The sequence below is a fragment of the Microcebus murinus genome, chromosome 14, assembly GCF_040939455.1.
Source record: "Microcebus murinus isolate Inina chromosome 14, M.murinus_Inina_mat1.0, whole genome shotgun sequence".
NCBI classification, from domain to species: Eukaryota; Metazoa; Chordata; class Mammalia; order Primates; family Cheirogaleidae; genus Microcebus; species Microcebus murinus.
The window spans coordinates 50,637,228-50,699,692 of NC_134117.1; the positions used below are offsets into that span (position 1 = coordinate 50,637,228).

General features: G+C 38.9%; 1 protein-coding gene across 1 annotated transcript; it reads right to left on the reverse strand.

Annotated features, from left to right (window-relative positions):
* Positions 1–26,200: 26,200 nt before the first annotated feature.
* On the reverse strand, positions 26,201–60,278 carry DNAJC12 (DnaJ heat shock protein family (Hsp40) member C12). The gene is made up of 5 exons (XM_012762714.2): positions 60,021–60,278; positions 51,691–51,769; positions 41,699–41,838; positions 34,128–34,329; positions 26,201–26,749 (listed from the first exon to the last, which is right to left on the reverse strand). The coding sequence occupies exons 1-5, from the start codon at positions 60,102–60,104 to the stop codon at positions 26,655–26,657; spliced, it is 600 nt and encodes a 199-aa protein (XP_012618168.2). The 5' UTR covers positions 60,105–60,278; the 3' UTR covers positions 26,201–26,654.
* Between the last annotated feature and the right edge of the window lie 2,187 nt (positions 60,279–62,465).

Sequence of the window (62,465 nt, forward strand, 5' to 3'; positions counted from 1 at the left end):
TCTATTATTCCCTTTCACCCACTTTCAACATATCTCTCCCACCCCATGCTTCCCAGGTGCTCTTATGGAAGTCTCTGACACATCAAGGTTGGGCCTAGTTTTCTGGTTGCCTGAACTGGATTCCACCCACACAGACCTAGTCCCATGTGAAACTTGGCTGAACATACACACTCACCAAATTTACTTTTTCAGTCCATCCTCTGTGCCCAGTCCCCTGCTTCTGCCCCCATTCAAGTCACTTATAAGTAACTGCATTAGTTTCCTAGCTGGTCTCCTTCCCTTTATCAGTCAGGATCACATTCAGCTGCAAATAACAGAAAACCCAACTGCACTTAAACAAATAGGGATTTGTCTCAAGAAATTTAGAAGACAAATATCATTCCTGGGTTCAAGAGACTGAAATAGTATATAATTTCTCTTGTTTCAGTTTAAAAGTTTAAATTTTTTTTTTTTAATGCAACAGACTGGCTTAATAAAGTTTAAATTTTTTGACTCTGTATTAAAATGTTAATCCATAAAAGCTAGAGACCCAAAATTATAAATTAAAACATTGCATCAAAAATGCAAATATACATTGCACAATTAACGACCAATTTTACTTTTAAGTTGTGCTCTACAAGCTGTGAAAGGTAGCTTCATTTGACAGCTGTTGCTTTTTTTCTTGTCATATTTATTATTTCAAGATATTATTTCAAATAAATAAATAAGAAATAACGTCTCAAACAATAACTTGTCACCATTTTAAAAAGAAAGAAAGAAATCTAGAAGTAGGAAATTCTCAGATGGAACAGGAAACAGGGCGCTTTCCATCTTTCTGCTTTAACATTTCTAATGTGTAGGCCTCATTCCCTGATTGTTGCCTCATAGACACAATATGGTTGCCATATCTCCATACTGCATATCTGCATTCAGTCCCAAACTAGGTAACATGGCTACCACTAGGAATTCTGGGGAAGTAAATGTTTTTAGCTGGGTGTATTGCTGCCCAAATTACAAGAGGAATTCCACTGGGAAGGGAAAAAGATAGATGAGACTGAGTAGGCAGTCAATTGTGTCTGCCACACTACCGTGAATAGGAAATTCAAAACTTGAAGGCATAGGACCTTCAAAACAAGTCCCCTGCCTGCCTTCCTATCCTTCCTCCCTTCTCCCTCATCTTCTTTTGAGTTATGGGAAGGACTCCCAGCACTGCATGCTGCCTCATGCCTTTGGACCTTTTTAATATGTTCACATGCAACTCCTGGAATATGTCTTCTCTTGCTTTCACCCTTGTCTCATCATTAGAGGAAGAAGGCTGCCCAGCATTTGAAATCCCTTCTTATTTAGGGGACTTTCTCCCTTTTTGAATCTAGGTGTGAGGCTGTAATCCACCCCCACCTGCACCCTCATCATAGAAGTTGAAAAGGCCATGGTACTTGCCTTCCCAGCCTCCCTTGCAGCTAGACAGGCAGCATGTAAACTAGGCCCAGCCAATCAGATGTATCCACCTCCAACTTTCAATTGAGATTTATTAATGCAAAAAGCAGGTAGGGTTAGGCTTCATGCTGGTGGTGGGCAGAGGCCACAGTGGCAGCCACAGGAACTATTAAGAGCAGCAAGGCCAAGGCTGCAATTGGGATTTACAGTTGTTCAGCAGCAGGACAGTAGTGTCTACACCAGACTGGTTTTGTGGCATCATTCTGCAGTGATCTTAGACTCTCCCTAATGTAATTATTCCTGCCCCATATTCCAAAAGTTGCTTTGCAGGGTTCCTGGCAATTCTACAAACTATTCAATATCCTTCCAATAAATTCTTATAAGTTGCTGTTTAAATCAGCCCCAGTAAATTTTTCGTTTGTTTCCAACTACCAGATATAACTTCCTTCTTCACCCCACCATCAACTTCCATGAAAACTCATATTTTTTCTTCAAGTCACCTCCTGGGTATAAAGCATTCCTGCAATCTCCCAGGCTGATTCGGAAGCCCGTTGTTAGTTCTCCCATTCCTTATTATAGCAAGGATCATACTGCACTACTTCTGCCTGTTTGTCTCTCTTCCCACTAAATGGTAAATTTCCTGAGAACGTGTAAAGGGACCATATCTCTCATCTTTGTACCTCTACCTAGCATAGAAAAGGTACTCAAATTTTTGATGAAGGAATGAAGAAATTTATGAATCAGCACACAGATCCATACTTCACCCCTAGAATACCCCTCAAAAAAAGTAAGAAGAGAGAAGAAGGGTTGAACATGCTGTCCTCCTTTTCAAATTCACTAACCTTTGCCTTAGTATGAGTTAATTTAATATACACAGCCCCCTACCTAGAATAGTTTTAATTTAAAAGACGGCAGAAAACAACAGCCTGACTATGTACCTCTCCCTCCCTTCCCATTGTTTTCCCTTTCCTTATTTTTTTTCCTTTCCTTCTTTTTCTTCCATTCCCTTGTCTTCTAGCACTGAAAGGGCAGATTGAACCAGGAGGCAAGCAGGTGCCAATCCCACCACCCTCTCCCTGAGAGAGGTTCACTTTCAGCCTGGCCTCTGTGCAACTCACATGTCAGCTGTCTCCATGGTGAGCAAAAGAAAATTCATGGAAGATACTGGAGGTTGGGGTTGAGTGTGGAAGAGGTTCTGAGAGGGAAGAGTGCACTCATCCGCTCAGAGGAAACTATTTCAAATCTTCTTTCCACATTTCTTTTCTCCCAAGCTCCTTCGCCCACTACCAACCCCCTGTGTATACTCTGGAGCCATTTTTTTCTGACCCAACCTCACACAGCAAACAATCTTGAGAATTTCCTTTCAAGACCCCAACTTTTTCACTCTTTTATGGTACAGAGCAATTTAGAATTGTCCCTGTGGTCTGGCATCAGCATCCCCAGCAATCAGAGCCCTCTTGAGAGAGCAGACGGGTTGTAAATATAACATCAAGGTTTCCCTACCCCCAAATGTTTTTCTCTATCTACTTCCTTTAGTAGAAATTAAATCCTGCAACTTCCTGATCAGAATTCAAGGTCTTTAAACATAAATAGGCTGAAGTGAGTGTTTTGCAAATTATTCCTTCCCTTCTAAATCCAGGTCCTATTCATTCCTCATCCCAGTTTGTGGCATTTCCAGCCATGGAGCAGGACATACCCTCTTGGAATCATCATGATCTTTCTCTATCCCTCACCACATTTCCTATCAACCCAAGTGCCCTGAGTTTGCCCCTAAATGTGCTGAGAATCCACTTTGTTCCATATCTACCACTCGTACTGAGTCTAGATCAACACCACCTCTCATCTTGCCTACTTTTCAACCTCTAATTGTCTCCTATATCCACTCTTCCTCCCTCCAGTTCGTTCTCCATAAAATAAAATTTTCTTCAAAAATGCACCTTTGGTTTTATAACCCTTCTCCTGAAAGCCCTTTTGGGAATTCCCACGTGCTGTTACAATAAAGACAAACATCGCTAGCATGACCCCGTTGCTCTCCGTGACCCTGCATGGCATACCTACTGGCCTCCCCTTCATTCTCTGGCCAATTCTTTTAGTTCCCTGAAGGGACCAAATGCTTTCCCACCTTAGGAATTTTACACATGTTCCAATGTCATCCTCCCATCAAATTGGTCAAGCCCCCTTCTTCTGTGATTTCATACCATTTTATTCTTTTTCTTCACAACATGTCATGCTATGTGATGCTTTAGTGTCAATATTTGCTTAATTTCTCCATGCATGTGTGTGCCTGTGTGTGTGTATGTAACTACTAAATCCCCTTATCTGGCTTGCAGTGGGCCCCCAATAAATAATTTTGTTGAATGAATTTTGTGGCTGTGAGGACTAGAAAGCAAGAGATCTCAGAATACCTGAAGGGATGAGAGGTAGAGTCTCCAATGAGAGAGGGTAAACTCTGTTTTCCTTCAACTTTGGGAATAAATCAAAACTGTGTCTAAAGAGATTTGTGCCCTGACTGCATAGATTTGCAGGAATATTGCAGCCGAACCACCTGATATATTGCAGCACAGTTTAGCATGATTTATGAAGCTGCTATTTTGTTTTAACACACTATGTTCATTGTAAAGGGAATTTCATCCCCTGAGGTTTCATTCATGGCAGCATCAATGTGTGGTGAGGCAGCGGAAAAAGGAACTGAGACATACGGCTAGCCTAGAACATGTACAAAGCTTGTATTTCAAGTCACCTCTGGAGGGGATGCTCAATTCTGGAGGTCTTGTTCCCCAATGTACCCCTGTCCCCAAAACCATCTGGCCTCAGGCCCTCTCTATATGCCACAGTGCAAACAATAGTACTAATAATACCTAAGCCTTAGCTCCTGCAGGGGTTAGAGAGACAGAAGCTCTGAGACTGGAATTTTCAGGCAAAACAGATGGCCCATTCTGTTTTACCTGAAAGCACTGATGTGATGGAAAAAACTTAGAGCTTTCAGCTTTTATTCCAGCAACTAGTTTCCTTCCCGGCCTGCATGAAGCTGATCAGTCTCGCCCACCCAGGCTCATAGACTAGATGCCACAGAAAATGAGTTGTTTCTATTTTCTTCCCACCCTCCCCCACACATGCTCATCGGTCCTAGGTCCAGGGACAGTCTCTCATGGCCTAAAGAGTGGACGTGCTTTGTCTGGTGCTGGGCCACCAGGGGAGGCATGCATGAGCAAGGCCAGGTCTCTGTTGGTATATCAGGCTGTTTAAAAGAATCTAGTGACAGAGAAGGTGGCCTATGGGCTTTATGCTGTTGATGCCTTCTGTACCTGAGGTCAGGGATGGAGAAGAGACTAGGTTTGGTAAACTTCTCACTTGGGGCTGAGGTGGGGCACAGCTCCAGTCCACAGGATTTATAAATCCCCTATCCCCAACCCAGGAATCTCAGAGCCCTTTCGTTCTTTTAATTTTTACTCTATTAACACCTCCTATATCACATGTGTCCTCAAAGACTTTGGGGGAATGTATTTCTCTCCCAAATATATTCAATTGAGACAAAATTCTCAGAGTATTTGTCCAGAACGGGAACTTCAGACACAGTTTATCTGATACCAGAAGTCATCCCAACAGATGCGTATACACAGTGTCCATCTAAAAGTTACTTGTCTTCCAGATGTTAAGACACAAATATCAGTGGAGACAGGATGTTAATACTTTGAAATGATCGGTGCTTGGGATGTCGGAGCACAAAAATTCTGCACGTAACTTTTGGTACATGCCTCTCCTAGTGAGGAGGTTAGTAAACTTTTTCTACAAAAGATCAGCCAATAAATATTTTAGGCTTTGCAGGCCATGTGGTTTTTGTTGTAACTATTAAAATTAACTCTGCCTTTGTATCATGAAAACAGCCACAGATAATCTGTAAACAAATGCATGTGACAGTATTCCAATAAAACTTTATTTACAAAAACAGACAGTAGACTGTATTTGGCCCACAGCTATAGTTTAGAGTCCCTGCTCTGGAGGATTTTCTCCACTATAATAAAAAATGTCTTCCTAAGTTATCACTGTGAAAATATGATTAATTGGTATACTATTAGGAGACTGGTTACATTTCACTAGGTCTTCCCAGTTTATACACATCTGTGAAATCTTATGATTTCCATTAACATTAAGATATATCAAGAAAAGACATCAGTAATATATACACATGAGGCAAAATTAGAAGTGAGTGTTTTCTAAAGTCATTTTTTCTCAATACATCAGAATGGCCCAGAACCTTCCAAAATCCTCTCCTGTACACTGTGCTTGTCTGCTCCACTTCCAGTGAGACTGGGTGGGGAGCAGGCCCTGGAAAGGCTTACTTGTTTTCTCCTTTACTTTCTTTCTGTAGTTTGCCCCATAGCCACTCCTCTGGAAATAGGAAGTACTGTATCTGCTGTTGTAAAAAAAGCCTTGCAGCCCTGGAGCATCTTAAGGTATGTTCTGAATCCAGGTTTGCAAGCTGATTTGTGAAGTAGTTTAAAGGAGTGGAAAGAACAGGGGCTTTGAGGCCAGAGCCCCCAGCCTTCAAATCTAGGCTCCTTCTCTGTTTTGCTGTGTAACTTTGGGCAGGGTACATAACCTCTCTGAGCCTTAATTTCCTTATCCTCTTATCCACTAAGTGATAATAATAATTACTTCTACCTCATTATCAGTAGTAACTGCCATTTTCTGAGCCCTAACCACAGGCCAGGCCCTGGGACAAATGTTCTTCTCATTTAACCTCCAAAACAGACCACAACTAGTTTACAGACGAGGAAGTGAGCTGAGATCTCATGCTGTTATTCTTTTCCCCTTCCCCCAGAACAGGTCCCTCATAGACTGTTTCTGCTTGAAGGAGCCATTGGACAGAAATGAAAGAAGCCATTTGATTCATGTTACTGAAAGAGTGGAATATTCTTTGCTCTTTTGTCTCTCTGAGCTGGATAAAGGGGGAAACAAGTTCCCTGGGAGTTGATGCACAAAGCTGCCCAGAGTTGACTCTAGCTGAGGATGTGTTTGGTTGGCACTGTGTGAGGAGGCTATTCTGACATTCTCTCTGATCTAGATCTTTTTCTTTTTCTTTTTTTCTTTTTTTTTTTTTTTTGATGCCTCTTACAGCTCGTGATTTGTTTTACAAATATAATCCCCAGCCTGTGTTACGTTCTTCATTCCAACTCTAGTCCACTACAATTTTTTTTTTAATATATGTCAGTTGCATGATATGTGTCAATCACCCCTGAATATAAAATACCCTATCCCTGGGCAGGAAAACCTGATTTGGAGGAGCCTTCTTTTCTGGTATCCCTGGACTGGGTATGGCCGTTTAGTCACAATCACCATTGCCTCTTTCTAGACACTGTTCTGATCACCTCTCTCCCCTGCCTTCCCATGGCTGGCAGAGTAAAGGCCAAACTCCATAGCTTCATACACATGGCCCTTCATGATTTGGTCCTAACATCTTTCCGACCCTCTCTCACAATGCTGCCCAACATGACTCCGTAAGACCAGTTAGACTGGCTCACACACTCCCCCAGAACAGACAAGCCATTTCTGGCCCTTTCACACATTGACACCTTGGCTGGAAACTTATTCCTGTCCTTAAGGGTTGATTTGGAATATATCCACTCACCAACATGCAAACACACACACACACATACATCCCCCATACATACCCATAGATTTGAGGACATTCACACAAATAAATTTAAAATATGTATATATACGTAAAAACCAATTTATATAGAAAATATATAGATAAGCAAAACCAATTTTCATCTCATCTTTAAGAAATATTTTAGAAAAGCTAAAAGGAACATTAGGTATACTAGAGACTAGTCAAGAATTCAAACAACAGTAATCTTATTTCGTAGCAAGACAAAGGAGAGATTTTTTTTATTAAATGGTATTAATTTGCTTATTGAATGTGTATCATATTCATGGTTCAAAATCACAGTGGCTCCCTCTCACCATTGTCCTCCTGCTACCAAGGTTGCCTTCCTGGAATCCACCAGTTATTAGTTTCACATTTTTTCTTTCAATGCATTCTTTATGCAGATAAAAGAATGTATACATGCATTTGTCCTGAACCCTGCTTTTGTTATTTAAAGATATATGCTATCTTTCTATATAAAGAGCTTGCTCATTAAAAGTGGCCTCTGCTAATTCAAATGTCCTCTGCAGGTAGAGCTCACTGCCTCAGAACAGATGGATCATAATTTGTTTAACTAAATCCCTATCCATGACCATTAGAGTTGTTTCCAATCTTTTGATTTTACAAAAAAAAAAAAAAATACTTCAAAGAAAATTTAAATATGTATGACATTTTCTAAAGCAAAGATCTTAACCCACGTCATCATTTTCATGCAGAATTGGAAGATAGTGGTCAGTCCCTGCGTAGGTATCATGAATTGGGCACAAGAAATCACTGTGGTAAAGCAGTTCTAGAAGCATAGTCTACACAAATACCCTAGAAAGAAAGGGGAAGCTTCTCCCTCTGCTACTCTGTTCCATTTCAGGGAAAAGGAAGAGCATGAGTAAAAGTATTCTTTACCTTTGATCTCTCAAATGAGTCAATTCTTAGAACTTGTCCCTTTCCTTTCTACCTCTGTCTCCCCTCCCCTCTCCTTAGCTCCATAACCTCCCCAGAAATTACTTGGCTTCCTGGAATTTTTTATTAATGATCCAGGATGCTCCAGTAATAATTTCTGTGATCATAGCCTCTGCTAACTCAAATGCCCTCTGGGAGTAGTTCTCCCTGCTTCTGTCTCATAAAAGAGACAGATAAAGACTAGCGTTACAAAGAATGTAGGTCTGGAGCCTTCCTTGAAGAGGGACAAGAGTCATTTATAAAAGAAAGAAGTGATGGGAGGTCCATGAGACCCACTCTCAGTTACTGCTTCTGCTTACAGAACTTTTCCCAGGTGAGATGTGTAACTCTATGAATTTTTTTCATACCTACATATATATCATGGCACAGTTCCAACTCCTTTGCAAGAATGACTTGAGGGTAGATTCATTCTAGAAACTAATTTTTGAAATAATTCAAACATTGAAGCTCAGAGATGCTGTTATGTATTGCTTTTCCTGTTCCTGCTTTTGCCATGAAAATTAGCCAATACATCGTTCAGATCCACTTGTGACAATTTGATTTCGGTTTACATTCATCCAGACTTGAAAAATGACCATTGCTCAGGCAGATTGATGCTTCCTGAGCCACTCATTTCTAGCACGTATTAATACATCAGCACTACCTTCAAGTAGTATGTCTTTCTGAATTATTCTTTGTTTTCTCTCAACTGTTTTTTAAGCTTCATTTAAAAAAAAAAAAACCACTGTAACCATTTTTCTCAAGATTATCTGTATAAAACATCCAGCCTGCTACAGACTAGACTATATTTTCACATTTCAATATTTTAGTTGCTCTTTTTTACTATCTGTTATTATTTCTATAGCATTTAAGGATTTCTCGTGGGGGATAACATTTGGCTATTGGGGAAAGAAAGAGAGATTTTTCATCTTTCCAGCTAAAACCTACCACAAAGCTGTAACATTTTCTAGTCATGACTCGTTTAGGTCACTATGTCACAGGTTCTATGGATGCTGTCCACCTTTTAAAATTGATGAAAGTAAGCTGGGCGCAGTGGCTCACATCTGTAATCCTGGCACTTTGGGAGGCCGAGGCAGCAGCATAGCTTGAGGCCAACAGTTCGGGAGACCATCCCTGAGCAAGAGCAACACCCCTGTCTGTACAAAAATAGAAAAATTAGCCAGGTGTGGTGGCACACATCTGTAGTCTCAGCTTCTTAGGAGGATCACTTGAGCCGAAAAGTTTGAGGTTGCAGGCAACTATAATGATCCCACTGCCCTCTAGCCTGGGTGACAGAGCAAGACACCCGACTCAAAAAAAAAATGATAAAAGTATCAAACTGTCCCTATGAAACAGGATCTCAGCAAGAAACAGAAGGCAAACTCAATTTAGGACAATTCTATACAGATTTAATAAAGAGACTATTTACAAAGGTATAGGGAGAGTGTAAAGAGACCACAAGGAACAATTGAACTGTCAGCACCCCTAAAAGGGGAGGAAACAGTCACTGAAATCCAAAAGTAGAAAGTTCTGAGGAGAGGGCTGCCCCATGGGAGCAGTAACCTCCCTTCACGTGACAAAACCAGTTCAAGGTGATCTTTTTGAGGAGGGAGCTGGGGTAGATTATTAAGTATGAAATGTCTGATTCCTTAAGTACTAACCTTGACAGTTGATATCTCTGACATTTCATTTTGACACTTCTCATTTTATTTTTATTGTGAAGGTACATCTTCTGTCTTTCAAACTCACATTTTGACTTGTGATTATCTTTCAAATTTTTTTAGAGTCATTTTTGTAAAATCATGGATAAGTCAAAAATTCATGTTATTCTCGAATATGAATTCTGCTGCGGAACCAATGCAGCACAGACAGCTTGAAATATCAATGAAGTGTTTGGGAGGGATGTGGCTAATGAATGCAGAGTACGTTGATGGTTTGAGAAGTTCCATTCTAGGAACTCTTCTCTTAATCTCAAAAATGAACCACATGGGTGACCTGAGACCAAGGTGGATAAGGACACGCCGAAAGCTGTAGTGGAAGCGAATCTATCTCAGCCTACTAGGGAATTAGCAGCAAGGTTTGACGTTACTAATCCAACAATATTAGACCATTTGAAACAAATCAGCAAGGTAAAGAAGCTGGATAGATGGGTTCCACATGAATTAAATGAGCGTCATAAGAGAAATCATCTTGAAGCTTGCCTTTCTTTGCTATCACGACATAAAGGTGAACCATTTGTACACCCTATCATTACATGTGATAACAAATGGATATTTTTGACAACCAGAGCCATTTGGCACAATGGTTGGATGAAGATGAAGTGCTGAAACACAGTCCAAAACTGAATATTCATCCCAAAAATCTAATGGTGTCTGTTTGTTGGTCCGGCGCTGGTGTTATCCACTACAACTTCATGAAACCCGATCAATCAATTACAGCAGATGTCTACTGCAACCAATTGAACGAAATGATAAGGATACTTGCAATTAAGCAGCCAAGATTGGTCAACAGAGACAGGCCATTCCTCTTGCAAGGCAACACTCAACCACATATTGCACAAACAATGCTGCTCAAACTATAGCAGCTGGACTTGGAAACTCTCTGTCATCCATTGTATTTACCAGAACTTGCACCACCTGACTACCACTTCTGCCAGGCTTTGGACCACTTCTTGTAAGGAAAATATTGAATTCTCAACAAGCTGTGGAAAACGCCTTTTGTGATTTCATCGCCACTCACTCTCCAGGCTTCTTCCCTGCTGGCATAAACAAGCCACCATTAAGATGGCAAAACTATGTTGATAGCTTAGGTGCATACTTTATTTTAATTGTACTGCTTCTTGTTTGAGATGTAATAAATGACACTTTAGATCCTAAATCGGACATTTCATATTTAATGACCTAATAATATATACCATCTTGCTCATCTCCCTTGTCTGTTCTCCACCTGGGGCTTCCTCATTGGCCAAACTGGTCAGCCTCTGCAGCTAAGAACAGGGCACAGAGCAGGTCTGGAGGGGCAAACGGGAGATAGCTGAAACTCTGACTTACAGAAAACTTGGGAAATAGAGAAAATAAAAATAGTTATCCATAATCCAGCACCTTAACACACAGATTTTATCACTATGGTTTATTTCCTTCCTGTCCTATATTGATATTTATAATTACATTACAAATTAAATCGTTGACTATTTCAAACATACAGAGATGCAAAGAAAATAACATCATATATATTATATTTTACATTTTTTATTAAAATTACTTCATGAGCTTTTTGCTGCTCTTTGGCCTTTATCTATGATTTTTAACAGCTCTATAATAGACTGTGAGGTAGCTGCATCAAATATAAGGAATCGATTATTGAATACTTCAGTAACCTCTGTTTTTTTCTTTGCTATATAATGTTATGAAGCACATCTTTGTGATATAAGCTTTTTTGCACATTTTGTGTTATTTCTTTAAGATCTACACTTCCAAGAATGAGAATATTAAGGCAAAAAATATGAACATGTTCATGGTTTTACATACATATTCATAAAATACATGCTAAAGACGTGTATCGATGTGTAGTGTCACCAGTAATACATAAGAAAGCTGGGATTATGGAACCCTCATCTACTAATACATTAGTTATTATCACTTGTAGCTTTTTTTTTTTTTTTTTGGCTAATTTACTAGGGAAGCATGCTAAGTTTTGTTTAATTAGCTTTTCTTTGATTACTAGTAGGGTATCTATGTTTTGTCACATGATTGTTTACTAGTTATATTTGCTGTTCAGTGTATGAATCTCTACTGAACCAGTTATTAGTCCCTAGAGCTGCTGCTGAAACTGACCGCTTGGTGAATCCTTACTGGAAACAATTGAGTGTCATCGTGGTAAGACAGAAAGAGGCTGATAAATTCCAAGCTGAGGGTTTATGGTCTTAATACCTACTTTTTAGAAAGTTTATAATTTTATTAGATAATAAGATTTATCCACCCCTTCCCCATTACCCTTCTAGCCCTATGGTCCAACACTTAAAATAACTGGTGCAAAACTAAATGCAGCCTGAATGATAACAGTAATTCATGTTACTTTCTGTTCCTCATTAGTAATGTGGTTCAACTTCTGCTTTAGGAGATATTAAGGTAGACTTGACTGACTGATACTGAGATTTATGTGGGTCTATTACAATCTAAACTTTCATTCTTTTCTTACCTCACAGGCTATTTGAGGAAGTAATCTTCCTTGACCCAAGCTCCAAGGTTGTAAGAGGTTCTTTCTATGTCAGAGTTTCTCAAACATTAGAAGAATCACCTAGGAAAGCTAATTAAAAACGTAATCCTTGGACCTCACTGTTAGACATTCTGATTCTGCAGATCTTGGGTAACCCCAGCAATCTACACTTTTTAAAATGATTAAGATGCAGGGGTGTCTATTGACCACACTTTGGGAAATGCTAGAATAGATCCTTAGGATAGGAAGTATACAGAGGATATTCAAGGTAGGAGCAGAAATGAGGCTGGGTGGGGGAGGAAGGGATTATAGCCCAGCAACAGCTTCTTCCGAAGCCATTCTCCAAAAGTTTCATTGCAGAGAAAACAGCAAATAACACCATGATTCAGCGGAAAAGGTAGTCAGTATATGCAAACTTTTTTATATGCTAGGGATACAGTGGTCAAGACAGACACATTCCTACCATGTTGAAGGCTACCACCTAGTGACAATTCATAATAACATCATTTAGTGACATTCAATTCTATTAATATTTTCAGTGTTGCAACACCTCCCTATACCTTCTTTCTTAACAACCTAAAATGCACATCTAATCTTCCACATCAATCTTACCTATGGCCACAAAGTCTCAGCAAAAAGTTTCACATTTTTGACACATACATATTCCTTTTGTAAACAAAAGTATTTCTTTCCTACACAACATTGACATCAGCACTGGCCAGAGCAACTTACAGAATTGCTAGATTGTTTAAGATTTCTTCTGGACCCTCTAGGTTTTATTCGAGAAATTCCTGCAGTGGAAAACAACACTGGCAGACCACACTGTAGAGATATAGAGGCAAAGAAACAGCCAGTGCTAGACTCTGCACCATCACAGCCACTAGCAAATGCTTTCTGGGTGGAGGCTTCTGATACTATCAGCCCAATGCTGCCATCTTGTGACCTTCTTCAGAAAGGTGACAAGAGCTTACAGATTTGAAGATTTTATTTTCAAAGTACCACCAGATGAATATATTGCTGGGGGTGGGAGGGTGGAGAAAGCCATTACATTTCTTTGTCATGTCCTCCATCAATTTTTAATCTAGGTAGAACCTACTTTGGAGAATTTTGAAAGTAGAATAGAAAAAATTCTACTCAGAGAAGCATAGAAGTTTAAATCTTAGAAGTCACCTTCTAAAGAATTGGCCAGGTTTTTCATAAGACAAGTTGACCAAAATGCTAAAATCTTGATGTTATCATTCTGCAAAAGTCACTAAATATCAAATTACACGATTTTCATATGGTAACTTTGCATCCTGAAATTCTCCTTTTTCCTGAAACGGAATCACTCGTAAGGAAAGAGCTCATCTGATACTCAGCAGAAACCAGCATGCATTTGTTTGAAGTGCTTTCCCTGGCTCGTTTTTCTTCAGGGCTTCAACTGTACATGCATATCTAGAGTTCTGACGTCTTCCCTTGAGCAAAGAAAAATCCTTCCAAGTTCCTGTTAAACACCCATAGTACTATGTCACTTTCTTGCTTCCTCTTTGAAACCAGTTGTAAAACTTAACCCTCATTACTAAAAAAGCACAAAACTTTTGACACACACACAAAAACCTACCCTGGACAAGCATTTTAGTTGTCTTCAGCATAGTTTTGGTCATTGTAGCCAATGTGTAGCCAGTGCCATAGCACAGTGAGCTGGAGGACCTGGTGCTGGGAATTGGGAAAGGGGCCCTCAGAGACTGACCCCCAAATAGAAATATGCAAGAGCAGTACCTGACAGAGCCCAGAGTAAAGCATTAAAAAAGAAATGCACAGATAAATGACTTCCTCTCTAGCCCTCTGAAAGAAAACTTCTACAATATGTTTGTATAGATTCGCCAGTATTACAATGTTGTAGTGGCAGGCTACTTTCATTGAGCATCTCCCCTGGGTGAGACTGGGTGCTCAGTGAGGGGATCCATTGGTGAACAAGACAGTTCCTGCCTCAGGGAGCTCCCAGACTTGCCGTAGCAACAGATGATGACTGATGGCGAGGCTGTGATGAACACCACTGTAGGAGCGGGCTAGCTCAGGTGCTGAGGGAGCTCCTGAACCAGTGTCAGGGGAGCAAGGAAGGTTTCCTGGTATAACTCAACACCTTCCCTTTACTGGGGAGAAAATCAGTCCTTTGTGTTTAATGGTTTACCCACCATCTCCAAGTTAGAAAGTGGCAGTGCTAGGATCAAAAATCAGGTCTGGTGACCCCCAGAAGAATTAACAGTGGCTCAGAGGAGCTTGGCTTACTCCAGGCATGCAGAAGGCCTGGTGAGGCTGTGTGGATGGGTGGGGTGGTTGCTTACACCTTTGTCTAGGAGTCTGTGAATCCCTCCTTCCTCACCTCCCCCTCAACCTCCCACTCTTAGAGTTTCTGTTCTGTGTCATTCTCCTTATTCAAAGTAACAGAGCAGGCTGTGCGAGGTGGCTCAAGCCTGTAATCCTAGCACTCTGGGAGGCCAAGACGGGCGGATTGCTTGAGGGCAGGAGTTCGAAACCAGCCTGAGCAAGAGTGAGACCCTGTCTCTACTATACGTACAAAGAAATTAATTGGCCAACTAATATATATAGAAAAAACTAGCTGGGCATGGTGGCACATGCCTGTAGTCCTAGCTATCTGGGTGGCTGGGGCAGAAGGATTGCTTGAGCCCCGGGTTTGAGGTTGCTGTGAGCTAGGCTGATGTCACGGCACTCACTCTAGCCTGGGCAACAAAGCGAGACTCTGTCTCAAAAAAAAAAAAAAAAAAACCAAAGTAACAGAGCGTCATACCCAAGGTGGACACATAGTGAAGGTTTTTAGATTATGATGTGGTAGATGAAGAAGCAGAGGGGAAAAAAAAGAAGAAAGTTTAAGGAAGGGAAGAATCGATATTTGTTTTTTTAACATTTTATGATGGAGTGTATTCATTTCCTAGGGCTGCTGTAACAAAGAGCTGAAAACCAAGTGACTTAAAGCAACATAAATTTGTTGTTTCACAGTTCTGGAGGCTATAAATCAAGGTTTCAACAGGGCCATGCCCCCTCAAGGGTCAAATCCTCCTTACCCCTTCTAGCTTCTGGTGGTGGTCAACAGTCCTTGTGTTCCTTGGCAGCAGCATCACTCCGACCTCTGCCTCTGTCCTCACTGTGTCTCTATCTTCACATTTCTCTTCTTAGGAGGACCCCAGCTATATTGGACTGGGGCTCACCCTAATGGCTTCATCTTAACTTTATTACTCTGAAAAGATCCAATTTCTAATTAAGGTCACATTCTGAGGTGGGGGGGTAGAATTTCAACATATTTTGGGGGACACAATTCAACCAATACTGTAGCATGGAGTATATCAAACATAATATATATGTAAACATATTCATATGAAGTCTAGAATAATATAATATTCTATAATATAATATAAATAGCTTTTATGTACCCATCTCTCATTGAATCATCAATTCTCTGGCAATCTCTTTTCATCTGCACCCCCACCCACTGCCCCTCCCCTCCTATATTATTTTGAAGCAAATCCCAGACCTCGTATTCTTTCATCCATAAATATCTGATGCATCTCTAAGAGATAAAGATTCTTTGTTTTAACATGACCACAGTAACATTACCACACCTTAAAATGTTGATCAATAATATCCAGTGTTCAGATTCCCAATTGCCTCATAAACTCTCTGTTTTTTAATAGTGTGTTTGAATCGGGATCCAAATGAGGTCCTCAGAGTCGTTGATATGACTACTGATGGAGGTGGGTCAACAATCTCAGCATCTTTTCCTCCCTCTGGTTCACTGAACACTGGATAGTTTCACTGAAACTGAGTGTGGGAATAGGGGGTGGGAGGTTACTGACCTTCTCTGAGTGACAAGAATTTGAAGTAGACAGAGAGAGACTTTTTGGATGGAGAGAAGGAGTGAAGAAGGGAGACAGAAGGGGGAGGTGAAGAGAGGAGCCAAGAGGAAGGTTGTGGATCCAGGGGCCCCGGAGGTGTGGTGAGGGGACTCTGGGGAGAGGTGAAGGTAGCTCCAACAGTGATGGAAGAGGGGCTGGCTGGCTGACAGGCTTTTAAGAACAAGGAGGTCAAATAAGCAACTTTACATGCCCTATGCATCAGCCACCCAGGAATTTTCTCTTTCCAAACATGCTAAGTGCTGTCAAACCTACAAGCTGTTCCTTCCACTAAAAATACTTTCCCCCATTCTCATCCCAGGCCAACATCCTGGAGAAATCCTACTCATTCTTCAAAACCCAGCTAAGATATCCACACCTCCATGAATATCCCTCCCTGACTCCTACCCCACAAAGTTGGTTTACTCCTTTATCTGCCATTCTGTAGGGTTTTGAATATATTTCTACTATAGTGCTCCTCAAGTTGTGCTATTATTATCTACATTCATGTCTGAGTCCCCCACAAAACTGTGGGCTCTTTCAGGGTAGGGGCAATGTTGGTTCATCTTTATATATTGAGTCCTTAACAGAGTACCTGGCACACAGAAAGCATTCAATAAGTGCTTACTGAATGAAGAAAAATTAGAGTAGATATAAGAGAAGACGAAAAGGGAAGGGAAAGCAAAGATGAGATCAAAAGAAGAGTAAAGAGAAGAAAGGGAAGCAGGAAAAGAAGATATACACAAGGCAAACAACTGGCTTTGGCAAGACAGAATCGGCCAGTTTGATTTCTAGGTTGCAAAACCAATGGCAAATTAGGCCTTCAGTAATGTTTCCTTGGCCAGTACAACTTTTTAAAATTTTTAATTTAGTGATCACAATTTAAGAATCATATTTAAAAATCCAGATTTCTAGCTTCTTACACAAAAACAGAACTATCTAACCTAGCCTGGGCCTAGCCTCCTCTATGGTAACTATTGGCTATATCAAAACATATTTTCCCAGACTACCACAGTCCCCACCACTCCCTATTGTAGCCCCAGTATGGAAACTGAGTATCACTGGCCACTTACCATTGTGTTTGTGCTCTTGGTTCTCTCATAATTGGCCTACCTCACTCATTTACTTCACCTGCTTGCCTCTTGTAAACAATAGAGATTGTTAACTTTGTCCCAGGCAATTTGGTCCATCCAGATGGTCTCTGACTGTAAAAAATGATGGCAATAATTATTCTAGAGCTACACTGTCCAATAAAACTTTCTGAGGTGATAGAAATGTTCTATAATCTGCACTGTCCAACATGGTAACCACTAGCTCATGTGACTATGGAGAGTACTTGAAATGTGGCTAGCGTGAAGAAGGAATTATATTTCTAATATTATTTAACTGTAATTAATTTTAACAGACACATATGGTTATTGGCGACAAATCAGAGATGCATTTCTAGGGCAGCCTCCTCTATGGTAACTATTGGCTGTATCAAAACATACTCAAAGGCCGGGCGCTGTGGCTCACGCCTGTAATCCTAGCTCTTGGGAGGCCGAGGCGGGCGGATTGCTCAAGGTCAGGAGTTCAAAACCAGCCTGAGCAAGAGTGAGACCCCCGTCTCTACTATAAATAGAAAGAAATTAATTGGCCAACTGATATACATATAAAAAAAATTAGCCGGGCATGGTGGCGCATGCCTGTAGTCCCAGCTACTCGGGAGGCTGAGGCAGTAGGATCGCTGAGCCCAGGAGATTGAGGTTGCTGTGAGCCAGGCTGACGCCACGGCACTCACTCTAGCCTGGGCAACAAAGCGAGACTCTGTCTCAAAAAAAAAAAAAAAAAACATACTCAAGATTTAATGTGCATAGAAACACCTGGGAATCTTGTCAAAACACAGATTACAATTTAGCAGCCCCAATGTGAGGCCAAGACGCTGCATGTCTGATAAGTTCCCAGCTGATGCTGATTGTGCTAGGCTTTGGACCACACTTTTGGGAGCTAGATTCTAGAACAGTTCTGCTCAAACTTTAGCATGCTTAAAAATTCCATAAAAGTTCTTAGCATGCTTTAAGAATTCCTTAAAACAGGTTCCTGGTCCTTATCCCTCACAGATTCCAATTCAGTAAGTCTGGGGTGGCTTCCAAAATTTTGCATTTGTAACAAGCTCCTGGGTGGTGCTGGAACACCATTCTAGAAAATGGGAATGTGCTGGGGGGAAAAAAATAGTTTTAATCACTCTAATTTTGTTTCCCAGATGCTGCTTGTCTTAGCCCATTTGTGCTGCTATAACAAAATACCAGTAATACTGGGTAATTGACAAGCAACAGAAATTCATTTTTCACAGTTCTGGAGGCTGAGAAGTCAAAAATCACAGGTTTGGTGTCTTGTGAGGGCCCAGTCTTCATTTTTGAGATGGTGTTTCATTGCTGCATCCTCCAAAGGGAAGGAACGCTGTGTCCCTACATGGCCAAAGGAACAGAACAGCAAGATAGGGAGAACTCTCCCTGAAGCCTCTTTTATAAGGGCATTTACCTATTCATGAGGGTAGAGCCCTAATGGTTTAATCACTTCCCAAAAGGCCCCCCACCTCTTAATACCACCACAATGGGGATTAAATTTCAACATGGATTTTGGAGGGGATACCACATTCAAACTATAGCTCTGCTGTTAATAGTATCTGTGCCCTACATAAAGGTAGTTGCTATCTCCATTTTACAGATGAGGAAACTGAGGCACAGGGAGGTTAATGAACTTGCTGCTGGTCACACTGCCGGTAAGCGTGCTATCTCCAGAGCTACCCTCTTCATCAACACACTTACACCATGAACAATGTGTGTTCTGCCAGTGTAGTGACCTTGTTGTGATGCATAGATTCCCTCAGTCTTTGAATTTAGACCTGAGGAGAACTTTTTAAATCAACCAGTCCGGTTTTGATCCACAATTTTCCTGGTTTCATTTTACATTTATTTTATAAGAGAGTAAACAGACTCAGAGAAGAGACTTGCCTATGGCCACACAGCTACAACCTTCACATCGTATGATTGACAGCTTCTAGTTCTAACATTTCTAGTGAACACTGGTAGAATTTCTAAAACTGAGCATCTTTAGCTAGCTAACTGCTACTAGAAAAGACATGCCACACCTCTCTCCCTTCTACACACACACACACACACACACACACACTCCAGAATCTTTTGTCCTTCATCTGCCCAGGTGTTCCTTTTTTGGAAGCTTGGGGAGGAAAGGTGTTGGATGGGGCCAAGGTGAGAGAAGAGGAGGATGTGTCAAAGAGAGCTATGTCTGTGCTCCCCATCAGGCCAGACAGCCAGGATCTGTGACCACATGGTTAGGGGGTGATTCCCAGACCCTGGGAAACTGCAAGAAAAGAATATTGACGAGATGGAAACTGCAGAGAGAGAAGAGCCACCATTCTTTCAGCAGGCAGGTGCTCAGCGCCCGCAGCAGCAGCAGGGGGCGCTCCAAGTAGCCTTCTGGACTGGAGGTGAGGACGAGAGCGCTGGGGCGGAGATGGCGGTGGCTGCAAGTCATAGATCCGTTTGGGAGTCCAAGTGGAGTACACCTGGGGCCATGGGGACCCCCAGAAATAACTGGTGGCATGGAAGAGAAAGAGCCATCAAGACATTAACCATTTCACTGACAACCTGTATTTGTTTAAGTCACCGTGGCCCTCAACCTTAGCTACACATTAGAATTACCTAAAGTTGTAAAATTCCTATCCAAAAACAATAAAATCAAAATCTCTGGGATGGTGGGGATGGTACTGAGATACAGAAAAAACCAAAGCGTTTTTCCTATCCTTTTCTCTTATGCAGAATGCTTGTCCTCTGGTCACCTAAATGTATGGAGATTATTCCCCACCAGCAACCAATCAATTCTCCAGCAGATTCTGTGGCAAGGAGTCCTCGAATTCAATTTAACTGTGACTCTGGCTACCTGGAGATAGCGTGAGATCCCGCAAGGCAGAGGGCTCAGTCCCACAAGACTGTCTCCCACTGCAGATTCCAATCACAAGTCTCCAGTTGTGGCCTGTGGGTCTGACACACGGTCTATAAATCAGGGGTCCTGACCTCCCCTTCAGGTTGATTAATTTACTAGAGAGGCTCACAGAAATCAAGGAAATCCTTTACTTGTGTTTACCTATTTATTATAAAGGATATTACAAAGGATACAGATTGTCGACCTAAAGACAGAAATTGAGGAAAAATTAATATAGTTTATTTTTCTTTGTTTTCTCAAGATAGTCTTCCAGATGGAAGAGAAGCATGGGACCATGTGGGAAGGGGTGAGGAGCTTCCATGCTCTCTCTAGGAAGGGCCACCCTCCAGGAAGCTCCCTGCGTTCAGCTCTCCGGAAGCCCCTCCCCGAACCCTGTCCTTTTGAGTTTTTATGAAGGCTTCATTATGTAGGTGTCATTGATTACATCGTTGGCCATTGGTGATCAGCTTAACCTTCAACCCCTCTCCTGAGGTGTAGGGCTGAAAAGTCCCAACTTTCCAATGACCAGCCCCCATCTGGAAGCTGTCTAGGGGCCCCCAGCCACCACCAGTCATCTCATTCACATACAAAATAATCACTACAGAGATCCCAAGGGTCTGTATGGGAGCTGTATGGGAAGAAACAGTAACAAAGATCAAAAGTATATTTCACAATGTCACAGGTAAGAACCAGGGTTTTCCTGTTCCCCAGGTGAATCTAAAATTAAGAATCAATGGTTTAAAAAAAAATAGAATAAAAAAAATCTGTTTTCCATTCTATTGTGGGTTTTAGAATGTAACAAAAGCTACAATTTCCTCAAGAAAATGAGGTTAGTTGTGAGGTTCAAACAAGATACATGAGGAAATGCTCTGGAAACTATTACAGATAATAGTTACAATTAGCATTATTATTAGACCCTATTTTAGAGCCTCCACTAATAGTCTAATGAGCTGGAAAGTATTTAATATTGAAACTTCACCATTGTCTTTAGAAGTGTGATGCTATCAAAAATGACATCAAACTCAGCTGAATGTGAAAAGATAATTGAGGTGTTTGGGGCTGGTATATATAGATGTACTTTGTAATATTTTCCTTTCTATCTCTGCCCTTTCAGTTAAAAGAACAGGAAGGAAGAGTTATTAGAAGGGAATGATGGAGAAGACACATCCTTCTGCCTTCCCTGTCCTCAATAATCTTTCACGTCTACATTTGGCCTACACACTCCTCGCCAGTTCCCACACTGTCCTGGCTCCTGCCCAAGGTCCTAAACTGGCCAACTCTGGGTCTGGTCCTTGTCAGAGCTCCTGTGTTCTCCAAGAGGGAGATCCTTTTATTCAGCCACAGGTAGAAAAAACTGGATCGGAGAGCTAAAGTCATTTGCCCCTAAGTCCCACAATAAGTTAGAGTAAGAGAAAGATCCAGTTCTCCACAAACCTAACTTAAATTCTACAATTAATATAAGAAATAATCAAAGCAAAATCATTGGAAGAGACAAAAGAGCCCCAGTGGAAAGAGAAAAGATGAGAATGAGCTGCCTGATGCAAAACTTGTTCCCACAATGAGGATGAGGTGACACAGAGAGCAGAGAAGTAATAATACTGAAGACAAGGCCACACTGATCATATCACAAAACCTGAAATTGAAGGGAATTGAAGCCTGGCATTGTGAGACATTTCATCATTTTCTCAGTAATTGCATCAGTTTTATAATTTCTTCCATCACTAACTCCCCAGTAGTCTTGGCATCTGCTGTCTGTGATGTGGAGGTGGCGGGTAATGGTGTTTGCCTCCAGGAAATTAAAGACCCCTCTCAATAACTGTATTAGTCATCAACACTTGCTGCTGTGATTGATCTTGTAACCACCATCAGATCTGCACAGAGAAAGGATATGAAAATTCATAAGCAGGAAAACAACCTTATCTTCTCCCTATCCAGCTCTCTGATATATAAGAAATATCTACAAAGTCTTTTTTGCATTTCTAATTTGCTCATCAATGGGCATATTTTTGACAGGCTAGGAATATGTCCATTGGGTACTGAAAATTATTTAGCTTCATGAGAAATTGTGAATTCTGCTTAGGTTTTCCAGAGTTGTCCTTTACTTAAAAGAGCAAAAATGTTTCAGAATTGTTTTTCAGGACACCCACAAGGAAAGTAGCCACAGCATTGAAAAAAGTCCTGTTCTCTCCTCCTCTCTCTGTGGAAGGTGCCAGAAGAAATGTGCACTCTGGTTTTATTATTACTTTATATCTTGGGCACTCCCTGGTACTAGGGGTTAGGGATGGTGATGGGTAAACTGTTCCATAAGCACAGTGCTTCAGATTGAGCCACTCAACAAAGTCTAGCCTAGACTAAAAAAACTAAAGGCAAGAATCCTAATGAACAAGAATTCTTTCCTGGGTTTTTCATTCCAATGTCTCTAGGATCTCTGAAACCTGCCAAATTACATCTGTTGTTTGCTTAAGAATATGGTAATCAAATTCTAAATGCCCATACATACTCTTTGATCCAACAATTCCAGTGCTAGGAATTTATCTTACAGGTATACTTCACATACCAGCAATACTTTCTACAAATCACAGTGTTATTTGTGATTGCAAACAGCCTGAAAAGGCATCAGTAGAAAACAAGTTAAATAAATTATGATTCATCCAAACAATGGAATGCTATGTAGCAGGTTAAAAGAATAAAGTAGTACTAAAATGGAAAATCTCCAAGCTATATTAACTGAGTAGATGGAAGGTATATGGCAGTAAATATAATATCCTACCATTTGTGTAAAGAACAGAAGTACATACATGTGTGTAAATACACAGGATATCTAAGAAAATAGTATGTATATGCAAGAAATAGTGCCTCTGAGATCCAACTGGAGAAAAGAAGTTAAGGGAAGTCATAATTCTACTAATTATTGCAAAACTTAACACATAATAATATAGTAAGAATAGTAACTTAGTATTTACTAGTCATGTTCTAAGCACATTATATATTTAAACTAATTGAATATACTCCTTTTAAACTGTAGATATTCACATACCTGTCTTACTTCACTAGAATATCAACTCCTTGAGAGTATAAACTTAAGTCCTTTATGTCCTATGCAAATGCTAGTACAGTATTCATCACGTAGTAATGTTCTCAAGAAATATGTGCCTCATTCATTCATTCATTCAGAATCTAATATAAAAGAAACTAATTATCTTTACCATTTAGAGCTGATTTATGAGCTCGATAATCTTTAAGTAAAATTATCTTTTCATAATCAATTTGCTATGGCATGAAGTTGAGCGACAATGCAAAAATAAGTGGCTTTGAAAGTGTGCTATTACATATCTGAACATCCAATTGTGGTTATGCTGAACACACTAAGGAATTGAGCCAAATTACTGAAGAAAAGTCCAGTTTTCCTCTTATTTTCCATTCAAAGGACTGCATTATCAAAGCACAGTTTCCTCCCTTTTTAAACTTTAAGTTCAGGGGAGTGCGTGTTTAAGTATAAAAGGTCTGGTACTGGCTGGGCAAGGTGGCTCACGCCTGTAATCCTAGCTCTCTGAGAGGCCGAGGCAGGAGGATCGCTCAAGGTCAGGAGTTCAAGACCAGCCTGAGCAAGAGTGAGACCCCGTCTCTACTATAAATAGAAAGAAATTAATTGGCCAACTAAAACTATATAGAAAAAATTAAAATTAACTGGGCACGGTGGCACATGCCTGTAGTCCCAGCTACTCAGGAGGCTGAGGTAGGAGGATTGCTTGAGTCCAGGAGTTTGAGGTTGCTGTGAGCTAGGCTGATGCCACAACACTCTAGCCCAGGCAACAGAGTGAGACTCTGTCTCAAAAAAAAAAAAAAAAAACGGTCTGGTACTAAGTTCAATGGGACCAAGTGTATAAAGTGCTCAGCGTAAGCTTGACCCATCATAAACCCCCATTAAAGTGAAGCTATTTCTTATTTTTAATTTGGAGGCCTCAGGCATTATAGGAGAGAAAAATAAACAAGAGCTAGTGCTCAATCTTGTCAACAATCGAGAAAGAAGTCTGTGACAAAAATATGATAGAACATGGGAGTGGAGTCTTTCTTCTGTGACAAGTCATTAAAAGTCATCAGTGCTGTAATTCAGTCTTGGGGAAAAAAGGAAAAATAAATAAAACCCTGATTCTTAGATTCAAAAATTCACTTATTTAATATAGTATTTATATTCCAGGTCTACTTGGGCCAGGTAGGTATTATGATAGACAACTGTTGTCCAAAATCTTATTTAACTATATTTTAATGCTATGTTTTTTGCATTTTTCCCCTATTTTTGAAGTAAAACTTACAGAAATGGTAGCAATGCAAAACCACATTTTACTTAAGTGGTAAAATATTGATAGAAAGCATTCTCCAAATGGCTGGCCCTAACTTTTGGATTTAACAGTTAAGTTCAAATAAAATTAAGGGAACTAGCACAGAGTTGTATTAATTTTTTTTTAAGTCTTCATCTATGTTATGGACTGAACTGTGTTCCCCTAAAATTCATATGTTGAAGTCTCAATCTCCAGTACCTCAAAATGCAACCTTAGTTAGGGATAAGGTCTTGAAAGGGGTGATTAAGTTAAAATGAGGTCATTAGGGTGGGCCCTAATCTAATCTGACTGGTGTCCCTATAAGTAAAGGGAGAGACACTAGGGATGTGCGTGGACAGAGAAAAGGCCATGTGAGGACACAGCAAGAAGGTGGCCAAGTACAAGCCAAGAGAGGCCTCAGGAAAAAAACAAACCTACTGACACCTTGATCTTGGACTTCTACCCTCCAGAACTGTGAGAAATGTTGTTTAAGCCATCCAGTCTGTGGTATTTTGTTATGGCAGCCCTAGCAAACTAATACAATCTACTCTGACACCATTTCATAAAAGGAAACACATTTTAAACCACAACAGTAGGAAGGACATAACTTCTGAATAATGAACACTCTTTATACTGAATATATTTAGCTTTTTTAAAACTTTGCTTAGTCCATCAGGCTACTGTGACAAAGTACCATAGGCCAGGTAACTTATAAACAACAGAAATGTATTCCTCACAGTTCTGGAGGATTGGAATTCCAAAATCAAGGCAGATTCAGTGTCTGGTCAGGGCCCACCTTCCGGCTCATAGATGGTGCCTTCTTGCCATGTCCTCACACAGTAGAAAGGACACAAGAAGTTTCTCTTCCAATTTACATTTTTTTTTTTTTTTTGAGACAGAGTCTCGCTTTGTTGCCCAGGCTAGAGTGAGTGCCATGGCATCAGCCTAGCTCACAGCAACCTCAAACTGCTGGGCTCAAGTGATCCTCCTGCCTCAGCCTCCCGAGGAGCTGGGACCACAGGCATGGGCCACCATGCCTGGCTAATTTTTTCTATGTATATTAGTTGGCCAATTAATTTCTTTCTATTTATAGTAGAGACCGGGTCTCACTCTTGCTCAGGCTGGTTTCGAACTCCTGAGCTCGAGCAATCCGCCCGCCTCGGCCTCCCAGAGTGCTAGGATTACAGGCGTGTGCCACCGCGCCTGGCCCCAATTTACTTTTATAGCAGCACTAATCCCATGCATGAGGGCTCTCATGACATAATCACCTTTCAAAGGCCCCAATTCCTGAAACCACCACCTTTGGGGTTAGGATTTCAACATATGAATTTGGGGACGGGGAGACACAAACATTCAGACCATGGCATTTGCTATATTCTCTTTATGGTCGTGAAGACCAGTGTCATTGACTAAGGAAACTACTCTAAAATATTTTTTTCTTCTTACTTTTTCATCCACTTGTTCCCAAAGTAACTAAAGACTACATGTTACCATCGAGAATTCCAACCTAGCTGGGAGCAATGATGTGCACCTGTAGTCCCAGCTACTTGGGAGGCTGAGGCAGGGTTGCTTGAGCCCAAAAGAATTCCAAACTAAAGAGGTTATTTACAGGTTATTAACAGGTCATTTTCATAGTTAGAACATCATTTATAAATTGATCACTTGCTTATACACAAGAAACCTTTAAAACCATATCATTTCCTCAAATAAATCATAGCCTTTTAAATTCACAATTATTAAAGTAGAAATGTCTATTCAAATTATTTTAAAAATATAGTTGAATTATAAATTCATTTATGGATTTTGGGGAAATTATTTATTTCATTCTATGTGGTTTACACAAGTAATTTCACATTTCATTTTAAGTCAAGAGTCAGAAAACGTCTTTCCGTACATCCAGCACTAATAGAGACCACAGTCTATCAATGCAACATTTAAATACACTGTGCAGAGATTGATTTTTATATGGATTTTTATAAATAGCAATAACAGGAAAAAGCATATAATACAGTCTACTCTGGATCTAAGAGGCTTAATCTATTCAAATGTTGAAAGAAGCCAGTCTTCTGAATATTTTCTCATTTGAAAAACAAGAGAACTGGTTCAAGGATGGAAAAATCAATCAGTACACTCAGCAATTCACAAGCACGACATATAAACATGACATTTTTAAGATATGAACAAAGACTGTGTGTTGGCAGTGCAGGGGACACTCCTGCTCTCCCTCTTTTATGGAGCAGGGACATTTCATATTTCATAGTTTCTGAACTTCCTCAGGAGATCCGAAGGAGCATCCCCAGACCAGCGGAAACGAAGATGCCAACAGTTCACATCTGAAAAACCTTTAACAGAGAGAAAAGAAATATTTAAAATCAGAGGTAGGAAAATAAAAGTCAGCCTTATTATAATAAAACAGCTTGGGGATAAGATTTCACTGCAATAAGTAAAATATGAGATATGAATTATTAATATCCTACAGAAACTGATTCATTTAAGCAGACTTTGGTATTCTTATGAACAGGAATCACAATATATATGGATGAGAAGACCTCACATAGTTAAATGCTTCATAATAAAAGGAAATTTATAGATGCCTGCAGTGGTATGAGTCATGATAATTCATCTGCAAAGAAACTGAAAACAGCTTTCAAAAAACCTTTCAAAGAGTGAAAGCTCATGGTAAAGGATCACTGGAAATACAAGTACTATAATTGAATTCCTCCATAATAAGACTTTTTTAAATCATAATAAACAACATTATTGAAAATTAAAGAAAAAAGGTCATTTTCCTTCTTTACTAGAAGTGTAAATTAGCAAAACTCTTCTAGTGAAGAACTCGATATTTATCAAACTTGTTAAAATGTATGAACCTCTGACCCAATAATTCCACTTCTAGAATTTATCCTAAGGAAATAATAATGGATGTGTCCAATGATTTAACTATAAAGATGTTTATGAAGATACCATTTATAAATGTTTTTTAAAAATCAATAAACAATCTAAATCTTCAGCAAAAGAAGGCTGGTTAAAAGGTTTTAATATAGTCATTAACAGTCTTTTGATATTTACTGTCATGGAAAAATGCTCATAGCATATTGCTAGGTGACAGGAAATAGTTTATACAGTATGATCTCATTCCTAAATTCATTATTTACATATTGATGTGAAAAATTTTAAAAGTCTAAAAGGAAGTACACCAAAATGTTAACAACATGTATCCCTAGCTAGTTGAAATAGGTGTGATTTTCATTTTTTTTTTTTTTTTTTTTTTTTTTGAGACAGAGTCTCGCTTTGTTGCCCAGGCTAGAGTGAGTGCCGTGGCGTCCTAGCTCACAGCAACCTCAAACTCCTGGGCTCGAGTGATCCTTCTGCCTCAGCCTCCCGGGTAGCTGGGACTACAGGCATGCGCCACCATGCCCGGCTAATTTTTTATATATATATCAGTTGGCCAATTAATTTCTTTCTATTTATAGTAGAGACGGGGTCTCGCTCTTGCTCAGGCTGGTTTTGAACTCCTGACCTTGAGCAATCCGCCCGCCTCGGCCTCCCAAGAGCTAGGATTACAGGCGTGAGCCACAGCGCCCGGCCTGATTTTCATTTTTTATACTCTTTTTTTGGTTTATCTGTACTTTCTTATGTTTCTGCAATAAACAAGTATTCTTTGTGTCTTTTTAAAATATTTATAACATTGCTAATGAGAAGACAAGTTACAGAATAATATATAAAGTATGCTTTCATTGATATTTTAAAATAATACCTAAATATCTAGCCAGGAAAAATATACACAGAATAGTTGACAGGGTTATCTTAGGAAAATAGAAATTTGTTTGCACTTTTTAAGGCATTATCAGAGAAAACAAATCTGGTGAATATCCATGTGGGGGGAAAGCAAGAAGGAAATCGCCCATAATTAAAACTTACTCACAAAATATATACAATAGGATACTATTAGTTTTAGGTATACTAACATAAATGAAAATATACCAAAATATTGTATTTTCTTCTTTTTTGTTTGACCATATTTTCTCACATTTCTATAGTAAATGTCAGTTTTAAGAGTTTTAAAAAGATGTAGTTTCCACTTTGGGTTCCCCAAGAAATAGACACCCAGACAAGAATGTGAAACAAAGTGGCTAATTTAGGAGGTGATCCCAGGAGGCTCTGGTGGAGGAATGAGAAAGGGAACCAAATCTACAAAAGGTACATTATCAAACAATTTACCACCATGAGCGACTGGTGCTTGATCGCACTGGGGAACCCTGGGAGACAATATATAAATCTCTCAGAGTTATCCCATTTGAGGGGTGAAGCAGCTGGGGAATTTAGCCTCCCATTCCCATTCATTATTGTCTGATGACTGCATCCAAAGGGCGTTTATTCCCTGGCACGTACTGCCTGCTCGTTTGCTGCCAAGCAAGCTCCATTGCCAGAGAAAGCCCTCTGGCAGTCCCAATATTTGTGGTAGAGGTCATAGAATTGGCAATGCCTGGGAAGGTAGGTGCCCAGGGATATGGCAGCACACCAATAGCATCGGCTATATTTGAGTTTGTTTGTTTTTTTTTTAACTCCAGGATGTTACACAAAACTATTTGGTTCTAGAATTGTATCTATCAGAAGTCACATTTGTTGCATATTTAAACAGAAAGAAAGTAAAAAGAGATTGTCTTGCACACCAGTTTTCAGATGCTGTGCTCCATATTTTACCAGTTGCCATGAAGAGTCAGAATGTGATAGGGACTATTTAGCAGCTATTCATCACAGAAGAGACATCAAAGGCGAACTCCAAAGTGAATATCAAGCACTGCTTGAGGAAATTAACAAATATGCTGAAGAGTAATATATAATAAGAAGCCACTCAGGGCTTGGTAAAGTTGACATGAATAATATGTCTTAAATACTGGATGCTATAAAAGTTTACACTGCAGTAAAATGAAATTATAAATAATCATGCAACTGCACTTTGATATATCAAACTCCAGCTTTAAGGCACTACTAAGAAGAGCCAATAATCTCTTAAATAGCATGAGGAAAATACTGGTAAAAAAATTCAACTACAGCTTCTCAGAACAATGATCCTCCCTCCTGCAACCCCCTCCACTTTCTTCTTAAAACACAGTAAGAGCACCTACTTCACAACATGAGGACATCAAAAGTGGCATCACAATTTGTTCTGAGTTAATTTTGTGTGAAAACTGATTACATGAATTGGAGTTATCTTGTCATACCCGACTAGGTTAGTGTCGAGAAACCCAGGGGAGGAAAAGCAAAGCACTCAGGACACAAGCACCTGCCCAGGGATTACATCTCAAGCCAGCTGCCAAAATGACTGCTATATCCTTAAGACCAGTTTTACCTAATTGCTGCTGAAATGAGCTGGAACTGCTGGGCCTTTAAGGCTAGCTTTCCCTGCTGCCGTCACTCACCAGTCAGAGCTTACCGGCTCCCAAAAACTTCACTAGTGCCAGAAAGTTTTCTTTTAAAACAATACACAGTACTTTTCTTTCTAATAAAACCCCAACCTGCTCTTTGTTCTTTGGACATACCAAAGACCATCCCGGTCTGTGTGTATACCCTAAACTGCAATTCTGTTTTTGTATATTTTCCCAAATAAAATATTTTGCATAAAGATTCATCCCTATATTTTTATTTGACTTTGACATACTAAGATATATATATATACACACACACACATATATATCTACACTGTGGAATATTATCAGCTGTTTAAAAGAATGAATTCATTCTGAATGTAAGGCTCTAAGGAAAAGTTCCATAATAATAAAAGCTAACACTAAAAAAGTGCTTACTGTTTACCATGTACCTGGCACTGGTCTAAATATTTTATATGTATTAAGTTATTTACGCCTCAAAAAAAATGTTGCAAAGTAGATACTAATATTTTGACCATTTATTCCCACTGAACTGCACACTTAAAAATAGTAAAGATGGACCAGGCACAATTGCTCACACCTGTAATCCCAACACTTTGGGAGGCCAAGGAAGGAGGATCTGTCTAAATAAACCCTGTCTAAATAAATTGATGCAGAAAATGTCGGGCGCCAGGACACGGCCGCTTGCCACCTCCCTATAGCTCTGCATCTCCACAGGCCAGCGCTGCACATGACCAGTTGGAGGGCACGCTGCTGGGGCGGCCCCGTGGCAGAGAGCAGCCCGGGCCCCACTGCTGCCTGCTTCCGGCCACACTGCTTGTGTGATCCTGATTGGGTAATTCTTGAATCCCACTGTTTTTGATTGGATGTTAAAGCTTGTTGTTGATTGGATGTTAAAGCTTGATGTTGATTGGATGTTAAAGCTTATAGTTGATTGGATGCTTTTTGAGCCCTACCAAGGGTATAAAAGCAGGAGGAGAACAAGGAAGTGGGGGCAGAAGAGTCAGAAGATCGGAAGACATGACGAGAGCTATAACACTAGGTGTGCTGAGCCTGCTGTGGAAGAATAAAGGCTGTTCTCCAACTCTTCATGTGCCGCTCAGTTCTTTCCCCGGTCAAGAGCTATAACACTAGCTGTACACATGCTGCAACAAAATAAATGAAAAAGAAAAGAAAACTCAGACACAGAGAGGTTAACCAGCTTGCCCAAGGTCACACAACTCATTAAATGAAAGCTGGGATCTGGCTCAGGTCTGCTCTCTTAACCACTGGGTAACACAGAGCCACGTGCACAGTATAATCTCCCCCCTTTTTGGCGGGAGGGGGGGGCATTGTCTCACTCTGTTGCCCAGGCTGCAGTATAGTGGCCTCATCATAGTTCACAGCAACCTCAAACTCCTTGGCTCCTGTGATCCTCCTGCCTCAGCCTCGTGACTAGCTGGAACTATAGGCATGTGCCACCACACCCAGCTAATTTTTCTATTTTTTGTAGAGATGGGGTCTCACTCTTGTTCAGGCTGGTCTCAAACTCTTGGCCTCAAGCAATCTTTCTGCTTTGGCCACCCAAAGTGCTGGGATTACAGGCATGAACCCAGCCCCCATTCTTTATTTTTAAAGCTCTCATAATGTACCTACACTTTTATACATTTGTATTAGCATAGAGAACAGTGTGGAGGGAAATGCACCTGAGAATCTGCATCGGTTACTTCAGGAAGTAGAAGCAGAGAAGGATAGGAGACTGGGGTAGACATTGAGTTATTGTCTATATATGATTATTTGAATATTTTAACAACAAACCCATATTACTTGTGGGTTGTTTTCCAAAATCTAAATAACTATTTTGTAAAAAGAAAGAAAGAAAATTTCTGGCCGGGCGCTGTGGCTCACGCCTGTAATCCTAGCTCTTGGGAGGCCGAGGCGGGCGGATTGCTCGAGGTCAGGAGTTCAAAACCAGCCTGAGCAAGAGCGAGACCCCGTCTCTACTATAAATAGAAAGAAATTAATTGGCCAACTGATATATACATAAAAAATTAGCCGGGCATGGTGGCTCATGCCTGTAGTCCCAGCTACCCGGGAGGCTGAGGCAGAAGGATCACTCGAGCCCAGGAGTTTGAGGTTGCTGTGAGCTAGGCTGACGCCACGGCACTCACTCTAGCCTGGGCAACAAAGCGAGACTCTGTCTCAAAAAAAAAAAAAAGGCCGGGCGCGGTGGCTCACGCCTGTAATCCTAGCTCTCTGGGAGGCCGAGGCGGGCGGATTGCTCGAGGTCAGGAGTTCGAAACCAGCCTGAGCAAGAGTGAGACCCCGTCTCTACTATAAATAGAAAGAAATTAATTGGCCAACTAATATATATATACAAAAAAAAAAAAAAAAAATTAGCCGGGCATGGTGGCGCATGCCTGTAGTCCCAGCTACTTGGGAGGCTGAGGCAGGAGGATTGCTTGAGCCCAGGAGTTTGAGGTTGCTGTGAGCTAGACTGACGCTACGGCACTCACTCTAGCCTGGGCAATAAAGTGAGACTCTGTCTCAAAAAAAAAAAAAAAAAAAGAAAGAAAATTTCATAGAATCCTATGAAAAGAGCTCAAGTGAGGCCTCAGCATCATGCTTGAGTCTCTGAAGTGTCCCTCACCCACCCCCAGTTCTGGTAAACTCAGACTTGGTCTGAACCTGACTGAAACAGAAAGACTAAGGGAACCCCCAAGGGTTCAGGGAGCACAGAACTGAACATTCCAGGGCTGAAAGGAGAAACATTTGCAGGTTTGTCCATGTTTGCATGGGGGTGGGGGTGTTGTTTATACTCATGTGGTTGCTTAAAACACAGTTTTTCTACAATTTGGCTTCTGCTTTGATCAGTTTGTTATATTATAACCATGTCCAATTACCAGGCTGATGCAATCTAAGTGCAGACTCCACAGAGATCTCTTGGGTAACCAGCAGGGACACCTGAATCAAACTCTAAGAATCTTCATTCCCAGCAAGAAAAGAGCATGTAAACTTCTTCCCATAGATCCAAAGTGACTATTTCCAGAAAGACTATAATCCACCACAAACTATCTAATTATCTTCTTTTTTTATACAAGTGTTTGATGGAATCTTCTTCTTAAAGGCTGAATCCTAATGGAGTGCTATGTCACAACCCTGAGAATCAACAAATAAGAATTTGAAGGACAGTTACAATGAGTGTATATAACACACCTGAACTAAATTAACACAGTTGGATGGCTAGAGAGATGGGCAGACAGACAAAGAAATGACAACAGCTATCATTTACCCAGGGCCTGCCATGGGGGAATCACTGTACTAAGCATTTTGGATAGATCTCCCCATAATCTTCGTGGTGACTCTATGAGAAGGTGTGTTTTTTGTTTGTTTCAGAGACAGAGTCTCGCTATGTTGCCCAGGCTGGTGTTCAGTGGCTATTCATAGGCATGATCATAGCATACTATACCTTCTAGCCTAAAGCAATCCACCCACCTCAGCCCTGCAAGAAGCTGGAACTATAGTCATGCACCACAGTGCCCAGCTGAGAAGGTACTAGTACAAAATCCCTCTTTTATGTATGAGGAAGCTGAAGTCTAAAGAAGTCAAGTAACTTTTTCCAAGTAATAAAGATAATAAGTACTATAGCCAGGATGAGAACTCAGGTAGCTAGCGTAGCTTGGGAGCCAGCGGTTGAACTTCTATATTACCCTGTTTCAATGGATCTATAAATGATTCAGAATGTCTACAGAGCTACTTACAGATAAGATGTCATCTCAGGATAGTGCGATGGCTCAGAACACAAACTCTGAAGCCAAACTGTTTTGGTTCAGACCCCTTCCCTGCCACATACAAGCTGTAAGGTGACCCTGCCACCTTCCCTGCCACATACAAGCTGTATACCCTTGAGCAAATTACTCAGCCTCCCTGGGCTTCAGTTTTCTCATCTATAAATGAGAATAATATTGATACCAACCTCACAAGCTTATAGTGAGGATTAAATGAATTCATATATGTAAAATTAATATTAAATGAGACAATAAATGTAAAGTAATATATAAAAAGAGTGTTCCTGTGCGTAGCAAACATTCAATGCATGTTAGCTAGTGTTATTTCAGTAAAGCAAAAGACAATCTCAGAAATCTCTCAAAGTTTCCCTTGCAAAGAAATGTATGCATCTTCTGGTTTCTGTGTCAATGCTAAATATTAATAAACATCTTTTAAGATGCTAAACCAGTCCATAAATTTGGCACTACTGTGCAGATTGGAAAAGGTTGAGAATAAATGCAATATAAACCAGCTCTTTAATTTCAGAACTTTCCATTCTGCAAAGTTGTATGGCATGACTTACTTGAAGAATCTGGATTTTGCGAGGAGACTGACTTCTCCAGGGGCTCTTCTTTTTGCTCCATTTTCTCTGTGGTTGAAGTCAGCTCCTCTTTCTTTATTTCTCTTTGCTTTTTCCATTCCTCATTTTCAAACTTGTTAGCATGGATCTGGTCAGGTTCTTCCAGCATCAGGTCTTTTTTACTTTTGACAGCCCAGTGCATTGACTAAATTAATTAAAAGCAGAGATATAAATATTAAATCAACATTATATAATTTTCTATATTAAAAATTCAATGCATAGCAACATCTGACCTACTACTGTAATACTGATTAACAGAATGTTATATTTGACTATTAATCAGATATTCATCAATTAATCCAGATATTAATTAATCCAAATATTAATAGTCACTTTTCATCATACATACCTTTGTACCTTTTTAATTTTGTGTCCTGTATATGACTTTCCTACTAAAAAATTTAAAAATTAGATAGATGGATAGATGAATAGATAGATAGAAGAATTAACAGATGAATATGAAATGAGAAAGAGAGATTGTGAGTTTGCTGTGTCAAGAATATTCCAAACAGAATAATTAGCCCTATCAACCAAAATAAAGAACACAACTGCTGCTCAAAACCTTATCTGAATATTATGGGAAGCTATTCCTGAAGTACTAAGAGTACTTCACACTACCTCTGTTATCCAAAAGCCTAAGACTAAAAGGCAACATAGCCTTCTACACACCCTAAAACCTAACTATATTCAAGTTCTCTGCCCTAATCCAATCAAAGAAGTCACTTATTCCCACCTTCAATTTATCTCTTCCCAACTATAAAGAGGCATCATTCTGAATCCTCTTTCCTAAATATAACCCAGTCCACTGGCCAATCAACTCACTCACCCCAAGATCCAAGAACCACCCCATAAAGCAATCATTGCTACCATTCAATGTAATCAGCTCTCACACTAACAGGGGGGAAAAAAAAACTGAAGAAAACGCACCAAACCATTAACTATAGTTATGCCTGCAGGGCAGGACTATGAAGTTATTTTTTCTTTTTTCTTTTTTTTTTTTTTTTGTATCTTCCAAATTTTCTATGAGAAGATTATATATGTAAAGTTAGAAAAAATTAGATGTTAAAAACTAGATATAGTTACAATTGCAAAAATATATAAGGAGGGAGCTTCTGGGTGCTAGCAATATGTGGGCTGGGGGGAATGGTTACAGAGGAAATACTTCCCAACCATTTACTTAATTGTAAATGCAGATGTTATGCATTTCTCTGTAGATTTTGTTTCAAAATAAACATGTTAATTTTAAAAAGAGGCAATGGCCTTAGCTGGTGCAGAAAATAATCTGGCTTTTGCTTGGCTGGTTTGGGTTTATTGTTGCTTTGGTTTGGGTTTTAAGCATATGCATAGAAGAGCTGTGAGGCCAGCCAGTGGCTTTCTCTGTGGAGAAGGACATTATGAAGATCAGTGAAAATCAGAGAGTAAGAAATTCAAGAATTCAGGGCCCACAGAGCTGAAAATGTGAACTGTAAATATCACAAGGCAGCTAGGTGGCCTGTACATGATGCATTCATCTCTGTGCCTTAATACTTCTCTTTTGAAATCAAAGTGCCCAAGTCTGCCTTAGATAGGTGGTGAGGATTAGTGACTTATCTATAGCTAAGTGGGTTGAAAGCCCTCAGTGAAAAGATATTCTGAAATAGAAGTCTTACTCATCCATCTCCTTTATGAGTAAATCAGGATAAAGTATTTTGTCATCAGACACCTGTATCTGGCGATCCCAATTAAACAAATACACAGAGAAAAAATCCGAACTGTATCTAACCCCATATACAGATGCTTCTCATGCTTTGTAGTTCAAAGGACTCATATAAGAGTGATTCTAAGCAGCCTGGTTTGCTGGGACACAGATAGCCTGCAAATCACTCATTTCTGTGTTCACAGAGCACAGCACATTGTAGAACATCAAGCGAACTAGTCTATCATGGAGCAACTCATTTCAATAGAACCAGCATCAATAAAAAAATATCAAGTGATAGCAATTGTTATAGACTAGGAAGGGGAGCATATGTACAGCAAAATAATGAACTGCACAAGACAGAAAATCTTTATATACACGGAGTGAACTAACACTAAATAGACAGCAAGCCTAGGTGCAAAGACCACTAATCTTTCAGTCTGTGAAATTAGTATGGTGTTATTCTGCCTTCACAATTAACTTGTTTACCAGCTTTCCTTAATGAGTCTTTTTTTTCCCTACAAAGTCTTTTTCTTACATTCTAGACTTTAGTCAACACTAGGAAATAAAAAAAATTTTGTTTTACATGCCAGTAAACATTCGGACACATAGAAAAAAAAATCAGTTGACTCAGATGAGCCACAGATCAGCTGAATAACTATACAAAATTGACTGGTTATTATTATCCTGCATCACTATGAGTGAATTTTGTATTTGTCTGGGTGATTTCTGACCCGCTTTTGGATAACATCCAACTAGGACAGATTGCCTTATGAACCAGCAGAAGGTGTTGAATTGCAGACTGTTTCCCATCTGGCTGAGGAAACTGGCCACACAGGCTTAGTAGGAAGCTTTCCTGGTAGGTAGTCTGTGACCAGTTGGATTCACCCCAAGGATACCTCGGCCAGCTGGGAACCCAGAAACAGTCAGCAAACAGGCTCACATGGGGGTGACCTGAACACCACTCCCAGAAGCCATTTGTCAAGCAATCCAAATACCAAAAAATGTGTTTCTATTAATTGTTTATAAAATTTGTAGCAATTGATGTGGCACAGGACAGTTTAAACAGCTTATGACAATTTTTCTGAGGACTTCATTTTGACAGTGGCTTTGCTGCAACTATTTTCTCACAGCCATCCTTAAGCCATTCTACCATGTATTTTGGAGCTAGAAGGAGAGCCACTCAGACCCTGGAACCTTTTGGATAAAATCATTTAGCATGACAAAGATAAATTTACCTGAGATTCTGCCAGCTAGAAAGGTCTCTCTTTTCATGTTATGCCAGGATCCCAAAGGCCTAGATTACTGAGACCCTCATTTCATATCCCTTTTTATAAACCTAGACTATGTGTCCAAATTTAAATTTCCAACATATTCATTGACCTGGGTGAATTCTTAAAATATTTTTACAAATTAAACTATCGGGAGGAACTTCTAGAAAAGGAAAAGAAAAATAAATAGTCTGTGAAGTGACAGAGACCTGGTGTGGGTAAAAAAAATTCAGTTCATTCTCCCAGAACTAGGTATGGAAAGAAAAAAAAAAAAAATTCAGTTCAGTTCCATCACTGACAGATAATGGAAATGTGGCACCCCTGAAGCTCTGGCTCATGTGAGGAATTCTCCCAAAGGAGATTCACACATTATGATTCTGTGTGTGATTCTACAATAGCACATTGTGTTTTATCCTGCCTTCTAGATATGGGAACTAATATTGCTCCCAACTAATGATTTTCCTTCCAGAGGGATTATATCAATTATATCAATTAAATAAAAAGCAGAAACAGTGTTGATGATGTGAATGAAAAGGTATTTTACAAGATTTAACAATCTATAAATGTGCTGGGCATGCAAACATGCAGGTGTGTTTTAGATAAATGTCACCTGAAATTCAAATCCTAAAGTCATAACCATTTTATTGTCAGAATGGTATGTGTAATACAGTAGTCCACCCTTATCCATGGAGGATATGTTCCAAGACCCCCAGTGGATGTCTGAAACTGTGGATAGTACTGAACCCTATATATACTATGATTTTTCCTATACATACATACCTATGACAAAGTTTAATTTATAAATTAGGCACAGTAAGAGATCAACAATAACTAATAATGAAATAGAACAATTATAACCATATATTATTTAAAAAGTTACGTGGATGCTCTCTTTCTCTCTCTCTCTCTCTGTCTCTCCCCATATATCTTATTGTACTATATTCACTTATTTTTTGGACCAGGGTTGACCACATGTAACTGAAACCCAGGAAAGTGAAAGCACAGATAAGAGGAAACTACTATACATCTAAAAACCCAAATACCCTAATGATGATATTTATCTACAAAAGTACAATGATCTATTAGGTGATGAATAATATTAGATATGATCATTGCTATTAATTACTCCAGAGTAGTGAATGCAAAAGAATGAACAAATGAAATACATGCACAGAGAAAGCAATAATTAAAATGTTATGGAGAGGGGAAAGGCTCTCACATACAGAAGCTACTATGAGGAGTGGAACAGAAAGGAATGACAAGAAAGTTACAAAAAGTCTATCAAATGAGGTACAGAACAGGCAATGCTTGGTATATGGGATTCAAAATTCACTGAGGAGGAGAAACAAAAGGACATCACAAACAAGGTTTAGCCCAAACAAAGAAGACTGTGTGAGAAAAAATATCACTGCTGATTTAAAGCAGAGAGATAAGTATCTCGTCATTTTTGTACTACTAATAAAAATAAATACGGGCCGGGTGCGGTGGCTCACGCCTGTAATCCTAGCTCTTGGGAGGCCGAGGCAGGCGGATTGCTCAAGGTCAGGAGTTCAAAACCAGCCTGAGCAAGAGCGAGACCCTGTCTCTACTATAAATAGAAAGAAATCAATTGGCCAACTGATATATATATATAAAAATTAGCCGGGCATGGTGGCTCATGCCTGTAGTCCCAGCTACTCGGGAGGCTGAGGCAGAAGGATCGCTCGAGCCCAGGAGTTTGAGGTTGCTGTGAGCTAGGCTGACGCCACGGCACTCACTCTAGCCTGGACAACAAAGCGAGACTCTGTCTCAAAATAAATAAATAAATAAATAAATAAATAAATAAATAAATAAATACGAAACCAAATACTAGCCCAGCATACTACTTATTTTTTTTTTTTTTTTTTGAGACAGAGTCTCACTTTGTTGCCCAGGCTAGAGTGAGTGCCGTGGCGTCAGCCTGGCTCACAGCAACCTCAATCTCTGGGGCTCAGCGATCCTCCTGCCTCAGCCTCCCGAGTAGCTGGGACTACAGGCATGTGCCACCATGCCCGGCTAATTTTTTGTATATATATTTTTAGTTGGTCAATTAATTTATTTCTATTTTGGTAGAGACGGGGTCTCGCTCAGGCTGGTTTCGAACTCCTGACCTTGAGCAGTCCGCCCGCCTCGGCCTCCCAAGGTGCTAGGATTACAGGCTTGAGCCACCATGCCCGGCCATACTACTTATTTTTGCTGACAAGACAAATGATGCAGTCAGTAAGATCTAAAATGTAATTATTATTAAGACTTCAAATAGTTCATAGCTAAACTAAATTCAAAGCAGAAATGATGTGTTTGGAGACAGGAAATTAGTCTTTAATGGAAAGATGCTGTCTATATAAATTAAAGCAGGGATTTGGAGAAGAGTTTTTGAAAAATCCACAGCTAACTGGATATTAGCAATTAAAATTTAAGTGACACAGTTCAGTGGATCAACAAGACAAATAAACTATAAATCAGAAAACATTAGAATAGCAAGAGTCACTAATTTGGTTGCAGTTACAGTGTGTCACAGTTAGGAGACTGGAAAATATGGTTATGCAGAATTGGTAGAACAATGTTTAGCCAGTATCAAGAAGGAATTTTGAATTTACCACAATGAAAATGAAAAAAATCTTATTTTTGAATATGTAAAGTCACTATCTCTTTTGAAATATTCCCTCTAATAATTTTGTGAATGTGTACAATATGCATATGGTTAGTACCTGATAAATAATTATCCCACCTTAAAGAAACTGGTATGAAGGTACAGTTCTTTCCAAATGAGATGAAGAAAACAATTTACACTTTATGCAGAGTGGCTTTAACCATACACTTTAGAAGGTTTGCATTGCTCTTCCTAATTATTTCAAAGACCTTTCCTCAGTTTCACAAGACTTTTATCAACTATGAAGCAGGAAATCTATTATAAACCCCAAAGGGCTGTAATTTAAGAAATGTGAATCACTTTATAGACTAATTCTAACAACTGTTCCTGAAAACTTGCCTATAAGGTAATTTCTGTATTCTAAGTTTTATGTCATAGAAAAGTATTCCAATGGAAAGAATTTAGGTAATAAATCATGCCTAGGCATGTAGAAACCTTTAAAATTATGTTTTCTCAGCCTCTTGTTATGGCAGGGGGTCCATTGGTCGTCTGTGGCAAATGTATCTTGCTCCTGCTCTATAACCTATCTTGCTCTTCCTCAATAAACCTCATTTTCTTGCTTAAAAAATAAAATTACATTTTCCCTACAATATAGAAAGGTCAACATTAGGGCCAGGCACAGTGGCTCATGCCTATAATTTCAGCACTTTAGAAGGTCAAGTCAAGGAGGATCGCTTGAGGCCAGGAATTCAAGACCAGCCTGGGCAACATAGCAAGATTCCATCTCTACAAAAAATTAAATAATTAGCCAGACATGGTGGCAGATGCCTGTAGTCCCATCCACCCTCGGGAAGTTGAGGGAGAAGGACTGCTTGAGCCCAGGAGTACAAGGTTACAGTGAGCTATGATCATGCCACTGTACTCCAGCCTGGGCAACAGAGCAAGACTTTGTCTCTTAAGAAAATTAAATAAAATAAAAGTCAATCTTGGGCCAGGCTCAGTGGCTCACGCCTGTAATCCTAGCACACTGGGAGGCTGAGGCGGTTATATCACTCAAGGTCAGGAGTTCGAAACCACCCTGAGCAAGAGTGAGACCCCATCTCTACTAAAAATAGAAAGAAAATAAATTGGCCAACTAAAATATACAGAAAAAATTAGCTGGGCATGGTGGTGCATGCCTGTAGTCCCAGCTATACGGGAGGGTGAGGCAGGAGGATCGCTTGAGCCCAGGAGTTTTGTTGTTTTTTCTTTATCATATTATGGGGGTACAAATATTGTTAGGGTTACATGAGCCCAGGAGTTTGAGGTTGCTGTGAGCTAGGCTGACGCCACAGCACTCTAGCCCGGCAACAGAGTAAGACTGTATAAAAAAAAAAAGTCAATTTTGAACACAATGAATATGGAACAGTAACTATAGTGATAATTTTGATGTTTTGACTTTTTAATGGGGTGAAGAAAGATAACACCATGGTTTAAAAAGTCTAACAATTCTTTCACCAGAATGCATAATAGGAATAATTTATAACTTTCTTTGACCTAATCAGATGCAGATTCTTTAATGATAATTATAAGCCTTGAAAAGAGAATAAACTGATATGAACTATTAATAAAAAGATGGAGGAGATACGTCTGCAATGGTTCAAAATTTAGCAGTATATGAGAAGCACCTTTATTAGAACTCATAAAACAGTGAGTGATAATGGGGAGTGTGTATACATGGAAGCGAACAGCCAGAGAGACTGAAAAATGTAGGCTCGGGCTCTCTGGCACAAATTCATTGCCTCTGTTCTGGTCAATTCCCCCTCATAGGATTTTGGGGCTACTGAGTGATACACAGATTCTACAAATTTCTTGGTCTTCTCCCTCCTACTGCCTATGGACTCTTTAAGCTCCTATGTGAGTATAATACATGGAGAGTCTGCACTTCACAAATTCACATCATCCCCAGAGAGAAACCCACCGTTTTCACCGAGTCACTCAGAGCTTCCCACTGCTGGAATGGCATCGACACCTGGCTCCTTCGCCAGTGGTCATAGCGGGCTCGACTCTCTCCGTTGGTCAGAATCTCCTTTGCCTTCTGCAGTTTCTGAAAAGTCTCCACTGGAAAACAAATCAAGAGATGAGCAACTCCTCTCTCAGAAGGATCATTCTAAACTCCAAAACTATCAAACAAATCTCACTAGAATCATGACTTTGCAACGTACTAGCTATGTGACCTTGGGCCAGTTTACCTCATTCAGCTTTTGTGAAGTGTACCTTAAGGACAAGTGAGATCATGGATTTCCACGTGTCTGGCACACAGTTTATCCACTCCCTTCCCTGTGCTTCGGCGACGTGCCAGGTGCTGTTCCAGATGCTGATGATGCAGACGTGAACGACAGACATTATTAGCAGAAGAGAACGACAGACATTTACAAACGTTGGAAAAAATATGATTCTGTCTGCTAGGAAGAAAACTACCTTTTCTAGTGCTAGTTGTGAGGGAGGGTAGTGAGCAGGCAAGAGGCACAGGAAAAATGAAGACTCTGAGGCAGGAAGGAGTGAATAGTGAATTAGAGGAAGTAGAAATTGCCACTGTGGCTGGAGGACACAGAGCTGGGGAAGAACGATAAGGGACAGGGCTGTAGAGTAGGCAAGAGCCCCATTCATCCAGGGCCTTCCTTAGATGTCACCCTAAAGATTCTAGTCTGCTTTTCGTCATAAGAGCAATAGGAGGCTTTTTAAGTATAGTAAATAACATGGTCTGTGTTTGACAAACGGTAGCTTTGTCACTGCTCTATTTGGCCAGACGGCATACAATAGAAACTTTGCATGGTCCTGTTGGAAACACTTCCAAAGTCTCTTCTGCCCCTCAGTGAAGTTAAAACTTTCTGTGGAGCAGGATACAAGATCAATATACAAAAATCAATTGTGTTTCTATGCACTAGCAGTGAATAATCTGAAAATGAAATTTAGAAAATAATTCCATTTTATAACAGCATCAGGAAGAATAAAATACTTAGAAAAAATTTTAACAAAAAAAGTGCAATACACACACTAAAAACTACACAGTATTGTTGAAAGAAATTAAAGAAGATTTAAATAAATGGAAAGACACTTCTTGTCCATGGATTGGAAAACTTCATATGGTTAAAATAATAATACTCTCGCTGGGCGCGGTGGCTCACACCTGTAATCCTAGCACTCTGGGAGGCCTAGGCGGGCGGATTGCTCGAGGTCAGGAGTTCGAAACCAGCCTGAGCAAGAGCAAGACCCCGTCTCTACTATAAATAGAAAGAAATTAATTAGCCAACTAATACACATAGAAAAAATTAGCTGGGCATGGTGGCACATGCCTGTAGTCCCAGCTACTCGGGAGGCTGAGGCAGCAGGATTGCTTGAGCCCAGGAGTTTGAGATTGCTGTGAGCTAGGCTGATGCCACGGCACTCACTCTAGCCTGGGCGACAAAGCTAGACTCTGTCTCAAAAAAAAAAAAAAAAAAAAGTAATACTTTCCACATGTGTATAGAAATACACATTCAACATAATCTCTATCAAAATGGTAGTTGCCTTTTTATCAGAAATTGACAAATTAGTCCTAAAATCTATATGCAAAAGCCAACAAATGTTGACTACAATGTGGAGAAATTGGAACCCTTACACATGGACAGGTGGGAATGTAACAATGTTGTAGCCACTTCGAAAAATAGTTTGGCCTTTCCTCAAAATGTTAAACAGAGTTATCATATGACCCAACTATTAATATTTCAATCCTGGGTACACACCCATGAGAAATGAAAACATATGTCCACATAAAAACCTGTATATGAAGGCAGCATTATTCATAATAGCCAAAAAGTAGAAACAACACAAATGTCCATCAACTGTGAATGGATAAACAAAATGTGGTATTAATGTATCCACATAAAGGAATTATCATTCGGCCATAAAAAGGAATGAAATATTGATACATGGATGAACCTTGAAAACATTATGCTAAATGAAAGAAGCCAGTCACAAAGGCCACATATTGTATGATTTCATTTGTATGAAATATCCAGAATAGGCAAATCTATAGAGACAGAAAGTGAGTTGGTGGTTGCTAGGGGCTGGGTAGGCAGGAATGGGAAGTGATTGCTAATGAGTATGAGGTTTCTGCTTGTGGTGATGAAATGTTCTGAAATTAGATAGCAGTGATGGCTGCACAACACTATGAATATACTAAAAACCACTGACATTACACCTAAACAGGTGAATTTTATGGTATGTGAATTGTATGTGAATAATGCTGTTATTTAAAAAAAAACTATCCCTAGAGGGGATGAAAGCTTTGTATTCTGATTGTGGTAGTAGCTAACCAACCTATACAGATGTTAAAATTCATAAAACTGTGTACCAAAGAAGTTAGTTTTGCTGTATGATAATTTTCGAAATAAAGTTATTCTAAAACCATACCAAAAACCACATAGAAGATAACTTGTGAAAGGCCAAAGATAGAATTATAAATAGAAAACACTGTCATAACAACAGTTATCATTTATAAGCATAGATCACATATCTCTTTCACAACAAATTTATGAGGTGAGTATTATTATTATTATCCCCATTTTACAGGATCTAAGGCTAGAGAGGTTAATGTAACTTGCCCAATGTCCCAAAGCTTCAAGTGATGGAGTCATGATCCAAACCCAAGCCTGCCAGGCTCCCAACCTGTGCTTTCCGAGCTACACTTGACCACCTTCCCGCCCCCTTCCGTTTTCCTGAAAGCATGTTGTCCTCTAATCCCCACTTCCTCCTCCAGCATTCGTCAATCCAGGTCTTGCCCTTGAGGTGCTCAGAGTATAGTAATGGGGCAGACATAGAAACAAATCATTTCAATACATTGTGACAAAGAGAACTCTTGAGGCAAGACTGGTTCTTCTTGGAGAATCGGGACACATTTCATTGGTTTTCAAAACAACTGACTCTTCTCTTTCTCTCAAACCCATTAGTAAATCCTGTTGGCTCTACCTTCCAAAGATATCCAAGATCTGATCATTTGTCACCATCTCCACTGCCACCACCCTAGTCCATCCTCTTTGACTGAATTATCATAGCAGTTCCTTCACTGATCTCCCTGCCTTTGCCTTAGTCCATTTTCTACATAGCAGAGTGATCTTTAAAAAAAAAAGTCATATAAATATCACTTCTCTGCTTAAAACTTCCAGAGACTTTCCATTTCCCTTAGAATAAAATCCAAAACTCTTACCATGACTACCAGGCCTGACCTCTATCTATTCCTTTCTTCCTTCTCTGATCTCATTTCTTTTCTACTTTCCCCTCCATCTCCCCTTGCCCCAGCCATAGCGATTGCTCCTAGAGCACACCAAGCACACTCTGCCTTGGCCCTTGCTGTCCCTGCCAAGAACACTTTTATCCCAGGCACCACATAGCTCACTTCCTCCAGATGCCAGCTCAGGTGCCACCTCCTTGGTGGGGCCTACCACATCAGCCCACTCCTTTATCTCCTGGCCCTTTACTTTTCTTCATAGTACTTACTCCCTGACATTACATAGCTATTTGTTGATGATTTCTGACATCTACCAGAATATAAACTTCATAAGGACAGAGCATATCTGTTTTGTTCTCTGCTGCGTCTCTTCCACTACAGCAGTGCAGTAGGTGCTTAAAAAGTATCCACTGGATACTTGAATGAATGAATGAATGAATGCTTCCTATTTTGAGTGAATATAAAGATATTCTTATAGTGCTATTCCCCGAGCTCCAAGCACCAAAGAAACGGCACATGTCCTCAAAACATTTCGTGAATCAGGAACATTGTAATAGTATCATTTGGGAAATACAATTAAGATAACCCTGATAGTACTTAAAAATACCTCATGGGAAGTAATCAGGATGCCCTGAAAAAGGTGTTATGGTGTAAGACGTATGTACTGTCACTACTTACAGTTCTTCCACACCAATTGTGAAAATCCTCAAATACTTCCAGACTCTAGTTGGTCAAGAGCTGGTGTCCCTGAGCCCCGTCCCCCAAACATCTCTGCTTCAAGTGTTCCCCCAGCATCCAGGGAGACTGCCTGATGCAGCAGGGTACCTCCAGCACCCTGCTCAAAAGCTAGACAGGACAGGTACCTTATAAATCATGAACTATTTTAGTATCACCCCTGGAGGTGGTAGCAATTAATGGATTAAAGGGAAGACCCTAAAGATGGGAATATTGAAAGCTATTGGAAAACAAATAAAAGCATCTTGCCACAGCAGTTTGATCCAGTGAGCAATCCTTCCTGTTGCTGATGACAATGTAAATGTCCTGTTGTATAAATAATATGTCACTTTTTCCAATGAGAATAAAAAGCTTATTAAATTATCACCAAGGATGCACACGCCAGCTACTACTAATGCAGCAGTTGTAAAGATTTATATTTTTATCTATGAGTCACCTTCACTATGCGCGCATTACTGTTGGCCTCGCTTTCCAGAATTTCCAGAATGAAAGAAGTCAGCTTAGAATGATGCTGATGCCAATCCCTCAACAACAGTTGATAAGCAGAAAGAAAAAGAGACCTTATCTTTCCTGTAATGTGAACTTTTTTTTGTTCCATCCTCTTCACCACATTTAATAAAGACGAGTTTGGGTTTATATTTGTCCTTTAATGTATTATCAAATGAATCACACAAGATAAACATTTACCCGTTCCGGGAAAAGAGATCTCATTTTGTAAGCTTATATGAGCAAATGATACTGGAACTCTTGAGAGATATTCTGATTTAACTCCTGGATCTACCTTGAAAATGCAAAGGTTGTTTTAAATTTCACATTTCACAATAGAATTTGTATTATTATAGCCACATTTTAAGGTATACCATTTACAATTACTTGAGAAATATTAATAATAACAATAATGTGATGTCCAAATATGCTTTGAAAAAGATCTGTAGGAAAACACACCAACTGTTAATAGTGATTCTCTTCAATGTATACTATTTGGGTGATAGGTACACTAAAAACCTAAATATCACCACTATACAATTTATCCATGTAACCAAAACACAACTTGTACCCCTAAATCTATAGAAATTTAAAAAAAATAGTGGTTCTCTGGCAGGGCGAGATAAGAGCAGACTTTCCTTTTCAACATTATTTATTACTGCTATATTATTTTTATTCTAGGAGGAAAAAAGAAATAAAGAGATTTTAAATTAGGAAAATATCGAGCCATTAAAAGATATCAGTTAACAAAGAAATTTGTTCTTCCAATATACCCTTCTTCAAATATCCAAATGTCTTTGAAGTTTGCACATCAGTAACAAAAATATCATGTCTCAGGTCCTTAATTTAGTCTGAAACTTCCTTTCTTTGTAGTCAAAGAGAAGTTAATAATGTGTAGATCTGCAACAGTTACTGTCACAAGCACAGGAGGCTAGGGTGAACACCAGCGTGGAGCTTCTAGACTCTTCTAGGCTTAGTGACACAATTTCTGTAGCACAACCAGCCCTGCCTACATCACCTACACCTGGAAAGGGGAAGGGATTTCCGACAGCCTTAGAATTAGATTTGCTTATGAATAAAATAAAGATCTTCAATGGTTACTTAACCAAAAAAAACTATCCCATTTGGTTAAATTTTTACCTCTGGCTGCCACATGAAAACAAAGAAAGAAAGTCCACTGAATCATAATTGCCAACATCCAGTGAGCACTTCCCACATGCAGGATACCTCATTTAATCTTCACAGCAGACATAGGAAGCAATATGCTATTAGTCTATCCATTTTACCTATGAGAACACTGAGGCTCTGAGAGGTTGCCCAAGGTCAACTCGCTCACAAGTAGGAGATGGGAACAATCCAGACAGACAGGCCTGTGTTCATATCCACTACTCCATCATGCTAACAAGTCAGTAATTTCCATGGCAACAGTTGAGACTACATTTAGTGGACCAGAAAGGTATATACACAAGTTTCATTTCTTCTACCTGCAGTTCCTCTATAGGCTAGCCTTTCACCCTAATGAGGATATGTTTTGAAATCTGTCCATTATATTCTGATTTTCTGTCAGGTTAAAATTCAGTATTTGTTTGAATTGTTTTTTAATTTTAAAATGTTTTTATCAATAATTTTAATCTTTTTCCAAGTGTGTACATAACCACTTAAGTTTTCAGAAAGTCATATTAATTCAAATTGAGTAAATGGATGGATGCTTACATAGATTAAAAAAATCTCTACCCAAAGGTTGAATCATACATCAACTGCACGCCTGACAACAGAAGATATTGATGTTCGTGTACCTTTTCATTTTAAACAATGTTTACACAGTCCAGTGTTTCTCTGAACAAGAAGCCTTGAGGCAGCCCATACACGAAAACCCCCATCACTATGGCAACTAGAAATGGCAATGACTGCACAGTGATTCATCATGTATCGTGAATAAAAATTGTTTGTCAGGGACAGAGGAACAACTCGGAGTCATGCTTCACTGGAAAAGAACCCAGTTAAAGAATAACCAGGGACACTGGTTGTTTTTAAGTGTTTATCAAATTTTTATAATTTTATGCAGGGACAGCTATCTTAATCTTAACTCCAGTTCAGAGAGGTATTTAATCTGTATCCTAAAGAAATGCTCATGCATTCATTCATTCACTCATTCAAGAAATTATATCAGAGTAGGTGTCCTCTGCAAGTGATGTGCTCAGTACGGGGCATTCCACTGTGAACAAGGCAAGCAGTTGTGTCTGTCTCACTGAGCTTCCAGTCTAACTAATAAGCAAACAAGCAATAAGGAGAAGGTGTGATACATAGTCTGCTGCCTGACGTACACAGTGCTCTGAGTAGCCAGGGCACACAGGACTTCTCAGAGGCAGTGATGCTAAGCTGAGACCTGACCCAGAAGCACAACCAGCCAAGCCAAGCAGGCAGGGAGGCGTGCAGGGCTCAAGGATGTTCCAGGCAGAGGAAGCAGCAAGCATAGAGGACTGGAGAGTAGAAAGAACAGAGCACATTAAAGATCCAGCATAGCTCTGAGTGACTGAAACATGGAGTCGTAGGCATGGTGGTAAAGAGAAAAGGGGGATAAAGAATTAAGAGGGTACACAGCATGAAGGGGCTTGTGCCTCCGGGCCCAACAATGACAAAGGATGAACTATTGCTAAGGGTGCAATGTGTGTGAATCTCACAGACGTAATGCAAAGTGAAAGCAGCCACACACACTGTATGATTCTATATATATGAAATTCAAAACTAGGCAAAACTCATCTATGATGATAGAGATCCAAAAATGGGAGAGGGTGCTGACTTTGAACAGGGCATGAAAAGGGATTTCTGGGTTGCTGATAATGTTCTACTCTTCTTCTGGGCAGTGATTAAACTAGGTATACATATGCTAGTTATACAAATTTATCAAGCTTATACTTATGATTTGTTCATGTTACCTTAAATAAATTAATAAGAAGAGAAAAAAATCAAATGAGCAAAATAATAGTAAAATATCTAACAAAAGATGACCTCATATATTGGAAAATTATTCATTTATATAGACAGGGATCAGTGATTTCTAGAGAAAATTAATAAGGAGCTTTAAGACAAGGAAAAAATGTCTAAACAAAGATGAGTTTGGGTTTGTGCAATGTGGAGTTATAGATAGGTCTTAGTTTGATATTTTCATTATAGAAAAAATCACATAAATATACATACTATATGCATATAGTAAACAAAATCATCAAATTTAAGATCTAATATTTACCGGCTGGGCATGGTGCCTCACGCCTGTAATCCTAGCACTCTTGGGAGGCCAAGGCAGGTGGCTCACTCAAGGTCAGGAGTTCGAGACCACCCTGAGCAATAGCGAGACCCCATCTCTACTGAAAATAGAAAGAAATTAATTGGCCAACTAAAAATATATAGAAAAAATTAGCTGCACATGGTGGCACAAGCCTGTAGTCCCAGCTACTCAGGAGGCTGAGGCAGAAGGATCGCTTGAGCCCAGGAGTTGGAGGTTGCTGTGAGCTAGTCTGACACCACAGCACTCTAGCCTGGGCAACAGAGTGAGACTCTGTCTCAAAAACGACAACAACAACAAAAAAGATATAATATTTACCTATCCTGAGGATAAAATCAGAGTAGGAAAACACAAGAGTTTTCCATTACATTGTTAAAATTTTAAACTGACTGTTACATACGTCAGCATCCATTATAGTATTCTTTATTGCTTATTGCTTTTACACATATTAAATATTTTTTCCATAATTAAAAAGAAAAATCACTATCTGCAATGAGAAGCAATTAAAGGAATGCTGTAGGGATGCAGGGATGAAATGATGGGAGCCTACTTACAGTAGTGGCAGTGAGGACAGAGGGAAGAGGACACAGCAGAGAGAAATGTGGAAGGTAAATCAACAGCACTGGGTAGACGACCGGATGAGGGAGAGGAAGGAGACCCAGTTTCTGCTTGATCAAGTGAATGGATGCCAGTGTCATTCATTGAGATGGAGAAACACAGAAAAATAAGCAACATTTTAGAAGGGGTGAGAGGAGAATAATGAGTCTAGTTTTTGAAAGAGTGACTTTGAAATGTTTCCAAATGGAGATTTCCAAGAAGCCATCGAAACTACAGTCTGAAGATGAGGAGCAAAAACTGGGTTAAGTATACATTGGGGGCTGGGCGCGGTGGCTCACGCCTGTAATCCTAGCACTCTGGGAGGCCTAGGCGGGCAGATTGCTTGAGGTCAGGAGTTCGAAACCAGCCTGAGCAAGAGCAAGACCCCGTCTCTACTAAAAATAGAAAGAAATTAATTGGCCAACTAATATATATAGAAAAAATTAGCCGGGCATGGTGGCGCATGCCTGTAGTCCCAGCTACTCGGGAGGCTGAGGCAGTAGGATTGCTTGAGCCCAGGAGTTTGAGATTGCTGTGAGCTAGGCTGACGCCATGGAACTCACTCTAGCCTGGGCAACAAAGCGAGACTCTGTCTCAAAAAAAAGGATACATTGGGGAGCCATCAACAATGAATTGGTTCTGGCTCTTCAATCTGCTCTGAATGGGGGGAAAAAACAACTGTGAGCTGGTGATTAAAGCCCAGACTTGGACAAGGCTCCAGAAAGTCGGGGGTGGGGGTGAGCTGAGAAGAAAGTTTAGGAGGGAACCTTAGGGCAGCAGAGGAGTCACAAAGGAGACTGAAAAAGAGCAGCTTTAGGAGGCTGGAGGAAAACCACAAGTGCATATTATCCTGAGAGCTAAGAGAAAAGAATGTTTCAAGAAGGAAAGTATGGTGGACATGCCAGATTTTGAAGCGAGCTCAGGGGAGTTAAGGACTAAAATGTACCTATTGTATTTGGCAACCAAGAAGTCCCTGGCCATTCCTGAGAAAGGGTAGGGGAGGAAGTCAGAGTGCGAAAAATGGAAAACTGGGAAGAAGGGAAGTAGAGACATCAACTATGGTATCTTTTTCAGGAAGTTTGGCTCAGAAGAGAGGGAGAAAGATAGGGAGGGAGAGTAGGGAGATGAGCTGCAGAATGAATATTGAGTTGGTAGTATTTTTCCAATCTTAGACAGACATAAGCATATTTAAATAATAATAAAGGAAAGAAACAGAAGTATGAATATATGGATATATTCACATTCACAGAAAGGAAGAAATCACAGCGAGGTTCCCATGAAGACAACTGCCTGATAACAAACATACTTAAGTTATGTTAACACTCACAAGCTGGTGAAATAAAGCATGACCTGGATAAATTTTAAACCACAAAGCAGCACGTTATAGCAGAAAGAAAAATGCATGTTAAACGGCCACTATTAAAAGAGACCCTGCACAGTCTTCTCCCTTCCTGTCATCCAATAGTGCAAAAACAGCCTTTGGCATCGAATGAAAGAATAACTTTGAGGATAATCGACAGAGAAAATTAAGTTGCTGTTCAAAAGCTTTTTGGTTCTATTTGCTATTCATTTTCTTGAGAAAGAGCCATTATTAAATTCTTACCAGCTTTGGAGCTTTCAGGATGCTTGTCAGGGTGACATTCCAGAGCTCTGACCTTAAATTCTGCCAGGATCTGTTCGACCTAAAACAAAAATCAGCATTTAAAATAAGGAGTCTAACTTAAATAGCATGAAGAAAGAAGATGGGCAACAGTCCTGCCTGAAACAGCCATGATCAACTCAAATTTTTATGTTGATCCTTATACTTCTATTTTGACTTTTTACTCTAAGAAATAATTTCCTAAATAACCAAATTCAAAAAGCATCCATTATTGGCCGGGCGCGGTGGCTCACGCCTGTAATCCTAGCTCTCTGGGAGGCCGAGGCGGGCGGATTGCTCAAGGTCAGGAGTTCAAAACCAGCCTGAGCAAGAGCGAGACCCCGTCTCTACTATAAAATAGAAAGAAATTAATTGGCCAACTGATATATATAGAAAAAAATTAGCCGGGCATGGTGGTGCATGCCTGTAGTCCCAGCTACTCGGGAGGCTGAGGCAGAAGGATCGCTGGAGCCCAGGAGTTTGAGGTTGCTGTGAGCTAGGCTGACGCCACGGCACTCACTCTAGCCTGGACAACAAAGCGAGACTCTGTCTCAAAAAAAAAAAAAAAAAAAAAAAAGCATCCATTAAAAACTCCTATTGATATAGTAGTCTGATGGCAATTTAATCTGCTACTTTACTTAAATGATGGCCCAAGACACCTATGAGCACAATATATACTTCTTTTTTCTATTCCACTTCTAAAGGTGTGATGTACACAATATATACTTACACATTTTTTTTTTTAAGAGACAGAATCTGGCTTTGTCGCCCTCGCTGAAGTGCAGCAGCATGTTCACAGCTCACTGAAACCTTGAATTCCTGGGCTCAAACAATCCTCCTGCCTCAGCCTCCTAAGTAACTGGTGGGACTACAGACGCATGCTAATTTTATTTTTGCAGAGATGGGATCTCACTATGTTGCCCAGGCTGGTCTTACTCTCCTGGCCTCAAGCAATCCTCCTGCCTTGGCCTCCCAAAGTGCTGGGATTATAGGCATGAGCCACCTCACCCGGCTTCAATGTATTTAAATGCCCAATATGGTCAGATAGGTTTCTCCTCAGAATATATAAAATATGTGTTCACATATTTGAATTCTTCCAAGATGCTTAATCACCATTCATTATATCCCTGAATTATAAATTATAAGTTAAAATTTATATATCATCCATTATAAAGTTCCTTCTTCCTGCCTTTTGGTCCTTTTATTTTTTATTAAAGAATTTCACAATTAAAAGAAAAAGGACATAATTCAAACCTGATAATTTTGTTACCAGTTAGGAGCTTTGTTAGAGATTTTGACAGGGAAAACAGAAACTGCAGCCTAAACTAAAATGAGGTTTTAGGGCTATTCCTGATTTGATACGATTTCATTTACCCACCTAATCCCTCTTAATATGAATTATGACTTGGTTTTATTAATCATAACTGCAATGACAGTAGCAGGAGACAACAGTGGTTACGTGACTCTAGAACCTGATTGCTTGATTTTAAATCCCACTTCTTCCACAAGACTTTAGGCACATTACATAACTTCCCGTGTCTAGGGTTTCCTTATCTTTACATCAGATGAATAATGTAGAGCACTTAACACAAAGCCTGGTCATAGTAAGAAATCGATAACAGTAGCTATAATTAAATACCAGTGGTTAAGTAACTTGTCCTAAGTCATTCAGCTAGTTACTAAAAATGCCTACTTTTTTGTTAACTAAGCAGTCAGACTTTAAATCCTTTAATCTTTTAAATAATTCTTCAGGCTTAGGAAACTAATATGAGATTCCATATTTACTAACCACCAATAAATGAGAGCAAATTACCTTTTGTTTGAGAAATTAATTCTCAAGCACCTCAGCTCAATATTGTCATAAGATTCATATTCTTCCAAGCTCCATGCCATCCTTAGTTAAATCTCATACGAAATGTCTTCACTTTTACAATCAAATCGGATTGTATTATATATATATATATATATCCCAGACTATTAACTCTATTCCTTTCCTTGGTAAGCTTCTATTGAGAACTTCTTGGAATAACAGGAAGAGATAGACTTCCTGTTAAGAACTGTAATAAATTGTGTTTTCCCTCTTCCTAGGTGTTACCCCTTTAACCATAAGTCACCATAACTCACTTATATAACAAATATAATTGAGAATTAGACTTGTTTTTAAATTTTAAAATATTAAGTATTCTATGGAGTGCAGTAATAAAGCATTTTAATTAATAAGTAATTTATAAATACTCACAAACTCTCCTTGAAAAAATTTCTATCCATACAGAATAAAAAGTAAAAGCCCTTTACCCTTCTTCCCCAAGATAATAGGTCATATCCTCCAAAATACACTTTTAACATATATTTATGTACATATACATTAGAGTTTTTAAATAACACAGATGGATAAAATTATACATATTTATCAAAGGTAGAAAGTTTTGGGGTTTTATTGTTGCTGTTGTTTTATTTTTTAATCCATATCCCACTAAAAAACATTCTGGTATTGGTCCACCAAAGCAAGTGTGTCAAAATGGTTAATTCTCAGTCATGCTAACATGTGTGATTGATTTTTTTCTTCTTTATATTTTCTAGGGTTTTGCCAATTTTATATATTTTTTAAATTAAGAATAGTCCATATGTCTGTCATTATTTTTCATAGTTTTAACTATCACAAAGTTTATCACACACCTCCTGTACAGCTGGTTCTGGGTAAACTGGTAAAGTGGGTTAGTTTGTCTTGGACACATTCTATTTATCACCTGGCCTCCCGACCCCATGTGCCCCGTGCTGCGCGCAGCCCATAGGCAGCCAAGGCTCTCCACATCAAGGTCCACTGAACCCTGACTTCCTGACCCAATGTCCAGTGATCTGGAAAACTGCCTATCTTGCTGGCCAGTAAACATACAAAATGTTCAGCTTTACTCATAATTAAATAAATCAAAACATCCAAAGAATGAGTTATTAAACCAGTGTTACTGAGGGTGCGTAGAAATGAACACTTATGCTCTCCTGGTGAGGATGTAAATAGATGCAAACTGCCTGGAAAGCAATTGGAATACATACATATGAAAAGCCTCTAGTTTGTTTCTTACTTTTTTTTTTTTTTTTGAGACAGAGTCTTTGTTGCCCAGGCTAGAGTGAGTGCCTTGGTGTCAGCCTAGCTCACAGCAACCTCAAACTCCTGGGCTCAAGCAATCCTCCTGCCTCAGCCTCCCGAGTAGCTGGGACTACAGGCATGCACCACCATGCCCGGCTAAGTTTTTGTATGTGTATTTTTAGTTGGCCAATTAATTTCTTTGTATTTATAGTAGAGACAGGGTCTTGCTCTTGCTCAGGCTGGTTTTGAACTCCTGACCTCGAGCAATTCTCCCGCCTCGGCCTCCCAGACTGCTAGGATCACAGGCGTGAGCCACCGCGCCCGGCCTGTTTCTTACTTTTTTTTTTTTTTTTTTATTTTTTTTTTTTTTTGAGACAGAGTCTCACTTTGTTGCCCGGGCTAGAGTGAGTGCCGTGGCGTCAGCCTAGCTCACAGCAACCTCAAACTCCTGGGCTCCAGTGATCCTTCTGCCTCAGCCTCCCGGGTAGCTGGGACTACAGGCATGCGCCACCATGCCCGGCTAATTTTTTTTTTTATATATATATATCAGTTGGCCAATTAATTTCTTTCTATTTATAGTAGAGACGGGGTCTCGCTCAGGCTGGTTTTGAACTCCTGACCTTGAGCAATCCGCCCGCCTCGGCCTCCCAAGAGCTAGGATTACAGGCGTGAGCCACAGCGCCCGGCCTGTTTCTTACTTTTTGATCCAACAATTCCAATTCTAGGAATTTGTCTAAGTAGATAATTAGAGGTGGGAAAAGAATTTAGCTATAAGAAAGTTCAATAAATAAAATAAAAATTTTAAACAAAAACCTATGTGTTCAATAATGGGATATTTGTTAAAGTTAATTGTAATATAGCTATAAGTTGGAATACTTAGCAGTCATTAAAATATCATCTTGTAGAAGACTTTTAACAATCTGAGAAAGTTTATGTATTTCTATGAGAAAAGGTAAGATATTATGTACAATATAAATCCACAGTGTTTTTATCTCAAAAGGAATGATGTAAATATGTATGTATGTAATAATGATAATAATAATTATCATAACTAAGATTTACCGAGACTTACTATGTGCCAGGCACTATTCTAAACACTTTACATATAGTGTCTCATTTAATTCCCACAACTCTATGACATACTATGGATACCTTTATTATTCTCATTTTGCAGATTAGGAAACCAAGGCATAGAAAAATTAAGTAAATTTCCCAAGGTCACACAAGTAGAAAGTAGCAGATCCAGGAATTCAACCCACACAGTCTGACTCCAAACATATATAAAAATACATATATAAATACATACATATATGCATGTACTTATTTACATACATACATAGATACAGCATATATGCATAGATAATTAACATTCATATGTCATACTCCAAATGTTAAACATTTAGGTTAACATTTCTCATGTTGTACTTACAGACAGCACCATACAACATAGTACTTAATTGTTTTCAAATTGTTTCTTGTGTTTTAGCTTTAGCTTGTCAATTGGATACCAAGTTCTTTATACACTAGCACTATGTATCACCTTTATGTTTTGTTTTATTTTACTTTTCTTCCCACCCCACTCCCCATCACTTCTAATACTGGCCCAACAGTAAGTGTTCAGTAAGTACTTGATTATAGACTGACAGATGTTCTTCTTCAAGTAATATCACCGTAGTGTAATAGGCGCTTTCTGAAAATTGTGGTTTGTTCATTATAAGAGTGAACAGATTTCAGTGATGGAAATTCATATGCTGTAGAGGTGAGCCGCAGAAAAAAAGAAGACACATTTTAATAAGTGAGTCAATTAGTATCCATCATTTCAAGTCACTCAGTTTGAAAACTGGATGTTTCCCACAACACTCTAAATATTAGCAGTATCTCTGAAATAAATGAGAGATCCTCCTACAGCATTCTAATCAAATGATAAATTAATTAAAATATGAGCCATAGAAACCATTTGAGCCACAAAATAAATAATAGTAGCATTTGGGTTATAACCCTTAAAATACAATAACTTTCTACTAACCAATAGTGATAAAAAATAAATTGAATGAACAAATAAATGTGAGAGAAGGGAGAGCTTTTCTTCACAGAAGAATTTCAACTAATAAATGAATGAGGAAAACGGAAAATTACCATTAGGCAAACACCATAGCAATAACTGCTACAGGCAAGATCCACCAAAGGATGCTAAATTCAGGGGGTGAAAGTTTGAAGAAAAACAATTAACATAAAGGGAAGCTGGATCAAGGGTATGTAGGAATTCTTGGGTTATTATTTTTGCAGCTTTTCTGTAAGGCAAAAATTATTTCGAAATAAAACATCTTTAAAAGAATGCAAAATCTAGGATAGGATAAATTCACAAAGCACACAAGTGCATGGTATCCCTGTGAGGCCAAAAACTACAGCCACAACAATAACAACTTAGCACTTGCAAATCAGGAAACCAAGGCATAGAAAACTAAAGTAATTTAGTTAAGGTCACACAGCTAGTAAGTGGCAGAGTAAAGATGTGAACCCAGACAGTCTGAAGTCAATAAGAAGAGGATTAAGGGGAAAAAAAATCTGTTTCCATTTATCAGGTTTGTGGTCAGTTTTCAAGTCCATGACGTCTTCTTATCATTGCTACTGAAATAGTGACTAAATATTAAAAAACAAACAAGATCCACACCAGTGAGGATGCTTTACACCCCTAGCGTGTAGTGTATGCATCAATAAGGACTTTAGAGGGTTTTAGAGCATGTGTCTTCTGTGTAAAGTCCAATATAAGGAGAAAAGGATGACTGACTTCAGATTGAACTTTGGTATATTTTTTTTTCAATGGGGGATATGTTGTTTTCTATACAACAATGTGGAAATCCTTCCATAATTTATGAATGTCATTTATGTAAAGTAGGAAATTCGTCTCTTTGTTTATTGTCATGATTGTAGTTTCAATTTGTGAAGGGTGATGTTTAAAAATCTCTTGAGAAGAAAAAGTTTCAAAATTACTGCTCCTGAACTACTAGAAAATATGTAACTTTACTTTGAATTTAATCAATTTCCAATATGACCTCTAAATTATAAGAACTATATACCAAAGCAAAACTATTATGTGGGTGTCTCAATTCAATTATTATAAGTAAAATCAAAATATCAAATTGCTTTGAAATTATAACTGCTCAATTGCTTTTGAGTATGAAGAGTTCTGGTTAATTTTAGAGTATCAAATCAAGGAATATTTGAAGTTAAGGAAATTCATCCATTACAAATAAAGGAAATGTTACACTAAATAGACAAAGAAGTCATAAAAATATATTTCAATGGGAAATGTACCTTTAAGAAAAAGGGAGAAAATGATACATATAAAAAGAAATGACAAAACTGTGACAGTCATTTCATTAAAAATAAGTGATTGTTATCTAGATATGTTATGTGATTAACAGATCAGTAAAATACATCCAGAAAAAGGAATGTTGAGACTGAGAAGTATGACTATACCTGGTAACCATAAAATGAAACTGTTACACATAAACAATGGTATCATTTTTGGGAGTCTATCCAAAATGAATTCTCCTTCTTTGTAGACTGAAAAAATAAGGGCATAACTTCAAAAGACTGATTAGATGGGTCAAAAGATTTATTTGGGGGATTTAATGACCTCTACTTTAAAACCTAGTGCATATTTTTAAAAATATCCAAATTAACCTTATCAAGTTTAATTATGTTCTGTTAATTTTAAATTAATTCCTTCAAAAAAATATTCTGTAGTAGTATAATCTGAAGTGGGAATAACATATATGGTAAAAACGGTAATAAACTTTCTCAATTGCTATAAGCAAATTACCACCAACATAAACAAGAGCAAGATATTATTCTTGAAAAGAAATATGCAACTAAAAGATCATCATAAGCTGTTCTGTGTATCTGAGATAACTTCCTCACAGTGTGGCACAAATAGAGATTTTAATCCTTTGTGTCCAATATTGCATCCTATCCTCAACACAAAGCTAAGTACATTTTATAACTAAATTCCTGTCTTGATGAAACAAGAATAAATATAAAAACATTTTGATTTAAAACATTAATATTAATAGTTTTATTTTAATAAAAATAAATAAAATAAAATAGTTATATTTTAATAAAAATGAATAAAGCAAAATATATTAATGATATAATATAAATATATTTTAATAACATCATTTAATAATATATGATAATTTCATAATAGTGGACATATTTCATACTTATTTTAACATTATTTAAAATATTTAAAAATTGGAAATAAGATATTTAACAATAATAGAATAATTCAATTGTGATAATATAATAAAATGAAATATTTTGCAACCACTAAAAATGCATGAAGGAAGTTTAATAGCATGGAGAATTTCTTGTTATAATATTAATGGGTAGGAAGCAGGAATCAACAAGTATATATAATATGCCCAAACATGTCTTCAAAAAATATACATAGGAAAAAGACTGGAGATTGATATGCCAAAATATTAATAGTGTTATCTGTGAGAGATAAAATTATAAATGATTTTTCCATAATTTATAAAAACCTCTACAACTTTTACAATTGTTTGTGAGGGGACTTTAAAAACATTATTTCATTATAGATCCAGTGAACAACCACAGAGTTTTCACACATGTTTTGTTTCAGAAGCAGCCCTTTCAAGAAGTAATTTCTGTCACACAGTTTGAAATACTAACATGAAAGGTGCTTTTTCCTTTATAATTTAACAGCTCACATAAAAAGTACATGTTTTAATATAATATTTTTAAATTCCTAACTTACTAAAAAATCATCTTTCATTTCAATTATGGTATGAATTACCATAATAAAGATATAGCTTATGTATACTATGAAACACTGCCATCAGAAATTATGATAAAATTTCACATATTTATTTTTAGTATGCTGATTGTAAAATAGAAGGTATAGCCATGTGCCAGAATATACATACTTAATCAGAAGCATCCGTAAAGTTACCACAAGACACTATTCAAGTAAAGACTCAATATACATTTAAATTCTTAACTTTTCTCTGAGCCAAAAGTGCTTTAAAATAATGCAAGATTAGGTCTGTAGTTCAATATGACAAAAAGTTTTATTTAAGTTAAAACCTTAAATAAAAACTTCAAATATCACAATATATTTAAAAAAAAAAAAAACTTCAAATATTGTTGTGAAAAAAAAATACAGCATTATCCACTGTCTTACCGAGGATAGTTCATCACATCCCAGTAACTTGTAGTAATCTTCAGTATCTTCCGACCTATAATTCAAAATTGCATCCATTGACATGACTGAATCAGCTTTTCTTCCCTCGGAAACAAGAGGCACAACGAGCTTCAAATTAACAGGAAAAAATACCTCTTTAAATCTGAGCTACTGCAACACTTTTCAAACGGCAAAAACTAGCATTTAGACTGACGACAGTCAATACACCAGATGTCATCCTAGATCTTTGTAAACGCTGCCTCTCATTGGCTGTTTGCAGAAGTGAAAAGAACAGACCACGTGCCCAGCATTGCAGTGCTGCCTGGGATCTGTAGTTTGAGTTTAACTTGATGCAGGTGAATCATTTGTAATATGAGTTAATAAAGACTGTTTTTACAAACTCCACACATTAGCCATCTCTCTATCTCTTATATATTTTTGTCTTTATTCTGTTTTTTAAAGGACAGAAGAAAATTTGAACCAATGTGGTAAAATCTTAGGATGAGTTAAATATGAGGAGTGAGTGCTTTTCTGAGTGTTTAAGATATTTCACAATTTTTAAAATAGTTTAAGAGTAGAAGGAAATATACTAGGGGGCACATTTTCATTTGTGTGGTATTCATTCAATAACTATTTATTGAGGATTTATTTTGTGCTCAGCACTGTTGTAGGGAAAGTCATGGTAAACAACACAAAGTCTCAATTCTTATGGTACTTATGTTCTGATGGAAGAAGACAGACAAGAAACATGAAAAGAAACAGGATAATTCAAAATAGTGATTTGTGCTAGGACAATGAGAAGGAGAACTGTATGATAACCTGGGTTGGATCCTTGTGCCATTTCTCCTGGGTTGGCTCTTCACACTCAGGAATGTGTCTGGTCTAGGGTGGGTTGAAGCAATCTTTGTTTCAGTTCATTTTGGCCCTAAAAAACCTAGTTTAAGTCTGGGATTTAGAGAAGAAGGTGAGTGGTCAGAGACACAAAACTTTAACTGCTTTAACACTTTTAACGTCCCCATAAATTATTGCCTGGGGAAAAAATATTTTTCTTCTAGCCGAACTATATACATCTTTTTGAAGGTTTATTCCTGAAGAGAAGCAAGAAAAAACACTGAAGCGCCATTTTTGCCAATTCATTGTTTTACGTGCTGTCTTGCTAAAAGTTCTGATGGAATTTTTAAATAAAGTAAAATTAATCTTGTTTTAGAAATTTTACCACATCCTTTGAAGTATTTGGAGGTCAATTTGGATATTACACAATCTTGGTTGGAATCACTGATGAATGCCCTTTAAATTATAATATTGCCTCTATGGAAAGCCATATGGTGGTTCCTCAAAAGAGTAAACATAGAACTACCACATGATCCAGCAATTCCACTTCTAGATAAATACACAAAAGAATTGAAAGCAGGGACTTGAAAAGATATTTATATACCCATGTTCATAGCAGCACTATTCACAAGAGACAAAAAGTGGAGGCAACTTAAGTGTCCATCAATGGATGAATAAATAAATGTAGTTTATTCTTATTATACAATGAAATGTTATTCATCTTAGGTGGAAGGATTGCTTGAGCCCAGGAGTTTGAGATCAGCCTGAGCAACATAATGAGACCCCATCTCTACAAAAAAAATTTTTAAATAAGCCAGGTTTGGTGGCACCCACCTGTACTCCTAGCTACCAAGGAGGCTGAGCCAGGAGGATCACTGGAGCCCAAGCATTCGAGGTTGCGGTGAGCTATGATCACACCACTGCACTCTAGCAAGGCAACAGAGCAAGAGTCCGCCTCAAAAAAAAAAAAAAAAAAAAAAAAAAAGAAAAGAAAAGAAAAGAAAAGAATGTTATTCAGTCTTAACAAAGATGGAAATTCTAACACATGCTACAATATGGATGTGCCTGGAAGACATTATGTTAAGTGAAATAAGCCAGTCACAAAAAGACAAATGCCGTATGATTCCACTTATATAAGGTACCAAGAGTGGTCAAATTCATAGAGACAGAAAGTACGATAGAGGTTAGCAGGGACTAGAGGAAGGGGTGAATACGAAGTAATTTTTTAAAAGAGGTACAGTGTCAGTATGGGAAGAGGAAAAAAGTTCTGGAGATGGATAGTGGTGATGGTTGCATAACAACATAAATGTACTTAATGCCACTGAACTGTACACTTAAAAATGGTTAAAATGGTAAGTTGGGGCTGGGTATGGTGGCTCATTCGTGTAATGCTGCACACACAACAAATTCTGGCAGCAGAAGAAATTTTTACATACTTTCTGAAATAGAAATTGGCATATCAAAAGTCATAGACCTTTACATGATCTTTGTCTAAGCACTTCTGTATCTAGGCATTTATTCAAAGATTATACTCAAGAATGTGTACAAAGGCTGGACATTCCAGGCTCGCCTGTAATCCTAGCACTCTGGGAGGCCGAGGGCGGAGGATTGCCT

Bases quoted from the DNA above. Each gene is read 5' to 3' on its own strand.
- DNAJC12 (XM_012762714.2), bottom strand. From the start codon at position 60,104: ATGTCAATGGATGCAATTTTGAATTATAGGTCGGAAGATACTGAAGAT. The intron at 34,330-41,698 runs GTGGGTTTCTCT...TAATTAATTTAG, and splicing joins TGAGTGACTCGGTGAAAACG to TCAATGCACTGGGCTGTCAA. The intron at 26,750-34,127 runs GTAAGTCATGCC...TCTCTGTTAAAG, and splicing joins GCAAAATCCAGATTCTTCAA to GTTTTTCAGATGTGAACTGT.